General features: G+C 39.2%; 7 protein-coding genes, 2 long non-coding RNA genes and 2 pseudogenes across 14 annotated transcripts in view; 1 reads left to right on the top strand and 10 right to left on the bottom strand.

The window, feature by feature from the left end:
- Positions 1–1,351, bottom strand: part of LOC310718632 (uncharacterized protein) — a 168,245-nt gene extending 166,894 nt beyond the window's left edge. The window contains exon 1 of the mRNA XM_083527544.1: positions 1,086–1,351. Coding sequence (XP_083383670.1) covers positions 1,086–1,155 — 70 coding nt within the window. The 5' untranslated portion in view covers positions 1,156–1,351. The remainder of the gene's footprint in view (positions 1–1,085) is intronic.
- A 4,449-nt stretch (positions 1,352–5,800) lies between these two features.
- On the top strand, positions 5,801–6,752 carry LOC310718465. Its single transcript, XR_014531169.1, has 2 exons — positions 5,801–6,375; positions 6,435–6,752. It is a non-coding gene; the product is annotated as an uncharacterized lncRNA (long non-coding RNA).
- Positions 6,753–9,542: 2,790 nt separating this feature from the next.
- LOC310718445 lies at positions 9,543–11,545 on the bottom strand (annotated as a pseudogene). The gene is made up of 2 exons (XR_014538257.1): positions 11,418–11,545; positions 9,543–10,597 (listed from the first exon to the last, which is right to left on the bottom strand). The product of XR_014538257.1 is annotated as an uncharacterized misc_RNA (transcript).
- Positions 11,546–13,390: 1,845 nt separating this feature from the next.
- Positions 13,391–15,770, bottom strand: LOC310718458. The gene is made up of 2 exons (XR_014531162.1): positions 14,663–15,770; positions 13,391–14,183 (listed from the first exon to the last, which is right to left on the bottom strand). It is a non-coding gene; the product is annotated as an uncharacterized lncRNA (long non-coding RNA).
- Positions 15,771–20,744: 4,974 nt separating this feature from the next.
- LOC310718444 (uncharacterized protein) lies at positions 20,745–22,331 on the bottom strand. Its single transcript, XM_083527277.1, has 2 exons — positions 22,173–22,331; positions 20,745–21,710 (listed from the first exon to the last, which is right to left on the bottom strand). The coding sequence occupies exon 2, from the start codon at positions 21,688–21,690 to the stop codon at positions 21,217–21,219; it is 474 nt and encodes a 157-aa protein (XP_083383403.1). The 5' UTR covers positions 21,691–21,710; positions 22,173–22,331; the 3' UTR covers positions 20,745–21,216.
- Positions 22,332–23,952: 1,621 nt separating this feature from the next.
- LOC310718440 lies at positions 23,953–24,752 on the bottom strand (annotated as a pseudogene). Its single transcript has one exon. The product of its transcript is annotated as an uncharacterized misc_RNA (transcript).
- Positions 24,753–34,197: 9,445 nt separating this feature from the next.
- Positions 34,198–35,790, bottom strand: LOC310718442 (uncharacterized protein). The gene is made up of 2 exons (XM_083527275.1): positions 35,632–35,790; positions 34,198–35,170 (listed from the first exon to the last, which is right to left on the bottom strand). The coding sequence occupies exon 2, from the start codon at positions 35,148–35,150 to the stop codon at positions 34,677–34,679; it is 474 nt and encodes a 157-aa protein (XP_083383401.1). The 5' UTR covers positions 35,151–35,170; positions 35,632–35,790; the 3' UTR covers positions 34,198–34,676.
- A 1,688-nt stretch (positions 35,791–37,478) lies between these two features.
- Positions 37,479–38,163, bottom strand: LOC310718447 (uncharacterized protein). Its single transcript, XM_083527279.1, has one exon. It carries the CDS (start codon positions 38,124–38,126, stop codon positions 37,692–37,694), a length of 435 nt encoding a protein of 144 aa, XP_083383405.1. The 5' UTR covers positions 38,127–38,163; the 3' UTR covers positions 37,479–37,691.
- Positions 38,164–47,551: 9,388 nt separating this feature from the next.
- Positions 47,552–49,145, bottom strand: LOC310718441 (uncharacterized protein). The gene is made up of 2 exons (XM_083527274.1): positions 48,987–49,145; positions 47,552–48,524 (listed from the first exon to the last, which is right to left on the bottom strand). Exon 2 carries the CDS (start codon positions 48,502–48,504, stop codon positions 48,031–48,033), a length of 474 nt encoding a protein of 157 aa, XP_083383400.1. The 5' UTR covers positions 48,505–48,524; positions 48,987–49,145; the 3' UTR covers positions 47,552–48,030.
- An 845-nt stretch (positions 49,146–49,990) lies between these two features.
- On the bottom strand, positions 49,991–52,055 carry gatc (glutamyl-tRNA amidotransferase subunit C). Its single transcript, XM_083527271.1, has 5 exons — positions 51,699–52,055; positions 51,447–51,497; positions 50,933–51,102; positions 50,592–50,695; positions 49,991–50,108 (listed from the first exon to the last, which is right to left on the bottom strand). Exons 1-5 carry the CDS (start codon positions 51,942–51,944, stop codon positions 50,047–50,049), a joined length of 633 nt encoding a protein of 210 aa, XP_083383397.1. The 5' UTR covers positions 51,945–52,055; the 3' UTR covers positions 49,991–50,046.
- Positions 52,056–58,501: 6,446 nt separating this feature from the next.
- The window catches only part of sgsm1a (small G protein signaling modulator 1a), a 22,566-nt gene continuing 15,969 nt past the window's right edge, over positions 58,502–65,098 (bottom strand). For 2 of the 4 annotated variants that reach the window (XM_083527190.1, XM_083527193.1), the window contains 13 exons: positions 64,680–64,797; positions 63,569–63,633; positions 63,276–63,421; positions 62,444–62,572; positions 62,162–62,344; positions 61,931–61,999; positions 60,611–61,630; positions 60,340–60,464; positions 60,158–60,240; positions 59,954–60,063; positions 59,773–59,869; positions 59,189–59,356; positions 58,502–59,079 (listed from right to left, as the gene is read on the bottom strand). In XM_083527190.1, coding sequence (XP_083383316.1) covers positions 58,991–59,079; positions 59,189–59,356; positions 59,773–59,869; positions 59,954–60,063; positions 60,158–60,240; positions 60,340–60,464; positions 60,611–61,630; positions 61,931–61,999; positions 62,162–62,344; positions 62,444–62,572; positions 63,276–63,421; positions 63,569–63,633; positions 64,680–64,797 — 2,402 coding nt within the window. In that variant the 3' untranslated portion in view covers positions 58,502–58,990. The remainder of the gene's footprint in view (positions 59,080–59,188; positions 59,357–59,772; positions 59,870–59,953; positions 60,064–60,157; positions 60,241–60,339; positions 60,465–60,610; positions 61,631–61,930; positions 62,000–62,161; positions 62,345–62,443; positions 62,573–63,275; positions 63,422–63,568; positions 63,634–64,679; positions 64,798–65,098) is intronic. The other 2 variants (XM_083527191.1, XM_083527192.1) reach the window with 2 other exon arrangements.

Below are 65,098 nucleotides of genomic sequence, written 5' to 3'. Positions count from 1 at the left end.
TATTTTTATTTACAGCGTCCCTGTCTGTTATATTCTTATTTACAGCGTCTCTGTCTGTTATATTCTTATTTACAGCGTCTCTGTCTGTTATATTCTTATTTACAGCGTCTCTGTCTGTTATATTCTTATTTACAGCGTCCCTGTCTGTTATATTCTTATTTACAGCGTCCCTGTCTGTTATATTCTTATTTACAGCGTCTCTGTCTGTTATATTTTTATTTACAGCGTCTCTGTCTGTTATATTCTTATTTACAGCGTCTCTGTCTGTTATATTCTTATTTACAGCGTCTCTGTCTGTTATATTCTTAGGGTTAGGATTAGGGTTAGGGTACTAATGTCACTCCAGGGTTAGGGTTAGGGTACTAATGTCACTCCAGGGTTAGGGTTAGGGTACTAATGTCACTCCAGGGTTAGGGTTAGGGTACTGATGTCACTCCAGGGTTAGGGTTAGGGTTAGGGTACTGATGTCACTCCAGGGTTAGGGTTAGGGTTAGGGTACTGATGTCACTCCAGGGTTAGGGTTAGGGTACTAATGTCACTCCAGGGTTAGGGTTAGGGTACTAATGTCACTCCAGGGTTAGGGTTAGGGTACTGATGTCACTCCAGGGTTAGGGTTAGGGTTAGGGCACTAATGTCACTCCAGGGTTAGGGTTAGGGTTAGGGTACTGATGTCACTCCAGGGTTAGGGTTAGGGTTAGGGCACTAATGTCACTCCAGATAAGTGAAGTGTGATTGAGGACCAGCACCAGCACCAGCCTCTTCTCCTTCTCCTTCTCTTTTCTTTTCTGTGATCTTGTTGAGGAAAAAATAGGAAAATCCTTTCCCTCACCACTTCTCCATCTCCTTTCATGTTATTGAATAAGCACAAATGATACAAAAAAAGAGGTTTAGATAATAAAAAAAAGCCATCTTGCTCAGGGTCACGTGACCACCCCTTATGATTTTAGTTTTATTGTGAGTAGAATTATGGATGTATAAGATCTGAATTCAGTTTCAGTTTGTATTTATATTTTACACAGCGTCTCAACTTTTTTGGAATAGTGTTAGTAAATAAATGTACAGACAGTAAAGATGACAGAACTCACCTGCTGATGAAAGATGAAGAGGAAATAGGAGGAGGACCAGAGCTTTAATTACTGATCTGCTGCGCGCCATCACTCACTTCCTGTAGACTTTCATCTAATATTATATTCAATCTTACATTTTAACTCTCTTTAACTCGGTATTTAACTCGGTATATAATCCGGTATTTAATCCGGTATTTAACTCCATTTTAAAACAGACCCAAATCCTCCTGCTCTTCCGGTGCTTACTGAGTATTAGTTTCTGTTTTAAACTGAAGATTGGGGGCGGAGCAACAAGTGAGGGAAAGTATCATCATCATCATCATCATCATCATATCGCCGCAGTTTGGGCCAATCAGAATAGAGAATTTAGTTTCGTGGATCACAGCGGATCATCTGTATTCGTGATCCGCATGTTTGATTTGGCACATGTTTTTACACTGGATGCCCTTCCTAAAGCAACCCTCCCCATTGATCCGGGCTTAAATTCAGTTTGTATTATCTTTACAAAATGAATTTAGTTTGTTTACATTGTTTACGAGGGACTTCTTGTCAAAGACTCACTGAGCCACACATCTGAGATATGTTTAAGTGGGAATTCTAAACTATTAGAAGAAACTAAATCTAAAACACAGTCCACAGTCTGAGAAAACATTGAACATCTGGGATTTTATTTACATTCAGAAGACAGAATAAGAAAGAAAGAGAAAGAAATGTATAAAGCTTTATATGAGCTTCACCAGTCCAGTGATAATGTTGACTGGCCGTGTTGAGCAAGACTAGAGGTGAGGTCTGAATCCTTCGGGGCACTGTGGCAGGGTAGTTGGTGGACTTGGGTTTGAGTATTACAGTAACTGTTTATCTCTAGGAATATTCACACACAACGTTACACACAACACTGATAGTGTTTACAGAGGGTACAGAGTGGAGTTTGCACAATGGGGTAAGAAACAAAACACATTCAGTGATCAGGACAGATTCAGACAAACTCAAACCAGTCAATCTGCTATCAACAACATGCTACAAATTATTAGATCATTGCTGAATGTGCAGGTCTGCACCCATCCTAATAAACTGCACTTACACCATATCTAGATCAGGAAGTGTCAATAAACACTACTGCTGATTTCCATATAAAAACAATAGCAAGCTTCTTAAACCACTGATAAAATGTGGCACTGGAGAGGCTTTTCACCAAATTTCACTTCCCAGGTAAAGAGGGGACAAGAAGCCCAGGGTAAATCTGAGAGAATTGAAGAAATCCACAGCTCAGATGATAGAAATCAAAGAAGAATTTTAGATACTTAGATGCTTTAATTTTGTGCTTTATGGAAGAGCAATAAGAAAAAAGCCCAGTACATCTCATAATACTGCAAACACTATGGTGATGTTCAAAAGCTGCTTAGGACCTGTTTATAAACCATATAGACTGGTACATCTGTGATTGTGTTCTTAAGCAGTGATACTTTAGACACACAAACACACAAACACACACACACACACACACACACACACACACACACACACACACACACACACACACACAAACACACACACACACTAGTAAATAATGTTCTACATTAATCACATGAATATGCAAAGTTCAATTTAAAAATAGACCAAGTCCAAAATGACCTGTTTTATAACTACAACAAACAAACAAACACTGAAACCCACAACCAACAGAAATAACACTAAAACCTCTAAACCCCTAAAACAGGTGAAATATACTGAAGGTGACAATATTTACAATGTAGACAACAGTTACTATATACAAAGATAAAAACTATACAGAAAGACCAACAACTCTAAACATAAAGGACACACTGAGCTTCAGGTGAAGACAATCAACATTCAATACCAGAATCAATAATCAATAATCAATAAAACGATCACAGAGTCAACACAGAATTACTTCCAGATGAAATACTGTTGGGTATTAATAAGTTCACCCTCAGTGTAGAAATCCTTAGAGAGCAGAACCTGTGTGTATGATAATAATCTTTAATCTCTGTTAGACTTCTGTCCTCATCTTCAGCTCCTCTTTCATTTAGAAAAACATACAGAAAGAACCAGGATTACAGCAAAGATGATCCTCCACCTGATCCTCCATCTGATCCTTCATCTGATCCTCCACCTGATCCTCCACCTGTTAAATCATCACAGAGTGTTTATTATCTGCTGCATCAGTAAATCAGTGTTCACTCTGTAAATGTGTTGATTTATAGGAAAGTGTTTCTCCGACCTCTCAGGATTCGTCTCTCGCTCACAGGCAGCACTAAATCCTTCTTCAAACTGCTGTGCTCAATCACACAGGTGTAGGTGTGTTTCTGCAGCTCCTCAGCTGAGACTTTCAGAATGCTCCTCTTCTCGAAGCTTCCATCCTGGTTGGGTAACGTCTCTCTGAGCTCCACATCCACATACATGTCCTCTCCGTCCTTCTGCCAGGAGATCAGCAGTGCTTTGGGGTAGAAACCTGTAGCATGACACACCACCTCTGGAGACCGCAAGTGATTCTGGAACACAGAAGCTGTAGGAGGATCTGCAGAGACATAAATATAAAATCACTCTCCTAAATGTATTTATTTATAAAGTGCATAAGGGTTTTAACATGTTACATTTGTTAGAAGTGTTTTGTATTTAAATATGAATGTTACAAAACATTAGAAGTTTGTGTGTTTGTGTGTGTGTGTGTGTGTGTGTGTGTGTGTGTGTGTGTGTGTGTGTGTGTGTGTGTGTGTGTGTGTGTGTGTGTGTGTGTGTCACAGTTGCAGAGCAGGACAAACACTTAAGATAAACTCTTCTCCATCATAACCAAACTGGTAGTGCCCTCTAGTGGTGAATTCATCGTCAAGATCACATCCAACAATCCACTGCCATGTGTGAACTCCTGCACACACACACACACACACACACACACACACACACACACACACACACACACACACACACGCACACACGTATCTTTATTAATAAAATTTACACTAAATTTATATTTTATTTAAATCTGTTTTTATTTGGTTTTTATTTCTCATACTAAATAAAAGATCATCAGCATGAGCATCCCTACACCAGCCTGTGTTTCAGATGAACTTCATCTTGCTGTCATAGTAACTGATCTGCACTCCATCAAGCATCTCAACAGCAGTGAATTCTGACTGTATTGTGTTGTTTGACTCCAGTGAAGAACTGATAACAGTGTGTGAGTGTAAAAGTGAATAAACACACACATGTACACTGCTTTAGTCTCTTATGTAAAAGGATTAAACGTTATGCTGAATGATGTCACTGTATAATGCAGAGTGCAGGATTTTAATTTAATCATTAAGTGGCAGACATTCATTTCTATTTAAAAGATTCTACATGAACACAAAAATGTAAATTATTATATAAAGTAATATAATCGTGCTGAGTGAACAGTGACTCCTTCTCACACCTCGTTCTCTAATACCAGCTTTCACTGTGTGTTCTTCTATTATTTCCTCTATTCTATATTATATATCTGATCTATTTTAAAGATCTTTATTCCAGAGGTGTTTATTCCACTGCTTGTTAAAACCCAAACTAATCAGAGCTTGGAGTTTACAGAAGAATACAAACACACACTGAATCTACATGCTCACTCTATAATTACTGTATACAGATGATGTTTTATGGATATTGTCTCCTCAAGATGATCCTTAGATGTGCTTCTTCTCTCTTCCTGCTGTGTTGTACATCTCCTCCTCTCCTCTCTGCACTGCTCTGAACTAAACTGACTCCATCCTTTTCTCTTCTTTCTCCTTGTCTTTGTTTTATCACTTGATTCCATTTGAACTAATAAACAGAATATTTGTTTGAAAAGTAGAAAGTAATTCACATTAATAATACAAATAAATATCATTCATCTAAAATCTTAAATGACTTGATTGGGTTCCACTTTGTCAGAATGTGGAACAGAAGAAAAAGTGCTCTCGGGAAATATTTCCACACGTGTGTAATTTGTTTCTCTCATTTCATTTCCAATTGATTCTCTTCTACTAGTTCTTCTTCTTCTTCTTCTTCTTCTTCTTCTTCTTCTTCTTCTTCTTCTTCTTCTTCTTTTAGCTTCTCCCATTAGTGGGCGCCACGCCTCATCCGTCTTCATACCCCCATGTCTTCATCTGCCTCTTTCACACCAACTACCTGCATGTCTTTCCTCACCACATCCATAAACCTCCTCCTTGGTCTTCCTCTTTTCCTCCTTCCTGGTGTCTCCATCCTCAGCATTCTCCTACTGATATATCCCATGTCCCTCCTCTGCACATGTCCAAACCATCTCAATCCCAATCTCTCACCTTGTCTCCAAAACGTCCTACATGTACTGTCCCTCTAATAAACTAATTTCTAATCCTGTCCATCGTCGTCACTCTCAACGAACATCTCAACATCTTCAGCTCTGCTACCTCCAGCTCCACCTCCTGTCTTTTACTCAATGTCACTGTCTCTAATCCATACAACATCTCAGGTCTCACCACAGTCCTATAAACTTTCCCTTTCACTCTCACAGATACTCTTCTATCACAAATCACTGCTGCTATCACTCTTCTCCACCCACTCCACCCTGCCTGCACTCTTTTTTTTCTTTAGGCTTCAAGCATAAAGATATAAAACTGTAATTTTTTATGAAGAATCAACAACAAGTGGGACACAATCATGAAGTGGAACGAAATTTATTGGATATTTCAAACTTTTTTAACAAAAATTGGGCATGCAAAATTATTCAGCCCCCTTACTTTCAGTGCAGCAAACTCTCTCCAGGAGTTCAGTGAGGATCTCTGAATGATCCAATGTTGACCTAAATGACTAATGATGATAAATAGAATCCACCTGTGTGTAATCAAGTCTCCGTTTTAATGCACCTGCACTGAGATAGTCTCAGAGGTCCGTTTAAAGCACAGAGAGCATCATGAAGAACAAGGAACACACCAGGCAGGTCTGAGATACTGTTGTGGAGAAGTTTAAAGCTGGATTTGGATACAAAAGATCTCCCAAGCTTTAATCATCCCAAGGAGCACTGTGCAAGCGATAATATTGAAATGGAAGGAGTATCAGACCACTGCAAATCTACCAAGACCTAGCCGTCCCTCTAAACTTTCAGCTCATACAAGGAGAAGACTGATCAGAGATGCAGCCAAGAGGCCCATGATCACTCTGGATGAACTGCAGAGATCTATAGCTGAGGTGGGATACTCTGTCCATAGGACAACAATCAGTCGTATACTGCACAAATCTGGCCTTTATGGAAGAGTGGCAAGAAGAAAGCCATTACTTAAAGATATCCATTCAAAAAGTGTCGTTTAAAGTTTGCCACAAGCCACCTGGGAGACACACCAAACATGTGGAAGAAAGTGCTCTGGTCAAATGAAACCAAAATCAAACTTTTTGGCAACAATGCAAAACGTTATGTTTGGCGTAAAAGCAACACAGCTCATCACCCTGAACACACCATCCCCACTGTCAAACATGGTGGTGGCAGCATCATGGTTTGGGCCTGCTTTTCTTCAGCAGGGACAGGGAAGATGGTTAAAATTGATGGGAAGATGGATGGAGCCAAATACAGGACCATTCTGGAAGAAAACCTGATGGAGTCTGCAAAAGACCTGAGACTGGGACGGAGATTTGTCTTCCAACAAGACAATGATCCAAAACATAAAGCAAAATCTACAATGGAATGGTTCACAAATAAACATATCCAGGTGTTAGAATGGCCAAGTCAAAGTCCAGACCTGAATCCAATCGAGAATCTGTGGAAAGAACTGAAAACTGCTGTTCACAAATGCTCTCCATCCAACCTCACTGAGTTCGAGCTGTTTTGCAAGGAGGAATGGGCAAAGATTTCAGTCTCTCGATGTGCAAAACTGATAGAGACATACCCCAAGCGACTTACAGCTGTAATCGCAGCAAAAGGTGGCGCTACAAAGTATTAACTTAAGGGGGCTGAATAATTTTGCACGCCCAATTTTTCAGTTTTTTATTTGTTTAAAAAGTTTGAAATATCCAATAAATTTCGTTCCACTTTATGATTGTGTCCCACTTGTTGTTGATTCTTCACAAAAAATTACAGTTTTATATCTTTATGTTTGAAGCCTGAAATGTGGCAAAAGGTCGCAAAGTTCAAAGGGGCCGAATACTTTCGCAAGGCACTGTATATACAGTGGGTACGGAAAGTATTCAGACCCCCTTAAATTTTTTACTTTTTGTTATATTGCAGCCATTTGTTAAAATCATTTAAGTTCATTTCTTTTCCTCATGAATGTACACATAGCACCCCATACTGACAGAAAAACACAGAATTGTTGACCTTTTTGCAGATTTATTAAAAAAGAAAAACTGAAATATCACATGGTCCTAAGTATTCAGACCCTTTGCTGTGACACTTATATATTTAACTCAGGTGCTCTCCATTTCTTCTGATCATCCTTGAGATGGTTCTACAACTTCATTTGAGTCCAGAAATGTTTGATTATACTGATTGGACTTGATTAGGAAAGCCACACACCTGTCTATATAAGACCTTCCAGATCACAATGCATGTCAGAGCAAATGAGAAGCATTAATGTCAAAGGAACTGCCTGAAGAGCTCAGAGACAGAATTGTGGCAAGGCACAGATCTGGCCAAGGTTCCAAAAAAATATTTGCTGCACTTAAGGTTCCTAAGAGCACAGTGGCCTCCATAATCCTCTAATGGAAGACGTTTGGGACGACCAGAACCATTCCTAGAGCTGGCCTTCCGGCCAAACTGAGCTATCGGGGGAGAAGAGCCTTGGTGAGAGAGGTAAAGAAGAACCCAAAGATCACTGTGGCTGAGCTCCAGAGATGCAGTCGGGAGATGGGAGAAAGTTGTAGAAAGTCAACCATCACTGCAGCCCTTCACCAGTGGGGCTTTATAGCAGAGTGGCCCGACAGAAGCCTCTCCTCAGTGCAGGACACATGAAAACCCGCATGGAGTTCTCCAAGATGGTGAGAAATAAAATTCTCTGGTCTGATGAGACCAAGATAGAACTTTTTGGCCTTAATTCTAAGCGGTATGTGTGGAGAAAACCAGGCACTGCTCATCACCTGTCCAGTACAGTCTCAACAATGAAGCATGGTGGTGGCAGCATCATGCTGTGGGGGTGTTTTTCAGCTGTAGGGACAGGACGACTGGTTGCAATCAAGGGAAAGATGAATGCGGCCAAGCACAGGGATATCCTGGACAAAAACCTTCTCCAGAGTGCTTTGGACCTCAGACTGGGCTGAAGGTTTACCTTCCAACAAGACAATGACCCTAAGCACACAGCTAAAATAACGAAGGAGTGGCTTCACAACAACTCTGTGACTGTTCTTGAATGGCTCAGCCAGAGCAATGACTTAAACCCAATTGAGCATCTCTGGAGAGACCTAAAAATAGCTGTCCACCAACGTTTACCGTCCAACCTGACAGAACTGAAGAGGATCTGCAAGGAGGAATGGCAGAGGATCCCTGAATCCAGGTGTGAAAAACTTGTTGCATCTTTCCAAAAAAGACTCCTGGCTGTATTAGATCAAAAGGGGGCTTCTACTAAATACTGAGCAAAGGGTCTGAATACTTAGGACCATGTGATATTTTAGTTTTTCTTTTTTAATAAATCTGCAACAGTGTCAACAATTCTGTGTTTTTCTGTCAATATAGGGTGCTATGTGTACATTCATGAGGAAAATAAATGAACTTAAATGATTTTAGCAAATAGCTGCAAAATAAAAAAGAGTGAAAAATTTAAGGGGGTCTGAATACTTTCCGTACCCACTGTATATATATATATATGTGTGTGTGTATATATATTCATAATGACATTCCTTTTGTACAGCTATATCTGTCATACCACTTCATACTGTATCATACCTATATAAAAACCACACTATATATACCCTTATTCAGTTAGATGTACATATTACTACACCTTCTGTATAACCTCATACCCTTATTTATTACACTGACACTTGTAAATAAGATATCTATGCACTTCTGGTTAGATGCTAACTGCATTTCATTGGCTCTGTACATGTACCTTGCACAATGACAATAAAGTTGAATCTAATCTAATCCAATCTAATCCAATCTAATCCAATCTAATCCAATCTAATCTAATCTATCTTGTGCCTTGAATTCAACGTCTCAATTGACACAGTGGTGGTGTAAGCGTGTTTTGGCCACCAGATGTCAGTATATCACTTATACACCTAAGAACACAATACACAGTAAAATTCATGCTAAGATTCAGTGTCGTATTTACATATTACATATACATATTAACATATTCAATTAGGTCTCTGTGTTTTCCAGGAAATAAACGAATGACTTCTATAAATGCTGTAGTTTTCTGTATGTCCAATACACATTTATTTCAAATTCTAAATTTTATTAGAACAGTATTTACGAGTAGCATCATTACATGTATTTAAATGTATTTAGTCAGAAAATACGTATAAAAGCAAGAATGCTGATCAAAACCGATTTTATTTAAAGCAGTATAGTTCAGGATATGGACAGCTGATGATTCGGATTTATCAATTCATAACACTTCAGATTTGATTGTGTGGATGAAAGGAATAATTCAGTTTTAATAAGTGAAGAACAAATTGTGTTAATATACAACATGTGAAGACTAGAGAGAGAGAGAGAGAGAGAGAGAGAGAGAGAGAGAGAGAGAGAGAGAGAGAGAGAGAGAGAAAAAGAGAGAGAGAGAGAGAGTGAGAGAGAGAGAGAGTGATTACACACTGCCTTTTAATAAGATTCCCATGTAATAATAATAATAATGAAATATAAAAACAGAATAAATAAAAAGAAAAGAAAAGATCTTGACATCATTCATAAATGACAGAAATAAATAAATATCTTTGCCTACAACCAAACCCATACGGGAGGGTGCCTAAGTGTGTGTCCAAAGCTTCTGTAGATGCGGGTCAAGAAAGTAAAGCAACCAGGTACTAATCCTGTGTCAAAATAGCGGTGAAGAGAATGTGCTTAGCTCCCAGCATAATGGAGATCATGATCTCCATGTGTTTGTGTCCCATCAGCCTCCACGCAGACGGAGGGTCATATGAATGGTGGCTCCAGAAACAACATTGTAATCTTGCAGCTTCCTGCCAGAACTGAGTTGTTTCCCGTTGTAGATCAGCCGCTGTTGGTCCAATGGTGTTCCTTCTTTCTCGTAGATCCTTCTCATCAGCTGATCGACAGTCTCACTGTCAGTGATGTCATAGGTTTTTATCTGTCCCTTCTCATTCTTTACAAACACCTGAAAAGGCACTGGGGTCGAGGAGATCAGCAGCATCACGGTGGATCCCGAGCTCAAACCGTAATCTTTCACCGTCTTCTCATCATGGTCCAGGATCTGACCATTGCTGGCTGAAAGCTTCAGGAGTGATGCCCTCACCTCGAAGTGAGGGGCAACGCGTTGCTTGAGTTCACCGATAGTGGCATTTGGCAACACATTCACAATCTGTGTTTTTCCATTTAGGTCTTTGATCATGAGCTCCATCATCCTAATCTGCTGTGTGTAAAAGAAAACCAACAGCTTATAGGAATCCATTTCAGCAAAGGCTCAACCTTATGATCAGTCAGCATGAATTATAGTTGCATCGTGTTTTTACTAAAGCTACTGAACAACTATTTGAAATGAAGTTCTGCACTTGTTTTTTTTTTTTTTTTTTTTGTTTTTAGAAATTGTTAAGTGACGCATCTGTATGTGTCAAACAAGCTATACTTATAATGTCTTTTTTTAAAAGAAAACTTTAATCGAGTAAAATAAACAACAAAAACAAGATTTAGGTTACGGAGTTTTACGTTGTCACTCCAAGTTAACAGCAGCAACAGCCACGCCCCCTCATTAAAAAATAACTAATGGGAGATGGAAATTAGAAAGCTAACCCCGCCCCTTTGGTTATGTTATATTAATATGCAGCATGTAAAGAACAGAGATGATAATAATAATAATAATAATAATAATAATAATAATAATAATAATAATAATAATAATAATAATAATACAGAATCAATTTAAAGATTTGAAAGTGGAGACAAAAACAGAATAAAAAAATATTAACCTCATTCTATACAGATGTTATATAGTTGGCTATACACAGGTTTTTGAACAATTTAAAAAAAAAAAAAAATTATTTAATATATAAAATCATCATTTATTATTATTTCTGTTGTTAAATGGACTTATTTGGAAATCAGTTTCTCAAAAACAAACTAAATAAATTTTAGATCTGAAGTTAAAATATGCACATTATCCAATTCGAGTTGAAATAATACTTTATGCATTTATTATTTAATTAGATATTATTTTAAAATGGAGCAAAACTTACTTTATGTCCTCAGTGTTCTTCACCCAGAACCACCTCAATCTGAGTCTGTGCTTCAGCTCACTCCAAGTTAACAGCAGCAACAGCAGCATGGCCACGCCCCTTCATTACAAAAAAATAACCAATGGGGGAAGGCAAATAGCGGGAAAGCCCCGCCCCTTGGTTAGGGTTTACTTTCCGCATTGTGATTGAGGGCTTTCGGTTTCCATTCCGCGCTTCTCTGTGAATCAAAACTTTATTCTTTCTCTCTTTTTTTCTTTTAGCAGGGTGGCGCTGTTCTGCTGTGAAACGAAACCAACACAGCCTCAGGCTCTTCCGCTTCTGGTGAAAAAGCATGAATTACAAATGAGGTCGTCGTGAGAAACGCCGCAGGTCACGTGACGGGGAACCCCGGGCTCGACATTCCTGCGTCACACCTTTCTGGAATGTCCTGAGCAGCTTCCAGACCCCACATGTGTTTTCTACACACATACACACAGTAATGCACTTGTGAGAAAAATATAGAAGTATCCATTTAAAACAATGAGCAAAATGGAATGTAAATAGAAGGAGAAGTTCTTCTAAGTACATTTGCACAAAGTTTTTGAAGGAACTCCGCACGGTAGATTGTTCCAGATTGTTCTTCCAGAACGAAGCACAGATCTTCTGTGGATGTGACCTGCCTCGAATACTTTTCATGTAAAACTCGATGATGCTACGATCAGGATTCTGTGGGGGCCAAAATATTTACTTCCAGGACTCCTTGTTATTCTCTATGATGATGTTCTTAATGACTAATCAGATGCCTCCCTGCATGATGGAACCTACCTGTATTTCTCAGCATTAAGGATTAATCCTGACCAAATTTCCAACTCCATTTGTAGAAACGGGGCCACAATCATGCAGGAAACCACCACCATGCTTCAGCTACAGACAAATATTCCATATATTTGTCATGTAATTGGTTCATCAAACACCTGATTCGGATCGTACAAAATCCTCGACTTTGTGCCAGTGGTCAAAAGGTGGTCACACCAAACATTAATTTGATTTGGGTTTCTTCTGTTTATTTTTGTTTTCAATTATTAACACATTTTATTTTTGAAAGCGTTTTTAATCGACAGCATTTCAAACACCTGCCTAAAAAACTTAGTTTAATGTGTGTAATTGTATTAATATTACTGATATTACCTGATATACTGTGATTACAGTTTTTTTTTAATTGTTTTTACCTCAGAGTTCAGGCTGATTTCTTTTTTTTTTTGGTTTGTGTTACAGATGTTTTGTTTTCACAATTGATCTGATCTGAAAATGTGCGGCAAAACCTCTTTTAACGCACTGCCGTCGCAACATCTGGAACACATTACCAATACCTGCCGGTGTGTATTTGTATTATTTACTAGTATTTCATATCCGCAAATCTATAAATGCCATTCTCTTTCCAAATGATCTCTTATTCTCTCTCCCAATGTTATTTACATTCACTTCCCTAATGTTCTTCCATTCAATCCCCATTGGGGAAAGTCGAGTGGCTTTAAAGTGTCGGTCGCCACTGAAGGTTGGACGCAATCAGCTGTTTTTCCACGATTCTGCATGTAGCTAAACTTTGATTAGCGATTTAGCTTAGCGATTTAGCTTAGCGGTTTAGCACACAAGGAAATATAGAACACGCTTGTTGTCATTCTTGCTCTTTTCTTTGCAACTTATCAGACATGACTGGAAAAAGCTGCATGACTCCATTATTAATGATCGCGGCAGGTGGAAACCGCTTCCTTTATATAGTCACAATTGTAGCGTTTCTGGTTTCGGGTGTTTGGATGCCGATTACAGACTACTGCCACCTGCTGGTATGGAAGAGTTTATTTAGAATAATCCGACTAATTTGCAGCACAAATTAATAAATGGCAAAAATCGACCCGATTAATCGTTCAAACTCTGACGTAAACTTATACTCATGTTACCCCATTTAGGGAGAGAAAAAACATTAAGCCAAAGTATTTCAATTATTTTGATAAATATTTTTATTCACACAGATATAAAAAAAAAAAAACAATTATAAGTCATCATTAAATAAAGCATAAAGTGCTAAATAAGAAATCCAATTATATGGAAGTTCTTCCCAGTCCCCAAAAGCAAGCCGTAACCTACAGTATTCATCATAAATCATACATCACTCTAAAACAAAAGAAGAAAAGCAGGTTTAAATAGTGCTAATATTTAGCATAAAAATATTTAAATAATGTTTTAAATAAAGGAACTATAGGTCTATAGTAATCTACACATGTTGTGTCCCGTTAGCCTCCACGCAGACGGAGAAACAGCTTAATTGTGCTTCCAGGAACAATGTTGTAATAATGAAGATCTTTTCCAGACTCGAGCTGTTGTCCGTTGTAGACCAGCCGCTGTTGGTCCACTGTTATAATTATTCTTTGCGGAAGACCTTTAACTTCAACTAATCGACGGTCTCTTCTTCAGTGATGTCGTAAGTTTTGGTCTGTCCCTTCACATTCTTCACGAACACCTGCATCGGCATGGGGGTCGCAGAGATCAGCAGCATCACAGTGGAACCTGCGCTCAGGCCGTAATCTCTCACCGTCTTCTGATCCTGGTCCAGCTGGAGGATTTGTCCATTGGTAATGGAGAGCCTTAGCCTTGAAGGTCTCGCATTAAAGATTGGGGCGATTTGTTGCTTGAGTTCACCAACGGTCACGTTTGGATTCACCAACACACTTTTTTTCTCTCCGCTCAGGACCTGGATGACGAGCTCCATTATATCTACTTCTGATTGATCTACGCAAAAAAAAAATGATACAAAGGGTAAGTGATAGTTGAAGTTACACCAAAAATAAACTGCAAAGTCAAAGTAAAACTAGGATTCAAAATGACCGACAGTAAACCTGTGTACATTTTGGGGAAGAAAAGACGACCAAACTGTACCAATCCTAAAGTTCTTGTTGCTGGATTGGTTCTCTCACATATACACTTTATCTTCTGACATATTCTATATAATCCTCACCCTGAACATATATATGAAATATAATAAGAAATAATGAAAGAAATAAAAGTTATAAAAGCCATTTGAGATTAATGGTGGTCATAAACTTCTATTACTGGTCTCTCCAAACATTAAGCAGAACTTTATAAGTATAAAAAAATGAACAATTATCTACAAACTTCATTAAAAAAAAAAATAATTTAAACGAGAGCAGATTGTGCCTATCATTAAATATATTTATATTATCTAAAAAAAATAAATAAATAAAACTTACCTTTCAAAAGGGATGTGTAATATACGAGTTCTCAGAGATCTTGTCTTCTTTATGTTTTTCTGAAAACCACAACCTGCCTGGACATCAATATATAGTCCAGTAGCCACGCCCCGCATTTTCATGACAACCAATGGGTAAGGAGCGTGCTCCAAGCAATGCTCTATGTTTTAAACAATGAGACACGAGCAGAGCCCTCCCCCGGGTAGGTTTTGTTTTCGAAGTCTTACTCAGCTACTTAATTTCGTTTTCACATCGTCATCTAATGCGTGACATATCAAAACACACACACACACACACACACACACACACACACACACACACACACACACACACACACATTTATATCCACAAATAGTTTTGAATAAAAAGCCAATAAAATTAGATTTATTCTTAATTTGCAAATAAGGAGTGCACATTTTAATAACATAATATATTAATATTGTTGTTTTAGACAAACTGTGAATCAATTGAGAATACAAATACGTGACATTTTAAAATTTATGATGAGAAGTGTGTTTAGGTGGTAACAGGCAACCCGGTCAATTCCTGTAAATAAATATGGATGTTAGAAATGTTTCCTTCCTAACCTACGAATATCACGTCGCACAAATAATATCCAGATTATATGAGATGAGCACCTCGTTTTTATTTGTTGTATTTTTATTGTTCACTCAGGATCATCCGAATGATTTGCATACATACATATTCATATTCGACACTTTGTGCTAAGTAGTACATCCCTAACCTTGAAGGACTACATTTGGTTCCAGATTGGTACAGCAAGTTGGAGGGTGATACAGTACACACAATACACCGACTGGTATCTGTTGTGAGTCATTTGGCTTCAGGTGATCATTTACAGGTGAGGTTGTTTGTACTCGAAATCCAGTGTGTGGTTTATTCATTATTTTTATTTCTCAGTTTATCGAAGTGAATTATTTCAGGTGTAAACCCTGACCAGGATAAAGCACTTGGTAAACGCTTTATAAACCAATAAATACCTGTGTTTGATTATATCAGTAAGAGAAAAAGACGGTTAGCTGATACAAGAATTTGTGTTTATTATTAAAAGGTGGTTGTGATATTTCTGATCTCAAGGCTCCGAGTGCTTCAGGAAAGTGAACGCTCGGGCCTTGAGAAAAACAGCTTCCTAACGCCTGCCGTCGCAAAATCTGGAACACATTACCAATACCTGCCGGAGAGTATTTGTATAATTTACATACCACTAGTATTTTATATGTGTAAATCTATAAATGCCTTTCTCTTTCCAAATAGTCTTTTATTCTCTCTTCCAATGTTATTTACATTCACTTCCCTAATGTTCTTTCATTCATTCCCCATTGGGGAAAGTCAAGTGGCTTTAAAGTGTCGGTCGGCACTGAAGGTTGGACGCAATCAGCTGTTTTTCTACGATTCTGCATGTAGCTAAACTTCGATTAGCGATTTAGCTTAGCGGTTTAGCACACAAGGAAATATAGAACACGCTTGTTGTCATTCTTGCTCTTTTCTTTGCAACTTATCAGACATGACTGGAAAAAGCTGCATGACTCCATTATTAATGATCGTGGCAGGTGGAAACTGCTTCCTTTATATAGTCACAGTTGTAGCAATTCTGGTTTCGGGTGTTTGGATGCCGATTACAGACTACTGCCACCTGCTGGTATGGAAGAGTTTATTTAGAATAATTTGACTAATTTGCAGCACAAATGAATAAATGGCAAAGATCGACCCGATTAATCGGTCGACCTCTGACGTAAACTTATACTAATGTTACGCATTTTAGGGAGAGAAAAAACAACAAGCCAAAGCATTAAAATTTTTTTATAAAAATACCTTATAGTATTAACCTGTTCCGTGGTTAAGACCAGTTCTGAAGAAAATGGAAACTAGTAGATCAGTACATAGTGAGAAATAGTCAAAAGGAGTTAATATTTCTTTTTCTATACTGAAAAACAATGTTCTTAAATTAAGATTTATAGTCAAATGTGCTTTATCAAATACATCCTGATACCGGTTCACTATGTTTAGACTAGAAATACTGTTTTACTTCTTAATCACATCACCATCTTACAGTATGATATTGTGATTAGTGGTGAGAGTAGGGAGCAGGTGGAGAAGAGCCTGCAGAGGTGGAGGTACATGCTGGAGAGAAGGGGTATGAAAGTCAGTAGGAGTAATGTGTGTGTACATGTGTGTGAATGAGAGGGAGGGCAGTGGAGTGATGCGGTTGCAGGGAGAAGAGGTGGAGAAGGTGGAGGAGTTCAGGTACCTGGGGTCAACAGTGCAAAGTAATGGAGAGTGTGTTAGAGAAGTGAAGAAAAGAGTGCAGGCAGTGTGGAGTGGGTAGAGAAGAGTGACAGCAGGAGTGATCTGTGATAGAAGAGTATCTGTGAGAGTGAAAGGGAAAGTTTATTGGACTGTGGTGAGACCTGAGATGTTGGATGATGGATTAGAGACAGTGGCATTGAGTAAAAGACAGGAGGTGGAGCTGGAGGTAGCAGAGCTGAAGATGTTGAGATGTTCGTTGTTAGTGACGACAATGGACAGGATTAGAAATGAGTTTATTAGAGGGACAGCACATGTAGGACGTTTTGGAGACAAGGTGAGGGAGGTGAGATTGAGATGGTTTGGACATGTGCAGAGGAGGGACATAGGGTATATCGGTAGGAGAATGCTGAGGATGGAGACACCAGGAAGGAGGAAAAGAGGAAGACCAAGGAGGAGGTTTATGGATGGGGTGAGGGAAGACATGCAGGGAGTTGGGTTGAAAGAGGCAGATGTGGAGGACAGGGGGGTCTGGAGACGGATGATCCGCTGTGGCGACCCAAAATAGGAGAAGCCAAAAGAAGACAAAGAAGAAGAATCACATCACCATCTTGTCAGAAAAATCAAGAGGTTTTTTTTTTCTAAACGTAACATCTTGCATTTCCAAGCAGTCTTTAACACCAGTAAAACAAATTTTATATTACACTGTATATGTGTATATAATATATATATATATATATATATATATATATATATACACACACACACAGTGAGGAAAATAAGTATTTGAACACCCTGCTATTTTGCAAGTTCTCCCACTTAGAAATCATGGAGGGTCTGAAATTGTCATTGTAGGTGCATGTCCACTGTGAGAGACAATCTAAAAAACAAAATCCAGAAATCATAATAAATGATTTGTAACAATTTATTTGTATGATACAGCTGCAAATAAGTATTTGAACACCTGTCTATCAGCTAGAATTCTGACCTTTAAAGACCTGTTAGTCTGCCTTTAAAATGTCCACCTCCACTACATTTATTATCCTAAATTAGATGCACCTGTTTGAGGTCGTTAGCTGCATAAAGACACCTGTCCAGCCCATACAATCACTAAGAATCCAACTACTAACATGGCCAAGACCAAAGAGCTGTCCAAAGACGCTAGAGACAAAATTGTACACCTCCACAAGGCTGGAAAAGGCTACGGGGAAATTGCCAAGCAGCTTGGTGAAAAAAGGTCCACTGTTGGAGCAATCATTAGAAAATGGAAGAAGCTAAACATGACTGTCAATCTCCCTCGGACTGGGGCTCCATGCAAGATCTCACCTCGTGGGGTCTCAATGATCCTAAGGAAGGTGAGAAATCAGCCCAGAACTACACGGGAGGAGCTGGTCAATGACCTGAAACGAGCTGGGACCACCGTTTCCAAGGTTACTGTTGGTAATACACTAAGATGTCATGGTTTGAAATCATGCATGGCACGGAAGGTTCCCCTGTTTAAACCAGCACATGTCCAGGCACGTCTTGAGTTTGCCAATGACCATTTGGATGATCCAGAGGAGTCATGAGAGAAAGTCATGTGGTCAGATGAGACCAAAATAGAACTTTTGGGTCATAATTAAAACGTGTTTGGAGGAAGAAGAATGATGAGTACCATCCCAAGAACACCATCCCTACTGTGAAGTATGGGGTGGTAGCATCATGCTTTAGGGGTGTTTTTCTGCACATGGGACAGGGCCACTGCACTGTATTAAGGAGAGGATGACCGGGGCCGTGTATTGCGAGATTTTGGGGAACAACCTCCTTCCCTCAGTTAGAGCATTGAAGATGGGTCAAGGCTGGGTCTTCAAACATGACAATGACCCGAAGCACACAGCCAGGATAACCAAGGAGTGGCTCTGTAAGAAGCATATCAAGGTTCTGGCGTGGCCTAGCCAGTCTCCAGACCTAAACCCAATAGAGAATCTTTGGAGGGAGCTCAAACTCCGTGTTTCTCAGCGACAGGCCAGAAACCTGACTGATCTAGAGAAGATCTGTGTGGAGGAGTGGGCCAAAATCCCTCCTGCAGTGTGTGCAAACCTGGTGAAAAACTACAGGAAACGTTTGACCTCTGTAATTGCAAACAAAGGCTACTGTACCAAATATTAACATTGACTTTCTCAGGTGTTCAAATACTTATTTGCAGCTGTATCATACAAATAAATAGTTTAAAAATCATATTTTGTGATTTCTGTATTTTTTTTTTTTTTTAGATTATGTCTCTCACAGTGGACATGCACCTACGATGACAATTTCAGACCCCTCCATGATTTCTAAGTGGGAGAACTTGCAAAATAGCAGGGTGTTCAAATACTTATTTTCCTCACTATTGTTACGACTTCTTGTTGTTAGTCTAGGGATTGAAGCTGTAACATTCATACTGTGGTCATTCTGTGGATAGGCAGGGGAAAAGGACACGCAAGCTGAATATAATTCAAAAGGTTTATTCAACCATGGGGAAGGAAGTGACAAACTATATACAATATTTACATAAATAATCAATAACAAAAACAAATAATCCCACAGGAGAGCGGGGCGGGTAGTGGCGCTAAAGAACACAATAAAACAAACCCAACTGAATCAGTATACCACTAACCGAACTCTAAACAAAGCAAGTTTCTGGTGCCTCTACACGCCCTAGCTTACCTACGCTAAACTACCCAAAAATACATAAGCAGCGCACACTCCTAGCTAGTGTCTCTATACATAACATCGTCTACGTGTTGCAAGAAGTAAGTCACGTGACATACTACCTGCCCCAACACTCCTGGGAAAATGCAAAGGTTGTTATCAGAATATCAAAAGGTGTTCTCCTGAACATTCCTGCAGTCCTCTTTTTAAACCCCCAGCAGCAAACTGGATTGGCCACAAGAGCAGTCACGTGACAAATGATGATTACTTCCCCAGCCAATAGCAGTCCACATGGGGAGGAACCTGAAGAGAATGACAGGAAGGAGAACCAATAGAGCGAGAGAAAAAAAAAAAAACCCACACAAACGGACATCTGCTGGGACGTAACAGTATATATATATGATTATATATAGAATATATAATTGAATTATATATTGAATGTACGATCAATATAGAAATAAAATGTGTAAGTTTGGGTTCTAGTCTTTGGTTTTAGCTCTTATATATCTGAAAGTATTAAAATGAGCACAGCTTTTAAATAAAAACTAGGTTTTTTAATTATTCTGATTATCTATAGTTATTAGACTGATTGTATTTTAATATCCTAATGAACCAGTACCCAGATGTATTTATTGATAGAAACTTCATAGTACTTTTGTGGGTCTGGATAAAAGTGTCCACCAATTGCCATAAACTTCCTCGTTGTTTTTCACAACAAAGAGAAAACTTGATTGTTTACGGTTATGGCTCTACACTATCTTCTGGCCGCTCGGTGGTTCCCTCAACTGATTGCAGCACTCACTGGAGAACTCGGCCGTGTTACTTGGTGCTGTTTCCAATTCAACTCACATTCATTCATATCTGTAATGTTTAAACAGTAGAAACTAACAGGAAGCATCTGCCCAGAAATTCTGAGATTTAACTCCCTTTCAATAACAATTTTATTTACCAGGACACATCACACTGGCGCGTCTCAGTTCGTCATACTATTTTACTGTTAGTGTTCACCTGAACTTTCAAATCTTTTAAGTAAAATCTATTGCAGTGCGAAAAACTAATCGGCCATAAAATGAGCAATGAACAATTACAAATGAACTAATATTCATCCACTCACACAAAAAAAAACAAGCCAAAGCAATTCAATTGGTTTTATGAATATATTTTTTATTTAATTTAATAAGCTTGTAAGAGTCATTAAAAAAAGAAACATCACAGTTTTTTTTTTCTAAATACAGTTCAATATCATGTATTTAATATAAATAATTTTATATAATCTATCAAGAGTTAACACACATATGGATACTTTTTAAAAATGATATACTTTAGTTTTTTTAAACTATTTGTGCTAATTAGTTCTAAACAACAACAACAAAAAACACTTAACTGTAACACCAAGAAAATCTACTATAATACTTTTTATATACATAATTTTTTTTTGGGGGGGGTGGGGGGGAAATTAAAAAAATTAAAACAAAAGAAAAAAAGGAAGACACATCCAAAATGAACAGTCAATTAGTGCAATTAGAATAAAGGAATGTGAATTACATTGCATGTAACACATACAACATTAATTCATTAAATTTTTTTGACTAAAATTATTTCTACATCTTTGTGTCCCATCAGCCTCCACGCAGACGGAGGGTCATGTGAACGGTGCTTCCGGATTGAATGTTGTAATCCTGCAGCCTCCTGCCAGACTCGAGCTGTTGTCCATTGTAGATCAGCCGCTGTTGGTCCACTGGCGTTCTCTCTTTCTGGAAGACCTTCGACTTCAACTGATCGACGGTCTCTTCGTCAGTGATGTCGTAAGTTTTCGTCTGTCCCTTCTCATTCTTTACGAACACCTGCATCGGCATGGGGGTCGAGGAGATCAGCAGCATCACAGTGGAACCTGCGCTCAGGCCGTAATCTCTCACCGTCTTCTGATCCTGGTCCAGCTGGAGGATTTGTCCATTGGTAATGGAGAGCCTTAGCCTTGAAGGTCTCGCATTAAAGATTGGGGCGATTTGTTGCTTGAGGTCGCCAATGGTCGCGTTTGGATTCACCACCACACTTTTTTTCTCTCCGCTCAGGACCTGGATGATGAGCTCCATTATATCTACTTCTGATTGATCTACGCAAAAAATGTATAAATACAAAGGGTAAGTGATAGTTGAAGTTACACTAAAAATAAAAAATAAACTGCAAAGTCAAAGTAAAACTAGGATTCAAAATGACCGACAGTAAACCTGTGTACAATCTGGGGGAAGAAAAGACGACCAAACTGTACCATTCCTAAAGTTCTTGTTGCTGGATTGGTTCTCTCACATATACACTTTCTCTTCTGACATATTCTATATAATCCTAACCCTGAACATATATATAAAATATAATAAATAATGAAAGAAATAAAAGCTATAAAAGCCATTTGAGATTAATGGTGGTCATGAACTTCTATTACTGGTCTCTCCAAACATCAAGCAGAACTTTATTCACAAACTTCATTCAAAAAAATGTTTTAAACGAGAGCAGATTGTGCCTATCATTAAATATATTTATATTATCTAAAAAAAAAACAAACAAAAAAAAAACTTACCTTTCAAAAGGGATGTGTAATATACGAGTTCTCAGAGATCTTGTCTTCTTTCTGTTTTTCGGAAAACCACAACCTATCCAGCTGCTTGGACATCAATATATAGTCCAGTAGCCACGCCCCGCATTTGTATGACAACCAATGGGTAAGGAGCGTGCTCCAAGCAATGCTCTGTTTTAACCAATGAGACACGAGCAGAGCCCTCCCCCAGGTAGGTTTTGTTTTCCATATCTTACTCAGCTACTTACTTTCGTTTTCACATCGTCATCTAATGCGTGACATATCAAAACACACACACACACACACACACACACACACACACACACTTATATCCACAAATAGTTTTGAATAAAAAGCCAATAAAATCAGATTTACTCTTAATTTGCAAATAAGGAGTGCACATTTTAATAACATATTTATATTGTTGTTTTAGACAAACTGTGAATCAATTGAGAATAAAAATACTTGACATTTAAATTTTTTTAAAAAGAAGTGTGTTTAGGTGGTAACAGGCAACCCGGTCAATTCCTTTAAATAAATATAGACGTTAGAAATGTTTCCTTCCCAAACTACGAATATCACGTGGTACCAATAATATTCTGATTATATGAGATGAGCACCTCGTTTGTATTTGTTGTATTTTTATTGTACACTCAGGATCGTCCGAATGATTTGCATACATACATATTCATATTCGACACTTTGTGCTAAGTAGTACATCCCTAACCTTGAAGGACTACATTTGGTTCCAGATTGGTACAGCAAGTTGGAGGGTGATACAGTACACACAATACACCGACTGGTATCTGTTGTGAGTCATTTGGCTTCAGGTGATCATTTACAGGTGAGGTTGTTTGTACTCGAAATCCAGTGTGTGGTTTATTTATTTGTTTTTTTCCTCAGTTTATCGAAGTAAATTTTTTCAGGTGTAAACACTGACCAGGATAAAGCACTTGGTAAACGCTTTATAAACCAATGAATACCTGTGTTTGATTATATCAGTAAGAGAAATAGAAGGTTAGCTGATACAAGAATTTGTGTTTATTATTAAAAGGTGGTTGTGATATTTCTGATCTCAAGGCTCCGAGTGCTTCAGGAAAGTGAACGCTCGGGCCTTGAGAAAAACAGCTTCCTAACGCCTGCCGTCGCAAAATCTGGAACACATTACCAATACCTGCCGGAGAGTATTTGTATAATTTAAATACCACTAGTTTTTTATATGCGTAAATCTATAAATGCCTTTCTCTTTCCAAATAGTCTCTTATTCTCTCTACCAAAGTTATTTACATTCACTTCCCTAATGTTCTTTCATTCATTTCCCATTGGGGGAAGTCGAGTGGCTTTAAAGTGTCGGTCGCCACTGAAGGTTGGACGCAATCAGCTGTTTTTCCACGATTCTGCATGTAGCTAAACTTCGATTAGCGATTTAGCTTAGCGGTTTAGCACACGAGGAAATATAGAACACGCTTGTTGTCATTCTTGCTCTTTTCTTTGCAACTTATCAGACATGACTGGAAAAAGCTGCAAGACTCCAATATTAATGATTGCGGCAGGTGGAAACTGCTTCCTTTATATAGTCACAGTTGTAGCGTTTCCGGTTTCGGGTGTTTGGATGCCGATTACAGACTTCTGCCACCTGCTGGTATGGAAGAGTTTATTTAGAATAATCCGACTAATTTGCAGCACAAATGAATAAATGGCAAAAATCGACCCGATTAATCGTTTGACCTCTGAAGTAAACTTATGCTAATGTTACGCCGTTTAGGGAGAGAAAAAACAACAAGCCAAAGCATTTAAATTTTTTTATAAATATTTTTATTCACACAGATATTTAAAGAAAACCAATTATAGTCATCATTAAATAAAGCATAAAGTGCTAAATAAGAAATCCAGTTATATGGAAGTTTCTTCCCAGTCCCCAAAAACAAGCCATAACCATAACCTCATTCTAAAACAAAAGAAGAAAAGCAGGTTTAAATAGTGCTAATATTTAGCATAAGATTATTTAAATAATGTTTTAAATAAAGCAACTGTTTTAGTCTATAGTAATCTACACATGTTGTGTCCCGTTAGCCTCCACGCAGACGGAAGACCATGTGAATTGTGCTTCCAGGAACAATGTTGTAATAATGAAGATCTTTTCCAGACTCGAGCTGTTTGCCATTGTACATCCGCCGCTGTTGGTGCACCGGTATTCCCTCTTTGCGGAAGACCTTGGACATCAACTGATCGACTGTCTCTTCTCCGGTGATGTCGTAAGTTTTTGTCTGTCCCCTCTCATTCTTCACGAACACCTGCATCGGCACGGGGGTCGCAGAGATCAGCAGCATCACAGTGGATCCTGAACACAGGCCGTAATCTTTCACCATCATCTGGTCCTGGTTCAGGTGTGATGTTTGTCCGTTGGTGATGGAAAGCTGCAGCTGTGAAGGTCTCGCATTAAAGAGCGGGGCGATTTGTTTCTTGAGTTCGCCAATAGTCGCGTTTGGATTCACGTGCACACTTTTTGTTTCTCCACTCAGGACTTTGATGATGAGCTCCATCATATTCACTTCTTAATGACCTGTAAAAAAGAAAAAGCAGGTAAACGCTATTCGACTTTTCGCCGTTGCACTGGAATTATAACGCGTTATAAAATCTTGACATAATGTGATTTACGTTTAGGAATCATTACATCATCAAAACAATGATACATTTCTAACTTTTACTTTATTGAATTTTGGTGAAATTCAAGAAGGCTTGTTCTCTCTTTTTGTGAAAATGGAGCAAAATACCAGGAAGAAGTTTGAATGATTATCCTAAGCTGACTGTGGAGTATTATATAGTGTCAGGGCCACGCCCTCACTGCATCATTAAACATGCGTCAGGGGAATCAGCACGCCCCGCCCACCTGTTAGGTTTTGTTTTCGAGTCTTCAGGTTACTACATTTCATTTCCTAAACGTTTAACTAAATTAAATTTCATTTTCAAACGTCAGCTGGAACAGAAAGCTATTTTTTTCTCTTAAAATGAACGACACAAATTTATTCACCATCTCACTTATTCCACTTACAATACCTTATAGTATTAACCTGTTCCATGGTTAAGACCAGTTCTGAAGACAATGGAAACTAGTAGATCAGTACATAGTGAGAAATAGTCAAAAGGAGTTAATATTTCTTTTTCTATACTGAAAAACAATGTTCTTAAATTAAGATTTATAGTCAAATGTGCTTTATCAAATACATCCTGATACCGGTTCACTATGTTTAGACTAGAAATACTGTTTTACTTCTTAATCACATCACCATCTTACAGTATGATGTTGTGATTAGTGGTGAGAGTAGGGAGCAGGTGGAGAAGAGCCTGCAGAGGTGGAGGTACATGCTGGAGAGAAGGGGTATGAAAGTCAGTAGGAGTAAGACAGAGTACATGTGTGTGAATGAGACAGAGGGCAGTGGAGGGATGCGGTTGCAGGGAGAAGAGGTGGAGAAGGTGGAGGAGTTCAGGTACCTGGGGTCAACAGCAGTGTTGGGGGTAACGCATTACAAGTAACGTGCATTACGTAATAATATTACTGTTCTGGAGTAACGAGTAAAGTAGCGCGTTACTTTAAAAATGTACACAATAATATCTGAGTTACTTTTTAAAAAAAGTAATGCAAGTTACTTTTCAGTTCAATTATTTTGCATAAAAAAATAAATACTGAATTAAAATGAACGTAGTCACAGTTATTTTGAAATAGTGGAGGAAAAGGAGAAAGGAATAATGGTTAAGTGTAGATTATGTGTTGGTGAAAAGCTCTTGTCAACTGCAAAAAATACCACTTAAAAAAACCCCCAAAAAACATCTGCATGCAAAGCACAGCACTACAGGTGTGTGTGTGTGTGTGTGTGTGTGTGTGTGTGTGTGTGTGTGTGTGTGTGTGTGTGTGTGTGTGTGTGTGTGTGTGTGTGTGTGTGTGTGTGTGTGTATAATGTTGCATATATGGAAATGGAGACAGAAATATAGACTTTCCACCACTGCAGCTCTATGGACAGCTCAGAATAAAAGTTTTCTGTGGGAGACACATGTACGATGCCATCACAGCGGAGATAGAGAGCAAATTCACAGCTCATTTGCTCTTTGTGGGAAGATAAACTGCCACAGTCACTGATAATAGCACAAACTTTGTAAAAGCGTTCAGATTGTTTCAAGCTGACGATGAAGCAGAGAATGATGTAGACGAGGACGAGGTCATATTTACGGAATTGCACAAAGTTTTACGAGATGACAGCGAACTAAGTAACGTAATTAGTTACATTTTTGGGGAGTAACTCAATATTGTAATGCGTTACTTTCGAAAGTATCGTTGCCCAACACTGGTCAACAGTGCAAAGTAATGGAGAGTGTGTTAGAGAAGAGAAGAAAAGAGTGCAGGCAGGGTGGAGTGGGTGGAAAAGAGTGATAGCAGGAGTGATTTGTGATAGAAGAGTATCTGCAAGAATAAAAGGGAAAGTTTATAGGACTGTGGTGAGACCTGAGATGTTGTATGGATTAGAGACAGTGGCATTGAGTAAAAGACAGGAGGTGGAGCTGGAGGTAGCAGAGCTGAAGATGTTGAGATGTTTGCCGGGAGTGACGACGATGGACAGGATTAGAAATTAGTTTATTAGAGGGATTTAGAGGGACATGTAGGATGTTTTGGTGACAAGGTGAGGGAGGTGAGATTGAGATGGTTTTTGACATGTGCAGGTGGATCCCGAGCTCAAATCGTAATCTCTCACGGTCTTCTCGTCATGGTCCAGGATCTGACCATTGCTGGCTGAAAGCTTCAGGAGTGATGCCCTCACCTCGAAGTGAGGGGCAACGCGTTGCCTGAGTTCACCGATAGTGGCATTTGGCAACACATTCACAATCTGTTATTTTCCATTTAGGTCTTTGATCATGAGCTCCATCATCCTAATCACCTGTGTGTAAAAGAAAAACCAACAGCTGATAGGAATCCATTTCAGCAAAGGCTCAAACTTATGATTAATCAGCATGAATTATAGTTGCATCATGTTTTTACTAAACAACTATTGCAAGAAATGAACTGTTCTGCACACAAAATAACTAATGGGAGATGGAAATTAGAAAGCTAGCCCCGCCCCTTTGGTAATGTTATATTAATATGCAGCATGTAAAGAACAGAAATTATGATACTACTACTACTACTACTAATAATAATAATAATAATAATAATAATAATAATAATAATAATAATAATAATAATACAGAATCAATTCTGTAGATTTGAAAGTGGAGACAAAAAGAGAATAAAAAAATATTAACCTCATTCTATACAGATGTTATATAGTTGGCTAGACACAGGTTCTTGAACAATAATTGATAAAAAAAAAAAGAAATATTATTATATAAAATCATCATTTACTATTATTTCTGTTGTTAAATGGACTTATTTGGAAATCAATTTCTCAAAAACAAACTAAATAAATGTTAGATCTGATGTTAAAATATGCACATTATCCAATTCGAGTTGAAATAATACTTTATGCATTTATTATTTAATTAGATATTATTTTAAAATGGAGCAAAACTTACTTTATGTCCTCAGTGTTCTTCACCCAGAACCACCTCAATCTGAGTCTGTAACAACAGCATGGCCACGCCCCTTCATTACAAAAAAATAACCAATGGGGAAAGGGAAATAGCGGGAAAGCCTCGCCCCTTGTTTAGGGTTTAGTTTCCTCATCGTGATTGAGGGCTTTCGGTTTCCAATCCATTCAACTTTATTCTTTCTCTCTTTTTTTCTTTTAGCAGGGTGGCGCTGTTTTGTTGTGAAACAAAACCAACACAGCCTCAGGCTCTTCCGCTTCTGGTGAAAAAGCATGAATTACAAATTAGGTTGTTGTGAGAAACGCCGCAGGTCACGTGACGGGGAACCCCGGGCTCGACATTCCTGCGTCACACCTTTCTGGAATGTTCTGAGCATCTTCCAGACCCCACATGTGTTTTCTACACACATACACACAGTAATGCACTTGTGAGAAAAATATAGACGTATCCATTTAAAACAATGAACAAAATGGAAAGTAAATAACGGTGAAATTCTTCTAGGTACATTTGCACACAGTTTTTGAAGGAACTTCATAAAGATTGTTCCAGATTGTTTTTCCAGAACGAAGCACAGATCTTCTGTGGATGTGGCCTGCCTCAAATACTTTTCATGTAAAACTCGATGATGCTACGATCAGGATTCTGTGGGGGCCAAAATTTTTACTTCCAGAGACTCCTTGTTATTCTCTATGATGATGTTCTTAATGACTAATCAGATGCCTCCCTGATGATACTGCATGATGGATAAGTATCTGCCTGTATATCTCAGCATAAAGGATTAATCCTCACCAAATTTCCAACTCCATTTGTAGAAACGAGGCCACAATTATGCAGGATCCACCACCATGCTTCAGCTACAGACAAATAATCCATATATTCGTCATGAAATTGGTTCATCAAACACCTGATTCGGATCATACAAAATCCTCGACTTTGTGCCAGTGGTCAAAAGGTGGTCACACCAAACATTGATTTGATTTGGGTTTCTTCTGTTTATTTTGTTCAATTATTAACACTTATTTTATTTTTGAAAGCGTTTTTATTCGACAGCATTTCAAACACCTGCCTAAAACACGTAGTTTAATGTGTGTAATTGTATTAATATTTCTGATATTACCTGATATACTGTGATTTCAGGTTTTTTTTTTATTATTATTGTTTTTACCTCAGAGTTCAGGCTGATTTCTTTTTTTATTTTTATTTTGTGTTACAGATGTTTTGATTTTACAATTGATCTGATCTGAAAATGTGCGGTAAAACCCGTTTTATACAGAGCTGAAAAGACAATTACTCAGTTCATATGAATTATTTATATTCTCTTTCCTGCATCCGTCAGTTTCAGTTTCTGAGAAATCGATTATAGCTAAAATATAATGAGGAAAGTGAACGCTCAGGTCTTGAGAAATACGAAAGCATTTCTAATGCACTGCCGTCGCAAAATCTGGAACACATTACCAATACCTGCCGGAGAGTATTTGTATAATTTACATACCACTAGTATTTTATATGCGTAAATCTATAAATGCCTTTCTCTTTCCAAATAGTCTTTTATTCTCTCTTCCAATGTTATTTACATTCATTTCCCTAATGTTCTTTCATTCATTCCCCATTGGGGAAAGTCGAGTGGCTTTAAAGTGTCGGTCACCACTGAAGGTTGGACGCAATCAGCTGTTTTTCCACGATTCTGCATGTAGCTAAACTTCGATTAGCAATTTAGCTTAGCGGTTTAGCACACGAGGAAATATAGAACACGCTTGTTGTCATTCTTGCTCTTTTCTTTGCAACTTATCAGACATGACTGGAAAAAGCTGCATGACTCCATTATTAATGATCGTGGCAGGTGGAAACTGCTTCCTTTATATAGTCACAGTTGTAGCAATTCTGGTTTCGGGTGTTTGGATGCCGATTACAGACTTCTGCCACCTGCTGGTATGGAAGAGTTTATTTAGAATAATCCGACTAATTTGCAGCACAAATGAATAAATGGCAAAGATCGAACCGATTAATCGGTCGACCTCTGACGTAAACTTATACTAATGTTACGCATTTTAGGGAGAGAAAAAACAACAAGCCAAAGCATTAAAATTTTTTTATAAAAATACCTTATAGTATTAACCTGTTCCGTGGTTAAGACCAGTTCTGAAGAAAATGGAAACTAGTAGATCAGTAGATAGTGAGAAATAGTCAAAAGGAGTTAATATTTCTTTTTCTATACTGAAAAACAATGTTCTTAAATTAAGATTTATAATCAAATGTGCTTTATCAAATACATCCTGATACCGGTTCACTATGTTTAGACTAGAAATACTGTTTTACTTCTTAATCACATCACCATCTTACAGTATGATATTGTGATTAGTGGTGAGAGTAGGGAGCAGGTGGAGAAGAGCCTGCAGAGGTGGAGGTACATGCTGGAGAGAAGGGGTATGAAAGTCAGTAGGAGTAAGACAGAGTACATGTGTGTGAATGAGAGGGAGGGCAGTGGAGTGATGCGGTTGCAGGGAGAAGAGGTGGAGAAGGTGGAGGAGTTCAGGTACCTGGGGTCAACAGTGCAAAGTAATGGAGAGTGTGTTAGAGAAGTGAGGAAAAGAGTGCAGGTAGGGTGGAGTGGGTAGAGAAGAGTGACAGCAGGAGTGATCTGTGATAGAAGAGTATCTGTGAGAGTGAAAGGGAAAGTTTATTGGACTGTGGTGAGACCTGAGATGTTGGATGATGGATTAGAGACAGTGGCATTGAGTAAAAGACAGGAGGTGGAGCTGGAGGTAGCAGAGCTGAAGATGTTGAGATGTTCGTTGGGAGTGACGACAATGGACAGGATTAGAAATGAGTTTATTAGAGGGACAGCACATGTAGGACGTTTTGGAGACAAGGTGAGGGAGGTGAGATTGAGATGGTTTGGACATGTGCAGAGGAGGGACATAGGGTATATCGGTAGGAGAATGCTGAGGATGGAGACACCAGGAAGGAGGAAAAGAGGAAGACCAAGGAGGAGGTTTATGGATGGGGTGAGGGAAGACATGCAGGGAGTTGGGTTGAAAGAGGCAGATGTGGAGGACAGGGGGGTCTGGAGACGGATGATCCGCTGTGGCGACCCAAAATGGGAGAAGCCAAAAGGAGACAAAGAAGAAGAATCACATCACCATCTTGTCAGAAAAATCAAGAGGTTTTTTTTTTCTAAACGTAACATCTTGCATTTCCAAGCAGTCTTTAACACCAGTAAAACAAATTTTATATTACACTGTGTGTGTGTATATAATATAATATATATATATATATATATATATATATATATATATATATATATATATATATATATATATATATATATATATATATATACACAGTGAGGAAAATAAGTATTTGAACACCCTGCTATTTTGCAAGTTCTCCCACTTAAAAATCATGGAGGGTCTGAAATTGTCATTGTAGGTGCATGTCCACTGTGAGAGACAATCTAAAAAACAAAATCCAGAAATCATAATAAATGATTTGTAACAATTTATTTGTATGATACAGCTGCAAATAAGTATTTGAACACCTGTCTATCAGCTAGAATTCTGACCTTTAAAGACCTGTTAGTCTGCCTTTAAAATGTCCACCTCCACTACATTTATTATCCTAAATTAGATGCACCTGTTTGAGGTCGTTAGCTGCATAAAGACACCTGTCCAGCCCATACAATCACTAAGAATCCAACTACTAACATGGCCAAGACCAAAGAGCTGTCCAAAGACGCTAGAGACAAAATTGTACACCTCCACAAGGCTGGAAAAGGCTACGGGGAAATTGCCAAGCAGCTTGGTGAAAAAAGGTCCACTGTTGGAGCAATCATTAGAAAATGGAAGAAGCTAAACATGACTGTCAATCTCCCTCGGACTGGGGCTCCATGCAAGATCTCACCTCGTGGGGTCTCAATGATCCTAAGGAAGGTGAGAAATCAGCCCAGAACTACACGGGAGGAGCTGGTCAATGACCTGAAAAGAGCTGGGACCACCGTTTCCAAGGTTACTGTTGGTAATACACTAAGATGTCATGGTTTGAAATCATGCATGGCACGGAAGGTTCCCCTGTTTAAACCAGCACATGTCCAGGCACGTCTTAAGTTTGCCAATGACCATTTGGATGATCCAGAGGAGTCATGAGAGAAAGTCATGTGGTCAGATGAGACCAAAATAGAACTTTTGGGTCATAATTAAAACGTGTTTGGAGGAAGAAGAATGATGAGTACCATCCCAAGAACACCATCCCTACTGTGAAGTATGGGGTGGTAGCATCATGCTTTAGGGGTGTTTTTCTGCACATGGGACAGGGCCACTGCACTGTATTAAGGAGAGGATGACCGGGGCCGTGTATTGCGAGATTTTGGGGAACAACCTCCTTCCCTCAGTTAGAGCATTGAAGATGGGTCAAGGCTGGGTCTTCAAACATGACAATGACCCGAAGCACACAGCCAGGATAACCAAGGAGTGGCTCTGTAAGAAGCATATCAAGGTTCTGGCGTGGCCTAGCCAGTCTCCAGACCTAAACCCAATAGAGAATCTTTGGAGGGAGCTCAAACTCCGTGTTTCTCAGCGACAGGCCAGAAACCTGACTGATCTAGAGAAGATCTGTGTGGAGGAGTGGGCCAAAATCCCTCCTGCAGTGTGTGCAAACCTGGTGAAAAACTACAGGAAACGTTTGACCTCTGTAATTGCAAACAAAGGCTCATGTACCAAATATTAACATTGACTTTCTCAGGTGTTCAAATACTTATTTGCAGCTGTATCATACAAATAAATAGTTTAAAAATCATATTTTGTGATTTCTGGATTTTTTTTTTTTTTAGATTATGTCTCTCACAGTGGACATGCACCTACGATGACAATTTCAGACCCCTCCATGATTTCTAAGTGGGAGAACTTGCAAAATAGCAGGGTGTTCAAATACTTATTTTCCTCACTATTGTTACGACTTCTTGTTGTTAGTCTAGGGATTGAAGCTGTAACATTCATACTGTGGTCATTCTGTGGATAGGCAGGGGAAAAGGACACGCAAGCTGAATATAATACAAAAGGTTTATTCAACCATGGGGAAGGAAGTGACAAACTATATACAATATTTACATAAATAATCAATAACAAAAACAAATAATCCCACAGGAGAGCGGGGCGGGTAGTGGCGCTAAAGAACACAATAAAACAAACCCAACTGAATCAGTATACCACTAACCGAACTCTAAACAAAGCAAGTTTCTGGTGCCTCTACACGCCCTAGCTTACCTACGCTAAACTACCCAAAAATACATAAGCAGCGCACACTCCTAGCTAGTGTCTCTATACATAACATCGTCTACGTGTTGCAAGAAGTAAGTCACGTGACATACTACCTGCCCCAACACTCCTGGGAAAATGCAAAGGTTGTTATCAGAATATCAAAAGGTGTTCTCCTGAACATTCCTGCAGTCCTCTTTTTAAACCCCCAGCAGCAAACTGGATTGGCCACAAGAGCAGTCACGTGACAAATGATGATTACTTCCCCAGCCAATAGCAGTCCACATGGGGAGGAACCTGAAGAGAATGACAGGAAGGAGAACCAATAGAGCGAGAGAAAAAAAAAAAACCCACACAAACGGACATCTGCTGGGACGTAACAGTATATATATATATATATATATATATATATATATATATATATATATATATATATATATATATATATATATATATATATGATTATATATAGAATATATAATTGAATTATATATTGAATGTACGATCAATATAGAAATAAAATGTGTAAGTTTGGGCTCTAGTCTTTGGTTTTAGCTCTTATATATCTGAAAGTATTAAAATGAGCACAGCTTTTAAATAAAAACAGAGTTTTTTAATTATTCTGATTATCTATAGTTATTAGACTGATTGTATTTTAATATCCTAATGAACCAGTACCCAGATGTATTTATTGATAGAAACTTCATAGTACTTTTGTGGGTCTGGATAAAAGTGTCCACCAATTGCCATAAACTTCCTCGTTGTTTTTCACAACAAAGAGAAAACTTGATTGTTTACGGTTATGGCTCTACACTATCTTCTGGCCGCTCGGTGGTTCCCTCAACTGATTGCAGCACTCACTGGAGAACTCGGCCGTGTTACTTGGTGCTGTTTCCAATTCAACTCACATTAATTCATATCTGTAATGTTTAAACAGTAGAAACTAACAGGAAGCATCTGCCCAGAAATTCTGAGATTTAACTCCCTTTCAATAACAATTTTATTTACCAGGACACATCACACTGGCGCGTCTCAGTTCGTCATACTATTTTACTGTTAGTGTTCACCTGAACTTTCAAATCTTTTAAGTAAAATCTATTGCAGTGCGAAAAACTAATCGGCCATAAAATGAGCAATGAACAATTACAAATGAACTAATATTCATCCACTCACACAAAAAAAAACAAGCCAAAGCAATTCAATTGGTTTTATGAATATATTTTTTATTTAATTTAATAAGCTTGTAAGAGTCATTAAAAAAAGAAACATCACAGTTTTTTTTTTCTAAATACAGTTCAATATCATGTATTTAATATAAATAATTTTATATAATCTATCAAGAGTTAACACACATATGGATACTTTTTAAAAATGATATACTTTAGTTTTTTTAAACTATTTGTGCTAATTAGTTCTAAACAACAACAACAAAAAACACTTAACTGTAACACCAAGAAAATCTACTATAATACTTTTTATATACATTATAATTTTTTTTTTGGGGGGGTGGGGGGGAAATTAAAAAAATTAAAACAAAAGAAAAAAAGGAAGACACATCCAAAATGAACAGTCAATTAGTGCAATTAGAATAAAGGAATGTGAATTACATTGCATGTAACACATACAACATTAATTCATAAAATTTTTTTGACTAAAATTATTTCTACATCTTTGTGTCCCATCAGCCTCCACGCAGACGGAGGGTCATGTGAACGGTGCTTCCGGATTGAATGTTGTAATCCTGCAGCCTCCTGCCAGACTCGAGCTGTTGTCCATTGTAGATCAGCCGCTGTTGGTCCACTGGCGTTCTCTCTTTCTGGAAGACCTTCGACTTCAACTGATCGACGGTCTCTTCGTCAGTGATGTCGTAAGTTTTCGTCTGTCCCTTCTCATTCTTTACGAACACCTGCATCGGCATGGGGGTCGAGGAGATCAGCAGCATCACAGTGGAACCTGCGCTCAGGCCGTAATCTCTCACCGTCTTCTGATCCTGGTCCAGCTGGAGGATTTGTCCATTGGTAATGGAGAGCCTTAGCCTTGAAGGTCTCGCATTAAAGATTGGGGCGATTTGTTGCTTGAGGTCGCCAATGGTCGCGTTTGGATTCACCACCACACTTTTTTTCTCTCCGCTCAGGACCTGGATGATGAGCTCCATTATATCTACTTCTGATTGATCTACGCAAAAAATTTATAAATACAAAGGGTAAGTGATAGTTGAAGTTACACTAAAAATAAAAAATAAACTGCAAAGTCAAAGTAAAACTAGGATTCAAAATGACCGACAGTAAACCTGTGTACAATCTGGGGGAAGAAAAGACGACCAAACTGTACCATTCCTAAAGTTCTTGTTGCTGGATTGGTTCTCTCACATATACACTTTCTCTTCTGACATATTCTATATAATCCTAACCCTGAACATATATATAAAATATAATAAATAATGAAAGAAATAAAAGCTATAAAAGCCATTTGAGATTAATGGTGGTCATGAACTTCTATTACTGGTCTCTCCAAACATCAAGCAGAACTTTATTCACAAACTTCATTCAAAAAAATGTTTTAAACGAGAGCAGATTGTGCCTATCATTAAATATATTTATATTATCTAAAAAAAAAAAAAAAAAAAAAAAACTTACCTTTCAAAAGGGATGTGTAATATACGAGTTCTCAGAGATCTTGTCTTCTTTCTGTTTTTCGGAAAACCACAACCTATCCAGCTGCTTGGACATCAATATATAGTCCAGTAGCCACGCCCCGCATTTGTATGACAACCAATGGGTAAGGAGCGTGCTCCAAGCAATGCTCTGTTTTAACCAATGAGACACGAGCAGAGCCCTCCCCCAGGTAGGTTTTGTTTTCCATATCTTACTCAGCTACTTACTTTCGTTTTCACATCGTCATCTAATGCGTGACATATCAAAACACACACACACACACACACACACACACACACTTATATCCACAAATAGTTTTGAATAAAAAGCCAATAAAATCAGATTTACTCTTAATTTGCAAATAAGGAGTGCACATTTTAATAACATATTTATATTGTTGTTTTAGACAAACTGTGAATCAATTGAGAATAAAAATACTTGACATTTAAATTTTTTTAAAAAGAAGTGTGTTTAGGTGGTAACAGGCAACCCGGTCAATTCCTTTAAATAAATATAGACGTTAGAAATGTTTCCTTCCCAAACTACGAATATCACGTGGTACCAATAATATTCTGATTATATGAGATGAGCACCTCGTTTGTATTTGTTGTATTTTTATTGTACACTCAGGATCGTCCGAATGATTTGCATACATACATATTCATATTCGACACTTTGTGCTAAGTAGTACATCCCTAACCTTGAAGGACTACATTTGGTTCCAGATTGGTACAGCAAGTTGGAGGGTGATACAGTACACACAATACACCGACTGGTATCTGTTGTGAGTCATTTGGCTTCAGGTGATCATTTACAGGTGAGGTTGTTTGTACTCGAAATCCAGTGTGTGGTTTATTTATTTGTTTTTTTCCTCAGTTTATCGAAGTAAATTTTTTCAGGTGTAAACACTGACCAGGATAAAGCACTTGGTAAACGCTTTATAAACCAATGAATACCTGTGTTTGATTATATCAGTAAGAGAAATAGAAGGTTAGCTGATACAAGAATTTGTGTTTATTATTAAAAGGTGGTTGTGATATTTCTGATCTCAAGGCTCCGAGTGCTTCAGGAAAGTGAACGCTCGGGCCTTGAGAAAAACAGCTTCCTAACGCCTGCCGTCGCAAAATCTGGAACACATTACCAATACCTGCCGGAGAGTATTTGTATAATTTAAATACCACTAGTTTTTTATATGCGTAAATCTATAAATGCCATTCTCTTTCCAAATAGTCTCTTATTCTCTCTACCAAAGTTATTTACATTCACTTCCCTAATGTTCTTTCATTCATTTCCCATTGGGGGAAGTCGAGTGGCTTTAAAGTGTCGGTCGCCACTGAAGGTTGGACGCAATCAGCTGTTTTTCCACGATTCTGCATGTAGCTAAACTTCGATTAGCGATTTAGCTTAGCGGTTTAGCACACGAGGAAATATAGAACACGCTTGTTGTCATTCTTGCTCTTTTCTTTGCAACTTATCAGACATGACTGGAAAAAGCTGCAAGACTCCAATATTAATGATTGCGGCAGGTGGAAACTGCTTCCTTTATATAGTCACAGTTGTAGCGTTTCCGGTTTCGGGTGTTTGGATGCCGATTACAGACTTCTGCCACCTGCTGGTATGGAAGAGTTTATTTAGAATAATCCGACTAATTTGCAGCACAAATGAATAAATGGCAAAAATCGACCCGATCAATCGTTTGACCTCTGAAGTAAACTTATGCTAATGTTACGCCGTTTAGGGAGAGAAAAAACAACAAGCCAAAGCATTTAAATTTTTTTATAAATATTTTTATTCACACAGATATTTAAAGAATACCAATTATAGTCATCATTAAATAAAGCATAAAGTGCTAAATAAGAAATCCAGTTATATGGAAGTTTCTTCCCAGTCCCCAAAAACAAGCCATAACCATAACCTCATTCTAAAACAAAAGAAGAAAAGCAGGTTTAAATAGTGCTAATATTTAGCATAAGATTATTTAAATAATGTTTTAAATAAAGCAACTGTTTTAGTCTATAGTAATCTACACATGTTGTGTCCCGTTAGCCTCCACGCAGACGGAAGACCATGTGAATTGTGCTTCCAGGAACAATGTTGTAATAATGAAGATCTTTTCCAGACTCGAGCTGTTTGCCATTGTACATCCGCCGCTGTTGGTGCACCGGTATTCCCTCTTTGCGGAAGACCTTCGACATCAACTGATCGACTGTCTCTTCGATCGACACCTGCATCGGCACGGGGGTCGCAGAGATCAGCAGCATCACAGTGGATCCTGAACACAGGCCGTAATCTTTCACCATCATCTGGTCCTGGTTCAGGTGTGATGTTTGTCCGTTGGTGATGGAAAGCTGCAGCTGTGAAGGTCTCGCATTAAAGAGCGGGGCGATTTGTTTCTTGAGTTCGCCAATAGTCGCGTTTGGATTCACGTGCACACTTTTTGTTTCTCCACTCAGGACTTTGATGATGAGCTCCATCATATTCACTTCTTAATGACCTGTAAAAAAGAAAAAGCAGGTAAACGCTATTCGACTTTTCGCCGTTGCACTGGAATTATAACGCGTTATAAAATCTTGACATAATGTGATTTACGTTTAGGAATCATTACATCATCAAAACAATGATACATTTCTAACTTTTACTTTATTGAATTTTGGTGAAATTCAAGAAGGCTTGTTCTCTCTTTTTGTGAAAATGGAGCAAAATACCAGGAAGAAGTTTGAATGATTATCCTAAGCTGACTGTGGAGTATTATATAGTGTCAGGGCCACGCCCTCACTGCATCATTAAACATGCGTCAGGGGAATCAGCACGCCCCGCCCACCTGTTAGGTTTTGTTTTCGAGTCTTCAGGTTACTACATTTCATTTCCTAAACGTTTAACTAAATTAAATTTCATTTTCAAACGTCAGCTGGAACAGAAAGCTATTTTTTTCTCTTAAAATGAACGACACAAATTTATTCACCATCTCACTTATTCCACTTACAATACCTTATAGTATTAACCTGTTCCATGGTTAAGACCAGTTCTGAAGACAATGGAAACTATTAGATCAGTACATAGTGAGAAATAGTCAAAAGGAGTTAATATTTCTTTTTCTATACTGAAAAACAATGTTCTTAAATTAAGATTTATAGTCAAATGTGCTTTATCAAATACATCCTGATACCGGTTCACTATGTTTAGACTAGAAATACTGTTTTACTTCTTAATCACATCACCATCTTACAGTATGATGTTGTGATTAGTGGTGAGAGTAGGGAGCAGGTGGAGAAGAGCCTGCAGAGGTGGAGGTACATGCTGGAGAGAAGGGGTATGAAAGTCAGTAGGAGTAAGACAGAGTACATGTGTGTGAATGAGACAGAGGGTAGTGGAGGGATGCGGTTGCAGGGAGAAGAGGTGGAGAAGGTGGAGGAGTTCAGGTACCTGGGGTCAACAGCAGTGTTGGGGGTAACGCATTACAAGTAACGTGCATTACGTAATAATATTACTGTTCTGGAGTAACGAGTAAAGTAGCGCGTTACTTTAAAAATGTACACAATAATATCTGAGTTACTTTTTAAAAAAAGTAATGCAAGTTACTTTTCAGTTCAATTATTTTGCATAAAAAAATAAATACTGAATTAAAATGAACGTAGTCACAGTTATTTTGAAATAGTGGAGGAAAAGGAGAAAGGAATAATGGTTAAGTGTAGATTATGTGTTGGTGAAAAGCTCTTGTCAACTGCAAAAAATACCACTTAAAAAAAAACCCAAAAAACATCTGCATGCAAAGCACAGCACTACAGATGTGTGTGTGTGTGTGTGTGTGTGTGTGTGTGTGTGTGTGTGTGTGTGTGTGTGTGTGTGTGTGTGTGTGTGTGTGTGTGTGTGTGTGTGTGTATAATGTTGCATATATGGAAATGGAGACAGAAATATAGACTTTCCACCACTGCAGCTCTATGGACAGCTCAGAATAAAAGTTTTCTGTGGGAGACACATGTACGATGCCATCACAGCGGAGATAGAGAGCAAATTCACAGCTCATTTGCTCTTTGTGGGAAGATAAACTGCCACAGTCACTGATAATAGCACAAACTTTGTAAAAGCGTTCAGATTGTTTCAAGCTGACGATGAAGCAGAGAATGATGTAGACGAGGACGAGGTCATATTTACGGAATTGCACAAAGTTTTACGAGATGACAGCGAACTAAGTAACGTAATTAGTTACATTTTTGGGGAGTAACTCAATATTGTAATGCGTTACTTTCGAAAGTATCGTTGCCCAACACTGGTCAACAGTGCAAAGTAATGGAGAGTGTGTTAGAGAAGAGAAGAAAAGAGTGCAGGCAGGGTGGAGTGGGTGGAAAAGAGTGATAGCAGGAGTGATTTGTGATAGAAGAGTATCTGCAAGAATAAAAGGGAAAGTTTATAGGACTGTGGTGAGACCTGAGATGTTGTATGGATTAGAGACAGTGGCATTGAGTAAAAGACAGGAGGTGGAGCTGGAGGTAGCAGAGCTGAAGATGTTGAGATGTTTGCCGGGAGTGACGACGATGGACAGGATTAGAAATTAGTTTATTAGAGGGATTTAGAGGGACATGTAGGATGTTTTGGTGACAAGGTGAGGGAGGTGAGATTGAGATGGTTTTTGACATGTGCAGGTGGATCCCGAGCTCAAATCGTAATCTCTCACGGTCTTCTCGTCATGGTCCAGGATCTGACCATTGCTGGCTGAAAGCTTCAGGAGTGATGCCCTCACCTCGAAGTGAGGGGCAACGCGTTGCCTGAGTTCACCGATAGTGGCATTTGGCAACACATTCACAATCTGTTATTTTCCATTTAGGTCTTTGATCATGAGCTCCATCATCCTAATCACCTGTGTGTAAAAGAAAAACCAACAGCTGATAGGAATCCATTTCAGCAAAGGCTCAAACTTATGATTAATCAGCATGAATTATAGTTGCATCATGTTTTTACTAAACAACTATTGCAAGAAATGAACTGTTCTGCACACAAAATAACTAATGGGAGATGGAAATTAGAAAGCTAGCCCCGCCCCTTTGGTAATGTTATATTAATATGCAGCATGTAAAGAACAGAAATTATGATACTACTACTACTACTACTAATAATAATAATAATAATAATAATAATAATAATAATAATAATAATAATAATAATACAGAATCAATTCTGTAGATTTGAAAGTGGAGACAAAAAGAGAATAAAAAAATATTAACCTCATTCTATACAGATGTTATATAGTTGGCTAGACACAGGTTCTTGAACAATAATTGATAAAAAAAAAAAGAAATATTATTATATAAAATCATCATTTACTATTATTTCTGTTGTTAAATGGACTTATTTGGAAATCAATTTCTCAAAAACAAACTAAATAAATGTTAGATCTGATGTTAAAATATGCACATTATCCAATTCGAGTTGAAATAATACTTTATGCATTTATTATTTAATTAGATATTATTTTAAAATGGAGCAAAACTTACTTTATGTCCTCAGTGTTCTTCACCCAGAACCACCTCAATCTGAGTCTGTAACAACAGCATGGCCACGCCCCTTCATTACAAAAAAATAACCAATGGGGAAAGGGAAATAGCGGGAAAGCCTCGCCCCTTGTTTAGGGTTTAGTTTCCTCATCGTGATTGAGGGCTTTCGGTTTCCAATCCATTCAACTTTATTCTTTCTCTCTTTTTTTCTTTTAGCAGGGTGGCGCTGTTTTGTTGTGAAACAAAACCAACACAGCCTCAGGCTCTTCCGCTTCTGGTGAAAAAGCATGAATTACAAATTAGGTTGTTGTGAGAAACGCCGCAGGTCACGTGACGGGGAACCCCGGGTTTGACATTCCTGCGTCACACCTTTCTGGAATGTTCTGAGCATCTTCCAGACCCCACATGTGTTTTCTACACACATACACACAGTAATGCACTTGTGAGAAAAATATAGACGTATCCATTTAAAACAATGAACAAAATGGAAAGTAAATAACGGTGAAATTCTTCTAGGTACATTTGCACACAGTTTTTGAAGGAACTTCATAAAGATTGTTCCAGATTGTTTTTCCAGAACGAAGCACAGATCTTCTGTGGATGTGGCCTGCCTCAAATACTTTTCATGTAAAACTCGATGATGCTACGATCAGGATTCTGTGGGGGCCAAAATTTTTACTTCCAGAGACTCCTTGTTATTCTCTATGATGATGTTCTTAATGACTAATCAGATGCCTCCCTGATGATACTGCATGATGGATAAGTATCTGCCTGTATATCTCAGCATAAAGGATTAATCCTCACCAAATTTCCAACTCCATTTGTAGAAACGAGGCCACAATTATGCAGGATCCACCACCATGCTTCAGCTACAGACAAATAATCCATATATTCGTCATGAAATTGGTTCATCAAACACCTGATTCGGATCATACAAAATCCTCGACTTTGTGCCAGTGGTCAAAAGGTGGTCACACCAAACATTGATTTGATTTGGGTTTCTTCTGTTTATTTTGTTCAATTATTAACACTTATTTTATTTTTGAAAGCGTTTTTATTCGACAGCATTTCAAACACCTGCCTAAAACACGTAGTTTAATGTGTGTAATTGTATTAATATTTCTGATATTACCTGATATACTGTGATTTCAGGTTTTTTTTTTATTATTATTGTTTTTACCTCAGAGTTCAGGCTGATTTCTTTTTTTATTTTTATTTTGTGTTACAGATGTTTTGATTTTACAATTGATCTGATCTGAAAATGTGCGGTAAAACCCGTTTTATACAGAGCTGAAAAGACAATTACTCAGTTCATATGAATTATTTATATTCTCTTTCCTGCATCCGTCAGTTTCAGTTTCTGAGAAATCGATTATAGCTAAAATATAATGAGGAAAGTGAACGCTCAGGTCTTGAGAAATACGAAAGCATTTCTAATGCACTGCCGTCGCAACATCTGGAACACATTACCAATACCTGCCGGAGTGTATTTGTATATTTACATACCACTAGTATTTTATATGCGTAAATCTATAAATGCCTTTCTCTTTCCAAATAGTCTTTTATTCTCTCTTCCAATGTTATTTACATTCATTTCCCTAATGTTCTTTCATTCATTCCCCATTGGGGAAAGTCGAGTGGCTTTAAAGTGTCGGTCACCACTGAAGGTTGGACGCAATCAGCTGTTTTTCCACGATTCTGCATGTAGCTAAACTTCGATTAGCAATTTAGCTTAGCGGTTTAGCACACGAGGAAATATAGAACACGCTTGTTGTCATTCTTGCTCTTTTCTTTGCAACTTATCAGACATGACTGGAAAAAGCTGCATGACTCCATTATTAATGATCGTGGCAGGTGGAAACTGCTTCCTTTATATAGTCACAGTTGTAGCAATTCTGGTTTCGGGTGTTTGGATGCCGATTACAGACTTCTGCCACCTGCTGGTATGGAAGAGTTTATTTAGAATAATCCGACTAATTTGCAGCACAAATGAATAAATGGCAAAGATCGAACCGATTAATCGGTCGACCTCTGACGTAAACTTATACTAATGTTACGCATTTTAGGGAGAGAAAAAACAACAAGCCAAAGCATTAAAATTTTTTTATAAAAATACCTTATAGTATTAACCTGTTCCGTGGTTAAGACCAGTTCTGAAGAAAATGGAAACTAGTAGATCAGTAGATAGTGAGAAATAGTCAAAAGGAGTTAATATTTCTTTTTCTATACTGAAAAACAATGTTCTTAAATTAAGATTTATAATCAAATGTGCTTTATCAAATACATCCTGATACCGGTTCACTATGTTTAGACTAGAAATACTGTTTTACTTCTTAATCACATCACCATCTTACAGTATGATATTGTGATTAGTGGTGAGAGTAGGGAGCAGGTGGAGAAGAGCCTGCAGAGGTGGAGGTACATGCTGGAGAGAAGGGGTATGAAAGTCAGTAGGAGTAAGACAGAGTACATGTGTGTGAATGAGAGGGAGGGCAGTGGAGTGATGCGGTTGCAGGGAGAAGAGGTGGAGAAGGTGGAGGAGTTCAGGTACCTGGGGTCAACAGTGCAAAGTAATGGAGAGTGTGTTAGAGAAGTGAGGAAAAGAGTGCAGGTAGGGTGGAGTGGGTAGAGAAGAGTGACAGCAGGAGTGATCTGTGATAGAAGAGTATCTGTGAGAGTGAAAGGGAAAGTTTATTGGACTGTGGTGAGACCTGAGATGTTGGATGATGGATTAGAGACAGTGGCATTGAGTAAAAGACAGGAGGTGGAGCTGGAGGTAGCAGAGCTGAAGATGTTGAGATGTTCGTTGGGAGTGACGACAATGGACAGGATTAGAAATGAGTTTATTAGAGGGACAGCACATGTAGGACGTTTTGGAGACAAGGTGAGGGAGGTGAGATTGAGATGGTTTGGACATGTGCAGAGGAGGGACATAGGGTATATCGGTAGGAGAATGCTGAGGATGGAGACACCAGGAAGGAGGAAAAGAGGAAGACCAAGGAGGAGGTTTATGGATGGGGTGAGGGAAGACATGCAGGGAGTTGGGTTGAAAGAGGCAGATGTGGAGGACAGGGGGGTCTGGAGACGGATGATCCGCTGTGGCGACCCAAAATGGGAGAAGCCAAAAGGAGACAAAGAAGAAGAATCACATCACCATCTTGTCAGAAAAATCAAGAGGTTTTTTTTTTCTAAACGTAACATCTTGCATTTCCAAGCAGTCTTTAACACCAGTAAAACAAATTTTATATTACACTGTATATGTGTATATAATATAATATATATATATATATATATATATATATATATACACAGTGAGGAAAATAAGTATTTGAACACCCTGCTATTTTGCAAGTTCTCCCACTTAAAAATCATGGAGGGTCTGAAATTGTCATTGTAGGTGCATGTCCACTGTGAGAGACAATCTAAAAAACAAAATCCAGAAATCATAATAAATGATTTGTAACAATTTATTTGTATGATACAGCTGCAAATAAGTATTTGAACACCTGTCTATCAGCTAGAATTCTGACCTTTAAAGACCTGTTAGTCTGCCTTTAAAATGTCCACCTCCACTACATTTATTATCCTAAATTAGATGCACCTGTTTGAGGTCGTTAGCTGCATAAAGACACCTGTCCAGCCCATACAATCACTAAGAATCCAACTACTAACATGGCCAAGACCAAAGAGCTGTCCAAAGACGCTAGAGACAAAATTGTACACCTCCACAAGGCTGGAAAAGGCTACGGGGAAATTGCCAAGCAGCTTGGTGAAAAAAGGTCCACTGTTGGAGCAATCATTAGAAAATGGAAGAAGCTAAACATGACTGTCAATCTCCCTCGGACTGGGGCTCCATGCAAGATCTCACCTCGTGGGGTCTCAATGATCCTAAGGAAGGTGAGAAATCAGCCCAGAACTACACGGGAGGAGCTGGTCAATGACCTGAAAAGAGCTGGGACCACCGTTTCCAAGGTTACTGTTGGTAATACACTAAGATGTCATGGTTTGAAATCATGCATGGCACGGAAGGTTCCCCTGTTTAAACCAGCACATGTCCAGGCACGTCTTAAGTTTGCCAATGACCATTTGGATGATCCAGAGGAGTCATGAGAGAAAGTCATGTGGTCAGATGAGACCAAAATAGAACTTTTGGGTCATAATTAAAACGTGTTTGGAGGAAGAAGAATGATGAGTACCATCCCAAGAACACCATCCCTACTGTGAAGAATGGGGTGGTAGCATCATGCTTTAGGGGTGTTTTTCTGCACATGGGACAGGGCCACTGCACTGTATTAAGGAGAGGATGACCGGGGCCGTGTATTGCGAGATTTTGGGGAACAACCTCCTTCCCTCAGTTAGAGCATTGAAGATGGGTCAAGGCTGGGTCTTCAAACATGACAATGACCCGAAGCACACAGCCAGGATAACCAAGGAGTGGCTCTGTAAGAAGCATATCAAGGTTCTGGCGTGGCCTAGCCAGTCTCCAGACCTAAACCCAATAGAGAATCTTTGGAGGGAGCTCAAACTCCGTGTTTCTCAGCGACAGGCCAGAAACCTGACTGATCTAGAGAAGATCTGTGTGGAGGAGTGGGCCAAAATCCCTCCTGCAGTGTGTGCAAACCTGGTGAAAAACTACAGGAAACGTTTGACCTCTGTAATTGCAAACAAAGGCTCATGTACCAAATATTAACATTGACTTTCTCAGGTGTTCAAATACTTATTTGCAGCTGTATCATACAAATAAATAGTTTAAAAATCATATTTTGTGATTTCTGGATTTTTTTTTTTTTTAGATTATGTCTCTCACAGTGGACATGCACCTACGATGACAATTTCAGACCCCTCCATGATTTCTAAGTGGGAGAACTTGCAAAATAGCAGGGTGTTCAAATACTTATTTTCCTCACTATTGTTACGACTTCTTGTTGTTAGTCTAGGGATTGAAGCTGTAACATTCATACTGTGGTCATTCTGTGGATAGGCAGGGGAAAAGGACACGCAAGCTGAATATAATACAAAAGGTTTATTCAACCATGGGGAAGGAAGTGACAAACTATATACAATATTTACATAAATAATCAATAACAAAAACAAATAATCCCACAGGAGAGCGGGGCGGGTAGTGGCGCTAAAGAACACAATAAAACAAACCCAACTGAATCAGTATACCACTAACCGAACTCTAAACAAAGCAAGTTTCTGGTGCCTCTACACGCCCTAGCTTACCTACGCTAAACTACCCAAAAATACATAAGCAGCGCACACTCCTAGCTAGTGTCTCTATACATAACATCGTCTACGTGTTGCAAGAAGTAAGTCACGTGACATACTACCTGCCCCAACACTCCTGGGAAAATGCAAAGGTTGTTATCAGAATATCAAAAGGTGTTCTCCTGAACATTCCTGCAGTCCTCTTTTTAAACCCCCAGCAGCAAACTGGATTGGCCACAAGAGCAGTCACGTGACAAATGATGATTACTTCCCCAGCCAATAGCAGTCCACATGGGGAGGAACCTGAAGAGAATGACAGGAAGGAGAACCAATAGAGCGAGAGAAAAAAAAAAAACCCACACAAACGGACATCTGCTGGGACGTAACAGTATATATATATATATATATATATATATATATATATATATATATATATATATATATATATATATATATATATGATTATATATAGAATATATAATTGAATTATATATTGAATGTACGATCAATATAGAAATAAAATGTGTAAGTTTGGGCTCTAGTCTTTGGTTTTAGCTCTTACATATCTGAAAGTATTAAAATGAGCACAGCTTTTAAATAAAAACAGAGTTTTTTAATTATTCTGATTATCTATAGTTATTAGACTGATTGTATTTTAATATCCTAATGAACCAGTACCCAGATGTATTTATTGATAGAAACTTCATAGTACTTTTGTGGGTCTGGATAAAAGTGTCCACCAATTGCCATAAACTTCCTCGTTGTTTTTCACAACAAAGAGAAAACTTGATTGTTTACGGTTATGGCTCTACACTATCTTCTGGCCGCTCGGTGGTTCCCTCAACTGATTGCAGCACTCACTGGAGAACTCGGCCGTGTTACTTGGTGCTGTTTCCAATTCAACTCACATTCATTCATATCTGTAATGTTTAAACAGTAGAAACTAACAGGAAGCATCTGCCCAGAAATTCTGAGATTTAACTCCCTTTCAATAACAATTTTATTTACCAGGACACATCACACTGGCGCGTCTCAGTTCGTCATACTATTTTACTGTTAGTGTTCACCTGAACTTTCAAATCTTTTAAGTAAAATCTATTGCAGTGCGAAAAACTAATCGGCCATAAAATGAGCAATGAACAATTACAAATGAACTAATATTCATCCACTCACACAAAAAAAAACAAGCCAAAGCAATTCAATTGGTTTTATGAATATATTTTTTATTTAATTTAATAAGCTTGTAAGAGTCATTAAAAAAAGAAACATCACAGTTTTTTTTTTCTAAATACAGTTCAATATCATGTATTTAATATAAATAATTTTATATAATCTATCAAGAGTTAACACACATATGGATACTTTTTAAAAATGATATACTTTAGTTTTTTTAAACTATTTGTGCTAATTAGTTCTAAACAACAACAACAAAAAACACTTAACTGTAACACCAAGAAAATCTACTATAATACTTTTTATATACATTATAATTTTTTTTTGGGGGGGGTGGGGGGGAAATTAAAAAAATTAAAACAAAAGAAAAAAAGGAAGACACATCCAAAATGAACAGTCAATTAGTGCAATTAGAATAAAGGAATGTGAATTACATTGCATGTAACACATACAACATTAATTCATTAAATTTTTTTGACTAAAATTATTTCTACATCTTTGTGTCCCATCAGCCTCCACGCAGACGGAGGGTCATGTGAACGGTGCTTCCGGATTGAATGTTGTAATCCTGCAGCCTCCTGCCAGACTCGAGCTGTTGTCCATTGTAGATCAGCCGCTGTTGGTCCACTGGCGTTCTCTCTTTCTGGAAGACCTTCGACTTCAACTGATCGACGGTCTCTTCGTCAGTGATGTCGTAAGTTTTCGTCTGTCCCTTCTCATTCTTTACGAACACCTGCATCGGCATGGGGGTCGAGGAGATCAGCAGCATCACAGTGGAACCTGCGCTCAGGCCGTAATCTCTCACCGTCTTCTGATCCTGGTCCAGCTGGAGGATTTGTCCATTGGTAATGGAGAGCCTTAGCCTTGAAGGTCTCGCATTAAAGATTGGGGCGATTTGTTGCTTGAGGTCGCCAATGGTCGCGTTTGGATTCACCACCACACTTTTTTTCTCTCCGCTCAGGACCTGGATGATGAGCTCCATTATATCTACTTCTGATTGATCTACGCAAAAAATTTATAAATACAAAGGGTAAGTGATAGTTGAAGTTACACTAAAAATAAAAAATAAACTGCAAAGTCAAAGTAAAACTAGGATTCAAAATGACCGACAGTAAACCTGTGTACAATCTGGGGGAAGAAAAGACGACCAAACTGTACCATTCCTAAAGTTCTTGTTGCTGGATTGGTTCTCTCACATATACACTTTCTCTTCTGACATATTCTATATAATCCTAACCCTGAACATATATATAAAATATAATAAATAATGAAAGAAATAAAAGCTATAAAAGCCATTTGAGATTAATGGTGGTCATGAACTTCTATTACTGGTCTCTCCAAACATCAAGCAGAACTTTATTCACAAACTTCATTCAAAAAAATGTTTTAAACGAGAGCAGATTGTGCCTATCATTAAATATATTTATATTATCTAAAAAAAAAAAAAACAAAAAAAAAACTTACCTTTCAAAAGGGATGTGTAATATACGAGTTCTCAGAGATCTTGTCTTCTTTCTGTTTTTCGGAAAACCACAACCTATCCAGCTGCTTGGACATCAATATATAGTCCAGTAGCCACGCCCCGCATTTGTATGACAACCAATGGGTAAGGAGCGTGCTCCAAGCAATGCTCTGTTTTAACCAATGAGACACGAGCAGAGCCCTCCCCCAGGTAGGTTTTGTTTTCCATATCTTACTCAGCTACTTACTTTCGTTTTCACATCGTCATCTAATGCGTGACATATCAAAACACACACACACACACACACACACACACACACACACACACTTATATCCACAAATAGTTTTGAATAAAAAGCCAATAAAATCAGATTTACTCTTAATTTGCAAATAAGGAGTGCACATTTTAATAACATATTTATATTGTTGTTTTAGACAAACTGTGAATCAATTGAGAATAAAAATACTTGACATTTAAATTTTTTTAAAAAGAAGTGTGTTTAGGTGGTAACAGGCAACCCGGTCAATTCCTTTAAATAAATATAGACGTTAGAAATGTTTCCTTCCCAAACTACGAATATCACGTGGTACCAATAATATTCTGATTATATGAGATGAGCACCTCGTTTGTATTTGTTGTATTTTTATTGTACACTCAGGATCGTCCGAATGATTTGCATACATACATATTCATATTCGACACTTTGTGCTAAGTAGTACATCCCTAACCTTGAAGGACTACATTTGGTTCCAGATTGGTACAGCAAGTTGGAGGGTGATACAGTACACACAATACACCGACTGGTATCTGTTGTGAGTCATTTGGCTTCAGGTGATCATTTACAGGTGAGGTTGTTTGTACTCGAAATCCAGTGTGTGGTTTATTTTATTTTTTTCAGAAGTGAATTTTTTCAGGTGTAAACCCTGACCAGGATAAAGCACTTGGTAAAAGCTTTATAAACCAATGAATACCTGTGTTTGATTATATCAGTAAGAGAAATAGACGGTTAGCTGATACAAGAATTTGTGTTTATTATTAAAGGTGGTTGTGATATTTCTGATCTCAAGGCTCCGAGTGCTTCAGCATGGCCGCTCGCTCCTCTCTCTTTGGAAGTGGGATGTTTCCTGAGTAAAGAAACAAAAAGGAAGGAAAGGAAAACAACGATAAGTGCTGAGGAATCAGTTTCTGTTCCGTGCATTTCACAGGTGTAGCTGGAGAAGGGAAAGGAAATGGAAAACAGGTGTGAAGGTGAAGCTTAAGGCGTAAGGGGAATTCCGGCTAGAGCGATCCACGTCACACATTCCTGATAACAACCGGAGATCAAAACAAAACAGACAAAAACAAGGCCTGGATCAGTTTCATTTCTGCTGCAATTCCAACATTTTCTTGATTCATGTCTGTATTCATTTGTTTTTTTATCACCATAACTTTGTGAATCCCAAAATAACCATAAAAAAATCCCTTCTTTTATTGCACATAACAAAACACATACAGTTGGCTCTGTGCCAATCTAAACTGTGCTAGTTTTGCCTTTGTGTGTGTGTGTGTGTGTGTGTGTGTGTGTGTGTGTGTGTGTGTGTGTGTGTGTGTGTGTGTGTGTGTGGGACCTGGAGGTGCTACGAAATATTCCTCCTCTGTGACTCTGGAGAGCTGAAGAAGTCCCTCAGCGCAGTTTCCCTCAGTCACTGTGTCTTCTCTCAGATACAGAACTCTACAATGTGCACACAAACACACACACACACACACACACACACACACACACACGTTATAATATACACTGCTGAACCTCTGCTTGGATAATCAATAATAATTCTAAGATGTCATATCCATAATGATAATTATAACAATATCAGGGTTCAGGAGTATAAGGACAATTTTGGTTAGTTAAACAATCACATTGTTTAACTGATGAGTCAGAATGTTTTCAGAAGAGGTTAAAGGCCCTCACCTGTCCTCCAGGACAGAGTCCATAGGTTCCACGCCTTCCGTGTCGACGACGTGGAGCTGATCAGCGAAACGAATCGCTTTCTCCAGACACTCAACGCCTTCCTGGCTTCCAAAGTCTACGAGAGCAAGTCTCTCCAACTTGTCCACAAGGTCCACTGAGACTTTAGTAGGCTGCAGAACGAAACAGAGAAGGGAAAAAATGAGTGTGACATGAAAATATCTGCATTTCAGATGTTTGTAGTAGGTATGATTAGATCTCAACGTCCAGGAACAAGATGGCGTTTTGGACCACCAAGATTCTCAGGTGGAGTGGGATGATGGAACGATAAGTCGAAGCCTATCGGTGGGTTTGGACCATAAATGTAGAAATGTGTGAACCTTATGAAGGGGGACGTTTTTGATGACAGTTTCGCATCTTTTTGGGACGGAAAGTTTTCCAGATCTGTAAACAAGAAGTGTTGAGAAAATCTAAACAAAAAACAACACTTATTTGTGATGTATGTGAAGAACCGTACTGGTGGAAGTTGCTTCTCAGATACCGGCTCCCACGTGGGAAACTGTGGGACCTGAAAAAGACCACAATCAGATTTTAATTTTCTATACACACTTTTACTTCAAGGTCACGTGAAAAAAACAAAACATGTAAATCTGCAACTACATAAACATCAAATACAGAGAATTGTTTACCAGGAAATACAATTTATTCTTAAGCTCTTCTTCTAAATAACATTTTAAGTTTTTTTAAAAAGCAGGATAAACATTTGTACCTTGGAAATAAACCCTGATTCACTGGAGCTCATCCAGCGGCACCACCTCGCGCTCCAGTCCCGGCGACATGCGCCACGTCCGGGAAGCTCCGCCAGGACACACCGAGGATGTGAAGGCCTCAGGCTTAAACACCGCAGTGTGCATGATGCGATTCTCGTCTCCCGCGCCGTGTTCCTGAAAGTCGAAGATCTCAGGACAGGACACACCAAAGTGTTATTATATTTAACACAGACGCTGTGAAACATGTCCGCTCAAGACACAACCATGTGACTGAACCCGCAGCGGCTTCGTGTGATCTTTACATCGAGACCAGCATGAGCAGGTCTCCAGAGCCCGGATAGCTCAGTCGGTAGAGCATCAGACTTTTAATCTGAGGGTCCAGGGTTCAAGTCCCTGTTCGGGCGATGATTTATTTTTTTTTCTTTCTTCCCCCTTTTCTTTCTTTCTTCCTCCCTCTTCTTTTTTTCTCATTTTGTAATTTTTATCTATGCAGATGAAGTGCATAGGAAGTGAGAGCAGCGATTAGGAGAATGAAGAGTGGAAAGTTGGTTGGACCAGATGACATAGAAGCATGGAGATGTTTAGGAGAGATGCAGTGGAGTTTTTAACCAGATTGTATAACAGGATTTTGGAAGGTAAGAAGATGCCTGAGGAATGGAGAAGGAGTGTGCTGGTACTAATCTTTAAAAATAAGGGAGATGTTCAGACCTGCAGTAACTACAGGGGAATAAAGTTGATCAGTCACACCATGAAGTTATGAGAAAGAGTAGTGGAAGCCAGGCTGAGAGAAGAGGTGACCATCTGTGAAGCCGAGGAAGAGCACCACAGACGCATTATTTACTTTGAGAATGTTGATGGAGAAGTATTGAGAAGGTCGGAAGGAGCTGCATTGTGTGTTTGTGGATTTAGAGAAGGCGTACAACAGGGTGGAGAGGAGTTGTGGTATTGTATGAGTAAGTCTGGTGTGTCAGAGAATATGTGAGGGTGGTGCAGGAGCCTCCGTGGACTATGATGTTTGATGATATTGTGATTTGTGGTGAGAGTAGGTAGCAGGTGGAGAAGAGCCGGCAAAACGTCAAATAATACATGAACAAACCGAATGAAGACGTCTTCCAGTCACAAGGTCACTTATTGCAGTCAATTCAGGTCCGTCCCATGGAGCTCTCAGGAGAAAACCATCTTCACAGCAATGGCATATAATACGTGTTTTCTGGGCGATTTATACCTTTTTCTAGGAAGTCTCATTTATGTTTATACAATTCTAATTTACATGTACACAAAAAATCCCCTGACTGTGCGCCTTTGCAAATGACATTGCAACAGATCATCTCCCCCACAATATTCACACCTTTTCTTCAAATATTGTCTGGGGTTTTTATTTCCTCTGTCTGCAATCATCCTAGAAATGTGTTAGTTTTACAAACCAGGGCTTTAGTTTTAACACACCAGCACTTTTCTCCAAACGCTTTTGCTATTTCTCATAGCTCTCGTCTTTTATTCGTTTTTCTCAAACTATATTTATGTCATAGTACTTCTTTATATAGAATTTCCTGTCTTAGTCTCATCCTGCCTGCACCTTAAGCTCATGCTCTAATCGAAACATCTTACTTCCTGTGTGTTTTGGGCATTAGATCTTGCACCTATTCTCCTGTGTTCTTTATTATCTGACAGTGTGTTGTGGCTGTGACACTATTACTCTTCTCATTTATTTATATTTGTATATTTTTTATATGATTTTTTACTTAAGTTTCTAAAAGTATCTATAAAAATACTAGATTCTACTACTGATAGCTGAAGCTGGTTTAAGCTAAATTACATGGGTGAACTTTATTATGCAAGATGAGTCAAGACGTCATGCGGTCTCTCTGATTTCTCCACATAGCCATGCTGTTCAACCACATAGGCAGCAAATGTGAGATTTTCTAATACATGACTTCTGACTGAATTTTGCACAATGCACCTGCACTCACCAATAAACCGACCGTACTGTTACTATTATCGCTTTTCTACTGTTATTGCTGTTATAATTTGTTATAAAATATATTATTATATTCATATTTGTATCATTAAAATATAATCCGAACTAGCTACATTTCTCAACAAGTGCTGGAGGTATACACTGAATATTTATTTATGCCACTCACAGTGAACCTGTGAAAATGTACACCATGTAATCTATTAAATAGAATTCGTTAAACTTAAAGTCTCAGATCTGAACTTTGGAGAATGAAAGCGTGAATCTAAGTGCATTCCTGCAAATGTCTTGATTCTCCTTCTTCTTCTTTTGGAAAATTGTTGTGAAAGTCAAATTTATCACCTGAAAAAATACTGTTTTCTCACTGGTTTTTGAGTGAAAATTGACTTTTTCTAACTTCCTTCATATTCATATGGTTAAATTAAGAATATCAAGACTTACTCACTAATGCAGGTTTGGGCTGAATATCTCACTTTCAAGCTGAGATCTGAGGTGTTAAATTCAAAGCATTTTCTATATTGAATATAGCATGCAATTATCTGTAGTTTGGAGACTCGGATCTCAGCTTTGGAGAGGGATAGAGGGAAACTAATCATATTTCAATAAATGTCTTGCCTCCATTAATCTAAGGTGTAAATTTGGGGGAGTTTGCAGAAAATTGAAATTTTTACCCCAAAAAAAATATATTACAATTACAATTTACATTTTAGGGAGGCAAAATTTTCGACCTTTTCCGATTTCCTTCATATTCACAGTGTTGGATAAGGAGGTCAAGACATAGACCAAGAATCCAAGAATCATCTGAATATCATACTCTAAAGCTGAGATATGAGTTGTTGATTTTGTGTACATAAGTTTATGTAACTCCATTGACTAACATGTTAAACTCATAGCCTCATATCTTAGCTTTGGAGACTGACAAAACAAAACTAAGTGCATTTACGTAAATGGCTTCATATCACTGACATACTTTGTGAATTTGGAGAAGTTTGGAGAAAGTCAAAAATTTCACCTGAAAAAAAAAAGTTTTTTCAGGTCGAATTTTTGACTTTCTTGATTGGTCTTTATTTATACTATATACTATACTATATTTGTACTGCTGATTTGGGAGGTCAAGACATACACAGTAGTGCAGGTTTGGTCTGAATATCACACTCCAAAGCTGAGATATGAGGCATAAATTTCCCATGAATACCACTCATTGTAATATGCAGGTATATTACACACTGTAATCACACACACACACACACACACACACACACACACACACACACACACACACACACACACACACAATATAATCAGTATATAAAACAGAATGAATAATAAAATCAGCGCCGTGTCATTATTTCGAGGCACATTTATCATTTAATCGTAAACCACCATTGAACAAGTGCGGGTTTCACATACAAAGGCGAAAAAAAAAAAAGCAGGAGCCGTGAATATAAATGAATAAATAAATCGCTCGAAGCAAGACAGAAATGATCGACGTTTTCACGGTCATCAAGCAGCTACGCGGCTTTCACATTGTTTTATTTCCAGCAATATCCAAAGCAACATGACAACGTGCCCTGCTCATAGAAAGCAGAATCTTCAGGCAAATGAAATACACTGCACTAGTGGAGAAAATTTATCAGATTTTAGATCGGATTCTATACAGTTCTTCAGACACGGCCAACAGCAAACGGCTTTACGACACGCCCTTGTAGTTCCTGCTCGTCAGTTTGAGTGATTTGGTCTGGTGTATTTGACTGTAGTTTGGTAGTTTGAAATCCAATATTTGGAGACAGATCTTTAAAAATCCAACCCTGACAGGCATTTTCTCTTAAATAAGGTCATGAACTGATTAAAGGCAGAGGGCAGACGTGAAAGCGTTGCCCTAAACGTGGACTCTGACAGCACCACTGGAGCATACAGACACAGAAACACAGTTAAGGCCACACTGTGGATGGTAAGTTGATTCCGAATGCAAAAATATAGACTAGAACAGGACGGTTAAAACTTTTTCTCTACTTATTATTAATATATTTTCCATTAAGGAATAGAAACTCAATCTCCATATATATATATATATATATATATATATATATATATATATATATATATATATATATATATATATATATATATATATATACACAGTGAGGAAAATAAGTATTTGAACACCCTGCTATTTTGCAAGTTCTCCCACTTAGAAATCATGGAGGGGTCTGAAATTGTCATCGTAGGTGCATGTCCACTGTGAGAGACATAATCTAAAAAAAAAATCCAGAAATCACAATATATGATTTTTAAACTATTTATTTGTATGATACAGCTGCAAATAAGTATTTGAACACCTGAGAAAGTCAATGTTAATATTTGGTACACTAGCCTTTGTTTGCAATTACAGAGGTCAAACGTTTCCTGTAGTTTTTTTACCAGGTTTGCACACACTGCAGGAGGGATTTTGGCCCACTCCTCCACACAGATCTTCTCTAGATCAGTCAGGTTTCTGGCCTGTCGCTGAGAAACACGGACTTTGAGCTCCCTCCAAAGATTCTCTATTGGGTTTGGGTCTGGAGACTGGCTAGGCCACGCCAGAACCTTGATATGCTTCTTACAGAGCCAGCCCTTGGTTATCCTGGCTGTGTGCTTTGAGTCATTGTCATGTTGGAAGACCCAGCCTCGACCCATCTTCAATGGTTTAACTGTGGGAAGGCGGTTGTTCCCCAAAATCTTGCAATACATTGCCCCGGTCATCCTCTCCTTCAACAGTGCAGTCGCCCTGTCCCATGTGCAGAAAAACACCCCCAAAGCATGATGCTACCACCCCCATGCTTCACAGTAGGGATGGTGTTCTTGGGATGGTACTCATCATTCTTCTTCCTCCAAACACGTTTAGTGGAATTATGACCCAAAAGTTCTATTTTGGTCTCATCTGACCACATGACTTTCTCCCATGACCCCTCTGGATCATCCAAATGGTCATTGGCAAACTTAAGACGTGCCTGGACATGTGCTGGTTTAAGCAGGGGAACCTTCCGTGCCATGCATGATTTCAAACCATGACATCTTAGTGTATTACCAACAGTAACCTTGGAAACGGTGGTCCCAGCTCTTTTCAGGTCATTGACCAGCTCCTCCCGTGTAGTTCTGGGCTGATTTCTCACCTTCCTTAGGATCATTGAGACCCCACGAGGTAAGATCTTGTATGGAGCCCCAGTCCGAGGGAGATTGACAGTCATGTTTAGCTTCTTCCATTTTCTAATGATTGCTCCAACAGTGGACCTTTTTTCACCAAGCTGCTTGGCAATTTCCCCGTAGCCCTTTCCAGCCTTGTGGAGGTGTACAATTTTGTCTCTAGTGTCTTTGGACAGCTCTTTGGTCTTGGCCATGTTAGTAGTTGGATTCTTACTGATTGTATGGGGTGGACAGGTGTCTTTATGCAGCTAACGACCTCAAACAGGTGCATCTAATTTAGGATAATAAATGTAGTGGAGGTGGACATTTTAAAGGCAGACTAACAGGTCTTTGAGGGTCAGAATTCTAGCTGATAGACAGGTGTTCAAATACTTATTTGCAGCTGTATCATACAAATAAATAGTTTAAAAATCATATATTATGATTTCTGGATTTTTTTTTTTAGATTATGTCTCTCACAGTGGACATGCACCTACGATGACAATTTCAGACCCCTCCATGATTTCTAAGTGGGAGAACTTGCAAAATAGCAGGGTGTTCAAATACTTATTTTCCTCACTGTATATATATATATATATATATATACTTCTCTATATTATTAATGTAGAATATTGATTTCTATTTTCTTTAGGTGCAAATTTTCCACTTTAAGAAAACAAACAAAAAAAACCTCAGGGCTTTAAAGTGTTGCATCCTGAAACCGAGAAAAAGTGATTTCAATCCAGTATACAAAATGATGACGGAAGTGTGAAACATGGTTGCGGTAGCATCGAGTTCAGGGTTACCCCTAGCCACTTGGTCGTTTTCCGATCGATCCCCTCTCTATCCGGTCTGATGTTTGGATTGGCTTCACGATATTTAATATGTCCTCTAAGAAACCTCTTCCAGGGACAGGAGAACTGAGATCACGTGACACTTCACGCTCGGGGGGTTAATACTTTTTGCAAATGCTTTTTCCTCCCGTTTCTGTACGAATAACTGGTTAGTGTTTAGTCGTGGTGCATAATCACGATTTCAGTCTCCCACAACAACAACAACGAAAAAAAGAAAGGTGCAAAATACTTTTGCAAGGCACTAGCAGACGTCTGATGACTTGCAGTGACTTAGCATTGGCATGTGACTTAGAATTGAAACGAAATACCTGCTGCTGCGGAGGCTTCGATCTGAAAACGTGGTTCACGACAACGAACGTGAGCAAATGCAACACTTGACAGCAGCGTCAGGGGGGAAAAGTACTGATTTTGTGAATGACAACACGTTTCTGTAACACAGTGCTGAGAGAGAGAGAGAGAGAGAGAGAGAGAGAGAGAGAGAGAGAAGTAAGTGTGAGCTGCTTCTCATAGAGAAACTGAAAATCCTGACAAAACACTGACTGACACCAACGTTAACATAATGTGACGTTACTGGAGACACACACAAGCTGGTAACAGACGTGCAGCTGAGGAAGGAAACAAACTGAGCCGAAGAGGCTGGAGGCTCTTTAATGACTCGGAATGTGTGATGGGGGAGTAGAATCGATGCCTGTTATCACTCACTTCTATTAGATTCGTACTTCGGGATGTAAAAGACACCCGGAAACCGTGGGTAGTGCTGCTGCCTTACAGCTTCAGGCTCCACGGTTTGATCCTGAGCTCTGTGTGTGTGTGTGTGTGTGTGTGTGTGTGTGTGTGTGTGTGTGTGTGTGTGTGTGTGTGTGTGTGTGTGTGTGTGATTTCGCATGTTGTCCATGTGACTGTCTTTTGGTTTCCATCTGCCTCCCAATACAATGCTTGTATTATACCAAGCTGCCCGCTGGAATATGTGAGTATGAGGGATTGTTCCCAGGATAGACTGTGGATCTTCTAATCCAGGCCAGGATGAAGCTAAAGATCAACCAGTGTTCACGTACATGCAGCATCTGCCTTTAAAATGTAAATACATTGATTCCAGATATAAATAATTCATGAGCTAAATAACCTGGAAGCTTCACATGGTGGTACCCTGTCAGGGGTTTAATGCAGCAAGGGACCTTTTTTGGCAATGGAATGGCATTAATTCTCTCTCTCTTTCTCTCTCTCTCTCTCTCTCTCTCTCTCTCTCTCTCTCTCTCTCTCTCTTTCTCTCTCTCTCTCTCTTTCTTTCTTCATCTGTGTGTTATTTGTTTTCAATGAGCATCTGCACTTTGCAAACGAGCTCTCGCGACAGCTCCAGGATCTGCTTCACGTTATGATGTTCGGCCATTTCTAAAAGATAAAAAAAAACAAAAAACAAATTAAACCAACTTCAAAGTGCATGTTCGGAATGTTCAATGGGATTTTATAGTCGTAGTCGCGTTTCTAGCTTTTCTGTTACCATTGAAAAATTTGATGATGTCCGTGAAGTCCATGTTGTTCTCCAGGATGATGTCTCTGTAGATCTCAACAAGGGATAGAGCGATGAAGAGGACGAACTGGCTGGAGGAGACGTGCTTGGCAGCCCAAATGCTCTCCCACACTGCAAACACGTCGTCATACACTAGCTCTGCAGACAGAAAAGAGCAACTTCAATTCACCTTTTACCGAGTGTCCACCTGTTTGTTTGCTTTCAGCGACCTCTATTGAAATCAACTGGAAATTTCAGGAAGGTGAAACGACCACCACCAGGGGGAGCTGATCGATCATTTAGAGGCCAATTTCAACTACTGTTTAATCGTTTTTTCTGTTTACCGTCTTGGACTAATCTTAATAATCTCAAAAAACTCCTTGTTAGACTCCCGAAGGAAAAGTATGACTCATGTTTTACAGAAGAAGCCACGGTTGCCAAACTCCTGCTCCTTGCTGACTTAAGAAAAACTCATTAGCTGCTGGTTCACGGTCTTCCTACAAACTATTTGACACTGCCGGGAGACACAGTCATATTCTGTTTTTTAATATTGGATTTGCTGCATTTTTCATTACCTCGTTTAAAGTCCAGGAGGAACCAGCGGTAGCAGAAGTAGAAGTGTGTGTAGTCACCGTTCTGGTGCATCAGCTCAAAGAGCTCGGAGTCCAGGATCTGCAGAGATGGAGACATCGAAAATGTGAGGGAGCACAATTTAAGGGCTAAAATGTTGTTGTTTTTTTGTAATCGCAGCTTCACCTGGATGAGGGATCTCATGTTAGCGAAGTGAGTGTCCATCGCACCACCGTGAGGAAAGTTCTGATTCATTCTCTTCATTACTTCAGTGAAACAGCTGAAGGCCAGAGCCTCTGAATCGAGAACAATAAAACAGCAAATGAAAACACGCGATAATCCCCCCCACCACCCCGAAAAACCGCCAATTTCAATATTATACACCCTTACCGTCGTCCAGAATGACCAGCAGAGGAGCCAGAAGGTCGCACATCCCCTGCACGTAGCCGATGTCTAGATGCTTCCAGATGTAGCTGCGAACGACCATTAATGTTATTAATTAATGCTTTGTTGACACAGCAAAAATTTATTAGGTACGAGCTCGAGTTCTAGTACAGGTCTCGGAACCCCACCTGCACATGATGTTGCGGAGTTTCTCGAGGTTAGCCGGGGTGAAGTACCAGTAGTTCCTGTCGCACCTTTGCACGTCCTTGTCGATACGGTGCAGGTTTAGAGTGTACAAGTCCAAGAGCTCCTGCTGCAAACATGTAGCAAGTAACGTTCAAGTAACATGCACCGTATCTGGATAACATTCCGATATTGCTGAATTAATTAATTAATAATTAGATAAACAATTTTTGAAACATTTTCAATAGCAGTTAATAAGACTAGTTAATAATGTACCGAGTAAGTCGATCCTGTGGGAACCGGAGAGGTTTTGGAGCTCTGCTCACTGTCGACGGTATGTGAATCAAACTGAGGGTAAAGATTCTGCATTCCAGACAAGAGCGCCTCACTGCCCTCCTGAACTCCAACTAGCCGGGCCACGGGGATCTCCTCCATCTCGATGGCTGAAGGGGATTCGTCCGAGTCGGTGGCTGGCGTGTCTTTGCTCATTTCACGCATGCTGAAGGCTTCAAACACAACAGGCACCACAATCTCCTTTACCACAGGAGCGCTCGGCATCGTGACCTTCTTCCTGACCGCCTCCACCTGACCTTTCTCCCTAACCCGAGTTGAACTTTGGGTGTCCATCATTGACTCTTTCCCTATCATCTTTTGGCCTGTTTGGATTTTCTTGTATTCGTCATTCTTTCTAAAGGTAGAAGTGTTTAATGTCTCGCTCTTTGGTGTCTTTAAACCTTCTGGATTGTATCCAGGTTCAGAGCCTTTTCTTTGCTCCCCTACTCCACACTCATCCTTCTTTACCATCTGATGTCCAGTACCTTCAACAGCTTCTGACAGATCTCCTGTTTCCACCCTGTTTTTTTTCTCAGACACCTCTTTTTCCAGATTGTCTCCCAAGGAATCCATATGTTTCATTTCAGTTTTTTCACCCTGATCATCGGTTTTCTCAGTGTTCTCTGCGTTTGAGCTTCTTGGAACAAGCGCTTCCACATCTGAAGCTGTTTTGGCGTCCTCCATCTTGTGATCCTCTGTGGCGCTTTCCCGGGTGGATATTTTGGAGCTCATCTCTTGTGCGCTGCTGTCTTCTGTACTGAAAGAGTCGGAGGTGACAGAGAAGTTTCTGGAAGATGGGTGGCCAGAGTCTGAGCCGTTGGAGACTTTGAGGAGGGGTTTGACTTCGTCATCTTTGGGCTCAACATCGATCTGTTCGACCTCGTCCACAGACTCGAACACCTGGAGGATGAAACCAAAGGGAAGCCAACTACTCCAGGGGAAGGGTCTTTGGGAAGAGAAGAACTAGCAGGGACAGTGTGGGGACGGGGGGAATACCTGTTTAGAAGTGATACTGTTGCAAAGAACATGCACATTCCAACAACTGGCACCAATTCCATTCAGCCCAACTACAGACTACTAAGCGCCACAGAAGTAGGAGAAGGTCTGAGTGTTTTAACAGTGTTAAAGTGTGTTTCTCAGACATTCCGATGCTGTAGTTCTACTTAATCCGGCAAAAATAGCAGTTGCACTGGATCATAAGCTGTTGAATGATTAGTGGTGAAGCCATGCAGGACCTCTGCAGATGAATGTCAGATGATTTACCTGTGTACTGCCACTGGAGTCACTCTGCAGGTGAGCTCTGTGCCTCTCGGAACTGCAGCTCTGAGACGACTAAAGAAAAAGGAGTTATGAGTGTGAATGAAGAACAGTGTGCTGACAGTGTGAAGCAGTGTGTGGCCACCAGGTGTCAGGGTTATATTAGGATATAAGTCATGCTCAGCATACAGTCAGTGTGGTGGTGACGGTGGTGTTTGTGCGTGCTACAGTGCGTACCTCGTTGCTGATGGATGAGTCATGGTGCACCATGCTTGGATTGTTGCTGTCCATGCTGGCCATAGACGAGCACTTGGCCAAGGCCACGGCGTGCTGCTCTTTCTCCCGCTGACGCACGATTGCCTCGCAGCTTAACCACTCGCTCATCGTCTTCTCGTAGCACGCCCGCGTCTTCTCGTCCACCTGCAGAGATCGACAGGAACAGCAGGACTTCAGGGGTCAGCAGGATACGCAGGGTCAGATAGAATAAATGTGACATGAGCCACATATCCAGACACTGACCTCTTTCCTCTCGTTCTCCGACATCCCGAACCGGTAGTGACCCAGCAGGAAAGGCCAGACCTCCTTACGTAGCGAGGGTTCAATTCCTCCAAAATACACCAAGCGCCAGAGCTCCTGCTCATCGTACGCCTTTACACAGAAGCACATCGGATTAGCATGGAAAAAAACAGACACAAGGTTTTCATCCATTCGTACTGGTCTTCCGATCTGGTCTGGTTTAAACATCGGTCTACTCCCGAGATTATATAATGAAGATCAGAACACGGAATCTGCGAGAAAGCTTTATAAAAATTCACACAGTCAATATCTCCATCCCCAATCTGACCCGCGCACATAAATTTGCATGGTTCGGAGCGCTCATAAAAACGACATGTGGCGTTTCAAAACAGCACTCAGAGTCCCAGAGGCCCCGCATTAATCATTCAGCACATATTGTGTGTGTGACTAATCATGGCGATGTGCTCGGAGGTGATAAATATGCATAGGCAAGCCGACCACGCTGCGTATGCTGATCCGGGATCGCTTTCGCGCCGTAGTGAACCCGGGCCTCGTCAATATGTGTATGTGTTAAAAAAGCAGGAGGGACTGAGTGTGTCGGTGAGCGCATGGGAACAAGCGACCGATCGGTTCAGGGGGAGTCGAGTAACTTTCAATGGCAGTAGCGGAGCTGATGATTTGAATGCACTTGATAACATATGATTGTTAGAGTAGACGTTTATTGAAGGAGTCTCCAGTGTCCAATGTCCCACAAAGCAAACAGCGTAACACAGTGTTTCAATCCTGGAGTGTACATTTGAGAATGTGTGTATGCTGTATGTGTGCATTTACGCACACTGCAGTCCTGCAGGAACTTTCGCCACACGGGGGCGGCGAGACCTCCGGACGCGTCGCACGGCACATCGGGCATTATGATGGTGTGGTTGACGAGAGCAGAGAGGTGTGTGCGCACGGTGGACAGGTGACGGCAATACGCCAGCCCTAAACAGCATGGAAGGTCGTTAGCGTCGCAGACAGACAGAGTTTTATTAGCATTTTGATTATTACTTAAATAATGTTAATGCTCATGTTAGTTCACAAAAAAAGGACCGTTGCTGTAAATGTGTAAATGTCTTAGTTCGCACGTACAGCCATAGAATGCTCTGGAGATGATCTGATACTTCATGTTGTCACACAACAGCTTTAGAGGAGCTCTGTGGAACAGGTGACACAATCGAAACATAGCATTATACAACCACACGGATTTAGAATCTAGAAACAAAAACTCGGCAATGAGAAATGCACTTATAAGACTGCAGAAAGAACATCACTTATAATCTTATACTCCAGTTCTCATGTTAGTTCTCACTCTCCAGTGTTCTGTATTGTTGAAAGATTTATGATCAAACTCTTGATGGCACCCAAATGAGGATGGGTTCCCCTTTTGAGTCTGGTTCCTCTCAAGGTTTCTTCCTCATAACATCTAAGAGAGTTTTTCCTTGCCACAGTTGCCACGGCTGCTCATCAGGGATAAACACACACCATTCACCTTCACTGTTGATTTGTGTAAAGCTGCTTTGAGACAATGTCTGTTGTGAAAAGCGCTATACAAATAAACTTGACTTGACTTGACTTGACTTAATGCCCCACTAGGGGCAAAGTAGAGCAATAAACTCAGAGTGAATTCAAGTCTAAATACGTGATGTTTGTAATCATGACTCTTTCTGAAACAGGCAAAGAGGACACGTTTTTTTTTCAAGGAGAACGGCCCGGGTTTCGAATGCTGTGCCTGAGATAAATGTTCAGAGCCCACGGCAATGATTAAATGTTTGGCCTCAGTAGCGGATTCATCACTCTGGAAAACACGGCCATTTGCACAGGGGGGAAATGAGAATGGGAAAAAAAAAAATTATAAGTTGCTGCCGGGGGTTGAACATATAGCAGTCAGCATTTAATTGAGGCCCCGGTAATCCCGCTGCATGATCGCTGATGAAACTCGAACTCTCATAGTGAAATTGTGTGTCACGACAAGCGCCAGGCTGTTGCTAATGAAAAACCTCGTTGCACAAATGAATTCAGAGCTCGATGACAAAGTAAAGTTATATAGTTATATAAGTTTTTCTCAGTAGCTAGTAATGAAAGCACTGATACCACAAGACGATACTAGACTGAGTTTACTCCCGATATACGCTCATTTATATTCTGAGTCGACTTTGATATACATCATGAAATGTCCTACATCCTTTATCTACAGCGGTACCTCTCGTGGCTGCAGCTGTTCGGTGACACTCCATCTGTGAAGCTGGCCTGAGAACACGAGGACTTCCTTGTCGTTGGGTGCCAGATGCTTACCCCCTGCTCAATCGGCTCTGAACCGCCTGGAACGCACAATCAAAGACCAAAATTACCATATGGTTGCTCATGTAATGACGCCTGCCATCACATGATCAAAACAGATTCGTGTTTCAATTAATGCACTCATTCTGATACCATCTGTTATTATGTCTATGTTAACAGCTGTATGAAAGGAGTCTCCAGTGTCAGACATAAGGAAGATCTTCAGGACACACTGTGCTTTATTTGTAAATGTAGGACTAAAACTAAGGGATGTGCTGTTATAGGAAAATAATGGAGGTGACTCATCACACTGCCTGAGGCTCTTCTCCCTCACATATCTGT

The sequence above is a fragment of the Silurus aristotelis genome (assembly GCF_946808225.1).
Source record: "Silurus aristotelis genome assembly, chromosome: 23".
Taxonomy (NCBI): Eukaryota; Metazoa; Chordata; class Actinopteri; order Siluriformes; family Siluridae; genus Silurus; species Silurus aristotelis.
The sequence above is the reverse complement of the archived record's forward strand: the minus strand, read 5'-3'. Positions and strand labels throughout refer to the sequence as shown.

What these genes read in the sequence shown, in the direction of transcription:
- gatc (XM_083527271.1), bottom strand. Translation starts at nt 51,944, where the DNA reads ATGTTTCACAGCGTCTGTGTTAAATATAATAACACTTTGGTGTGTCCT. An exon ending in CTGAGAAGCAACTTCCACCA is followed by an intron (nt 51,103 to 51,446) that starts GTACGGTTCTTC and finishes TTCGTTCTGCAG; the next exon opens with CCTACTAAAGTCTCAGTGGA. An exon ending in GACTCTGTCCTGGAGGACAG is followed by an intron (nt 50,696 to 50,932) that starts GTGAGGGCCTTT and finishes TGCACATTGTAG; the next exon opens with AGTTCTGTATCTGAGAGAAG.
- LOC310718444 (XM_083527277.1), bottom strand. Translation starts at nt 21,690, where the DNA reads ATGGAGCTCATCATCCAGGTCCTGAGCGGAGAGAAAAAAAGTGTGGTG.
- LOC310718441 (XM_083527274.1), bottom strand. Translation starts at nt 48,504, where the DNA reads ATGGAGCTCATCATCCAGGTCCTGAGCGGAGAGAAAAAAAGTGTGGTG.
- LOC310718442 (XM_083527275.1), bottom strand. Translation starts at nt 35,150, where the DNA reads ATGGAGCTCATCATCCAGGTCCTGAGCGGAGAGAAAAAAAGTGTGGTG.
- LOC310718447 (XM_083527279.1), bottom strand. Translation starts at nt 38,126, where the DNA reads ATGATGGAGCTCATCATCAAAGTCCTGAGTGGAGAAACAAAAAGTGTG.